The sequence below is a fragment of the Arachis hypogaea genome, chromosome 6 (assembly GCF_003086295.3).
Source record: "Arachis hypogaea cultivar Tifrunner chromosome 6, arahy.Tifrunner.gnm2.J5K5, whole genome shotgun sequence".
Lineage (NCBI taxonomy): Eukaryota > Viridiplantae > Streptophyta > Magnoliopsida > Fabales > Fabaceae > Arachis > Arachis hypogaea.
In genome coordinates, this window is record NC_092041.1 from 2,514,936 (window position 1) to 2,586,121 (window position 71,186).

Sequence of the window (71,186 nt, forward strand, 5' to 3'; positions counted from 1 at the left end):
TTCACCTTCCGGTCTGGTGATCACACGGCAACCGAAAACAATTAGAACGGAAAAGAAAAACAAAGAATTCTAAAGAAATCACGTCTCACAAGAATGCTGAGTTCTTGATGCGTCAATCTCAAACGCATTCCCACATTCAGGACAAATGTACGGGGACGTGAGAGGTTTATGCGCTGTTATTCCAAAAGCATCCTTCCTCGTGAATTTTTTGTTTCAATGAACACAAACGAATCAGAATGTATTTGAAATGGACTTTCAAATTGGCGGGGAGTGAAAGAATTAAATAATAAGTATAGTTCTCATAATGTAGCAAAATGTTGAATTAATTTCTCTTCATGATCAGACATCACTGAGAAAATAATGTATAGTTTTCACAGTAGAAGAATTAAATATGAAATTATACAATTTTATCATAATAAATATTTTTGAGAAATGCTTTTTAATATATTAAATTATATACCTTAATAAATATAAAAGACTACCTATGTATATTTATATCTTAATAAGTTGCTATGCAAAGCGATATAAGAATGAAATAAACCCTTGCTAATCAATTGATGAACTCTTAGGTTTTTATTGTTAAGCCAATTATTGTAAGCGCTAACTAAGAATTTAAAAATAATTAATAATTAAAGTTATAACTTGAGAGAAACATTTTATAGTAAAAAGTGGTATAATGAATATGAAAAAACTATAAATAATATACAAAGTAATAAAAAAGGGAATAAGTACAGGGAGCTAATAAAATATTTATATAATGTGTACAATAGAGATTTAGGAATGTCCGATTCAGTATTAGAGATATAACCATTAGTGTTACCTTTTGGGATGAGTGGTTCATGGCATGGCAGAGTTCTAAATTTGAAAGGTCAAGATTTCGATTTTGGTGAACCCCAAAATAGGAATACCAGATGGTTATTTTGAATAGTATGGATGATGTTCATGTTTATTTGGTCTAATAAATAATTTATTGTACACATTATAAAAATATTTCATTGATTCTCTAGCGGGACTAAAAAAAATAAAGCAAACTTTTGCTAGACAATTGGTGAACTATTAAATTTTAATCGCTAAATTAATTACTGTAAATGCTAATCAAAGATTCAGAAAAAATTAAAAGTTGAAATCATAACTTGTGAGAAATATATTATAATAAAAAATGGTATAATAAAAGTGACTTCGACAAAAAATATATAAAATAATAAAAAAATAATACACATTCTTATTCTAAAAAAAACCCTTAAATTTTTATCTCTAAATTAATTCCTGTAAACGCTAATGATATTTATTTTTTAGATTATTTAATTATTAATAATATACCATAAGAGTAAAAAATAACATGTTAATATTAACAATTTTTTTAGTTAATATTATTAATAGTTTTCTCCTTTTCTTTAAAGAAAAATGTATAATACCCTTAAATTTTATTTTTTTATAATTCTTTCTTCTAAAAGATATTTTTCTTTCTTTTTTTACCTGTATGATCATTATTGATTGATATTATTGGCTAAATCATTTTAACTCAAAAAACTTAAAGCATAAAAATAAAAAAAATGAATTAGAACTTTATTAATAACGAAGATGATCATGGCAACAGCAATAAGAAAAATAAATCAATGGACAAAATGAAATTTATCATAGTCTACTTTGACTTACGTGGCTTATTTTATAATTTTTTAAAATGTATAATTTGACGTCTTAAAATCATCAAATAACGTAAAAAAATTATATTTTTATTTATGTGTAATTTATATTTAATTCAAAACTCTTAAAATGATATAATACAATATCTAAAGGAAATAGTGAAAAAAATTACTCTTATAAATTACTTTTGTATTAGATATTTGTGAATAAAATGTAAAATATGAAATAGCAAGTTGATATAATATATTCAAAATTAATATTTAATTTTAAAAATGTTTACCTAACTTATTAAAAATAATTAAAAATTAATATTTAACTTTAAAAGTATAAAAATAAATAATTATTAAATATTCAAAATTTGTCATGAAAAGTAAATAAGACAAAAGTTAAAAACTAAATTATAAGTACTGTAAATTCACCCTAATATATTTTAAGAACAAAATAAATTATTATTTTCATTATTGAAAAGAGAGGTCTTAAAAGTTATGGACTTGTAGTACCTATGTAATTTATATATATATATATATATATATATATATATATATATATATATATATATATATTAATCATAAAAAAAATGTGTAACATTTATCGGAGAAAATGAATTGCAAAAGAGAAGAAAGTCACATTTTTTCACCCCAAAAATATGCGCATAAAAATCTATAAATATATGATCTACACCCTCAGCAAAAATCAATTTCTTTACTATGAAAATGAATAACACCAAAACAATCTCAAACATATTAGTCATCATAAAAGAAATGTCTAGCATACTTTGAGAAATCATTTTTATTACATGGCCTTAAAAATTCAAATCCATGGTTATGTAAAACAAAGGGAAGGATATTAAAAAAAAAAATAGATAACAAAGGAGTAGATATTAGATATTTTAAATTCTACTTGATTATTAAACAAAGCCACCAACAAAATAGCAATTATCTAGTCTATAACTCTAAGATTATCTGCATATGCATCAATTACATTAATATATAAGGAAGAGAATAGATCAACCAACTAAAGATAAAGAACAGCCACAAAAAAGCATAATTGAGCCTAAAAAATTCTAAAGCTAATACCATTTCTTGTCTTGCCAGACATAAGCTTTAAAAATTTTGAGACATAAAAATATGAAATTCAGAATTTTAAAATAAATAGATCATGACAATAAATCAATTTAATATAAAAGATAGATGCATATATCCTATAAATCTTCTTAAATATCAAGGCTCTTGAATTTTGATTCCAGTTCATTGGGGTCAGCATCTTCTTAAGAATCCTCATCAATGTCTTCTCCTTCAGGATCTCATCCAAAGTACATATCCAGCATATCAGATGAATTTTTAAATATATTCTTCAAGTTCTGTATCCCTTCATTAGATATGAAGTTAGCATTAATGTTTATGAAAAAAAAAAGTCAATCATTTGTATATGAATCAAGTGAGAGAATATACCACACCAACTTAAAAAATTTAAGGCACTAAATAGATGAATTTCTCATCTCATAAATTCTCAGTCTCTCACATATTATCTCATTTAATATAAGACTAACTATCCTTCACACTTGCTACTTAGCAATATTTACCCAACAGAAAAACAACTTGTTTTTGTTGTCTCCTATCAAATGATCAACAATTCTTTCAACATGTTATTACAAACAGAAAACCAAAACTGATTGTTGAAATACATTTTGAAACAAAATGGAAGAATACTACAAACTAAATCAAGAAAGTCATAATTATTTGTTGAAAAGATAGTTGAAGAGTACCTTTTTCTGATAAAGCTTTGATGCAAATATTTCGTGAGTAGGCTTAGAAAACATATTGCAATTTGCAAACAAACAATTATTGAAGGATATAATGCATGACACAGATATGTATATTTAGATATCCATAGCTAAAATTGAAATATCAGAGAAACTAACAAACGACTCTACATTGATGTATAAATTGAGCAAGATATTTACCTTTGCTAGTTCAAAATTAGCAAGGTTGACAGATCCTTGTGTATTCACTAATATATTTAAACATTTAATATCCCTTTAGATTAGGAGAACTCAAAAGTATGAATGTAAAACTCAAAGTGAGATCAACCTTACTTTTATATAAAAGGAAAAATGATGGACAATTTCTACTGTAGCCCTGCAAAATTATCAAGAAGTGACTAACATCAGTGATAGAAAATGTAAATGAAAAAAGTAGTATGAAGGAAAATGTATATAATATTTTATTCAAGAAAAATATTATCTACAAAATTATAAGAAAAAGTCAAGCTTTTTATATATATTTGATAAGGGCTGAAACATGTCTGTCTATATACTTCAATCACAATTTCAAAAGAAGAGAGCATATCTTAAACTTCTTAGCTCAAAAAGGAACCTTCACATGCCAAAGTCAAAAAAGAGAAGCACCGTGCAAAAGTGGAAGAGGACTTTGAGGAGTAATGATGCACTGTCTCAAAGATGGGAAAGGTTTGAATGTTTGATATTTATTGAATAATGTAGTTGGAAAGAGAGGCTATATCATTAATATTTTATCATTAATTATTATATATATAAATTTTATTTTTCACCTTATTACAATCACTTTTTAATTTAGATATAGAAGGAGAAATAGTATAAGACACATTTATGGAGTGTAGGAGTATTCTATACAATTGTGGTGTCAGAAACTAAGATTGGACCGTTCGATTTGTAAGAAGTATAAAAATCGGACCGTTTGATTTTTTGGTATCAAAATCGAACCCTCCGATTTACATTTAAAAAATTAAAAAAATTTGGAGTACACAAATCAAACTCCAAATTTTTAAAATATTTTAAACACTCATTCCACAATTTTAAAAAATATAAAAAATTACAATATTAAAGACATATAAGTCATCTCATTTTCATATTTAAATTTTTTAGCCTATTATAATTTAAGTTAATATTAATAGTAAAAAATTAATTTTAAATAGTCCCAATTTGTATTTTACAACATAATTAAAGTACATTTCATTCTTTTTTATTTTGTGATTAATCACCATTTTTTAAATTTTTTGGTTGAATCTTCTGTATTTTATGATTGATAAATTTTCTCTATAAAACACAAATTTGTGATGAATTATTACAATCATAATTAATTAAAAAATCAAGAAAAAATTATAAAAGAATAAAATAAAAGATAAAAAATAGAGTAAAAATTTATTTTAAAACTAAAAATTTGTATCTTATTATATAATCAATTTTGTTACTCACTTCAACTTCATTATCCCTCTTTATCCAAAAAATTATATAATGTCACACTTATTTCAAAAAAGATGAAACTCTTCAAATACACAGTATAATATATAATTTAAAAACAATAAGATAAAAAATATCTAAAATTTTATAATAGTATTTAAAATTTTCAATGACGATATTACAAAGAATTTAAATCTACCAAATGAATTCAATAGTTATCCTTTGCACATCTTATTTAAATTTGAATTTTAAAATTTAATTTGTATCTTCTTTTTTTCCTAATATAAATTATTTTTGGCAAAAAATAGGGGAGAAAATCTATTAGACTAAAAAAATATTCTATCAAAGAATTATTATAAGGAGATTTATAATTAGAGAAAAAAATAATAAAATATTAATAATAATAAAGAAAAAGAAATGAAACTCATATTAAAGAATGTTAGAAAAGAAATAATAAAGTTCGTATTAATAATATTATTGCTCAAGAATGACATTGATGCTTTAGGCTTCTATTCTCCGCCTTTGGTCATCGCTTTTTTTCTTTCTTTCTTTTTTGTTTTTTTATTTAAATTATCAAGTCATAAAAAAATAAAGAACAATTCAAGAAAACAAAAATAGCAAAATCAATAGTAACTATACAAATCAAAATAGATTTAATTACTCTGTTGGTCCCTATACTTTTTTTTTTAATTGGGTCCCTGCACCAATTTTTTTTTTCAATTAGGTCTTTCTTAGCAATAATTAGTTTGATTTTATAGGGACTCTACTAAAAAAAAATTGGTGCAGAGACCCAAATAAAAGAAAACAAAAGTGTAGGGACCCAATTAAAAAAAATTGGTGCAAGGACTCAATTAAAAAAAAAATAAAAAATGTGTGAAACTATAAGGACCAACATAGTAATTAAACCATTAAAATACATAGAAAAAAATAAACTATTATATGATAAAATTAACATGAGTATATTTTATCATTAAATAAACAAAGATAACGCAAAACAAAATTACACGTAAAGATATATATATATATATATATATATATATATATATATATATATATATATATATATATATATATATAATAAACTTCTAACTAAATTAAATTGTATTTATTATTATTAGAAAAGGTAAGAGAGAAAGCAGTAGAGAAAAAGTTTGTGTATATTCAAGTTGTGTAGAATGATACAATATAAAAAGAGAGATTTATAGGTGCTAAGAGAATCAAAATAATAAAGACGTAATATCCTATAATAAATATTCAGATATGTTAAATAATGGTAATTGGTCTAATTGATCTTAATTATACTCTAACATCCCTCCTTGAACTCAAGTGACAATTTGAGTTTGAAACTTATTTGAAACAACTAAATAAAAAAATGCAATAGAACGGGTGTAAATGGAACTGCCTGAAGAAAGTGTAGACAGAACTGTCGGAAGAAAGCACAAACGGAATTGCCGAAAGGAAGCACAAACGGAACTGCCATAAGGAAACACAGACAGAACTACCACAAGGAAGCGCAGAAAGAAGTGCAGACAACACTGTTGGAAGGGAACGCAGATGGAACTACCGGAAGAGAACATAGACAGAACTACTGCAAGAGTGGCTAACTGTCGAAAAACTGCTGAAAAGATGGTGAACTGCCGGAAAACTATTAAAAAGTGACAAAGTGCGAAAAGATGACAAACTATTGGAAGGTGACGAAAAACATATGGTTTCTCCATGAGAATAAGTAAGTAGTGGATGAGCTAATTGGTGAGGTTAGAAAAACTTCAAAGCATTGACAAAAGAAAAGGAAAGAAATGGTACGAAAAAAAAGTATGAAAAGTATAGTGATTTCACCAGAAGAAAATCAACTATTAAAAAGGATACCATGGCTCTGATACCATGTTAGAAATGGGAGAGAAAGCAATAGGAAAAATGTTTGTGAGTATTCAAGTTGTGTAGAAAGATACAATATAGAAGGGTATTTATAGATGATAAGAGAATCAAAATAATAAAAACGTAATATCTTATAATAAATATTATATGTTGAATAATGCAAATTGATCTTAATTATACTCTAACAATTATATTCAATTAATTGATATACATAATATTAAATTATGTGATACTTAAATATCTAATCAAATCAATTAATTAATATAATTAAGTCATCGTAATGAATTGTATTTAATGAGTTAAAAGAAATATAAATTAGGAAACACTCTCAAAAGCATGCCACGTCAACTTTATCATTAAGTGGAAAAATTCAAATTTTATATAATAGAATAGATAGATAGAATAGATAAATACTTGCAACCTTCTTATTTATGACATATTTGAATCTGTTAAACTTCTCAGGGGACTATTTTCTTGAGCGCGAGTCATGACTCCTTTTGGGTTGTGACATTATATATAAATATATGTTAATTATGTTAACTGTACATCAAAATTAACTATAAAGGTAAAATATACATCAATCATAATGTATATTAAAATTAGTTATTAGTGTAGAATACACATTTAAAAAAATAAATTACATATATATTTATACATAAATATATAATTTTTTATTTTGTGATAAATTTTTAGTGTATATATAATATTTTTATACATATATAATAAATAATATAATAACTAATTTTAATATGTATATAATATTTTTAAATATATTTATATATATTATTTTATATATTTTAATATATATATATTATTTTTATTTTAGTATATATTTTATATTGATCATTAATTTAAGGCTTTTTTACTTAAATAAAATAAAAGAAGGAAGAAATTACTTGATTCTCCTTAATGACATTCTGAAACGTGATTACCTTGTTTCTACTATTATATAATCGTTCTAGAGGGTTGGGGTTATATAATATGTTAGTCTTGCCACTCTATGATGATTTATGTATGCAAGGTCTTTTCGAAGGAAGCATAAATTGTGCCAGGACTCAAGGGGTTAGGTATGGACATAAATCGTCCCTGGCTAGTGTGAGTCACGTGTTGGCAGGCTTAAACCCACCAGGGAGACACGATTTACATGCAAAAGTGGAACACGTTCAGCCTGGTTCGATTTATGTTAATTTATGAGATCCCCAACAACCTACAACGATTAATGCACCAAGGAGCTAACCCTAAGGAGGCTGCAACGATTTAAGCTCGTTTGGACCCTTAGACCTTACGGCGATTCACGAAGTGGACCACTAGCCTCCATTTGCTTCGTTGCCGAAAGCTTTGGGAGACAGGGTGGGTGAGGAAGACAGCCAGCAGCGGAGGGGTGGCAGTGAGCTCAGGTGGGCGACATTCTCCAGCGGTGGTGCGGCGGCGGGGAAGACGGAGCAGCCACTGTCCGATGTAATGAGGCAGAGAGCGGCGAGGTGTGTAAGGATGGTCGCCAACTAGGGAGATATGTATCGCTTCAATAGCATTGCGCATGTCGCCGGATTTATCGGTCAAGAGGTTAGTTATCGGAGCACATATTTAGTTGACTTGGTTGATGTTATAGTTCTTTTGTTAGTTACATTGGTATGTTGATGAGTTAAATATAGTTTTAATATGGATATTAGAACATTAGGTCTCAACATGTTGTAGGATGCATGGTATAGTGATCTCATAGGGTCTTGGTTGGTGCACAAAATGTTAGACTCGAGTTTTTTAATGTCCGAGGAAAATTTGTTTACAATCAATTTTTTGTTTTTGATATTATACATGCGATAAATTTATACTTGTGATGTTAATCTAGTGATATTTTTATGACCGACATATTACTGCTGACTTTTGTGGGTGCTGAGTTTGTTGCACGATCACCCTATAGGATGTGACATACCAATTTGGCCTCCCTACTGACAGTTATGTAGTGAGTGGATGTCTGAGTGATTTCGAGCAGTTGATGGGGGGAGCCTACCTGGGTGTGGTTTGGAGAGTTATTCGGTGAACTTCCACCAGATGATTGTATCGATGATTTCATGGTTTGGTTTGCGTGGTTTCAGAACAAGTTCAGAGCGTTGCCCCCTAATGCATCAGAGCATACAATACAGATCTATGCACGCGATTACATTATGATGTTGTTGTCGACGACGCTTTTTGTGGACAAGTTCGGTGCTAGGGTTCATTTGCGGTGGCTTCCGTATGTGGCAGATTTCGACGGGTTTGGCAAGTATAGTTGGGGTTCGGCCACTCTATCCTGGTTGTACAGGTGTCTGTGCAGGGTTGCTAACCAGAATACCTTCATCGAGACTGATGCATCTGTCATGATCAACGATAGAATCGATGCACACATGACATGATAATCAAGTTACTTGTGATCTTTCGATATCTCTGTTGCCAGACATGTGTGCGGTTCGTTGTAATTTCTAACTTCCCAGTACCCTTTCCTCTGCCACATAGTCACACATATTAGCCAGTTACATCTGTTTCCGAACTGTACACACTTTCCATGATACTTCAATTGGTCATACTAAAAAACTTTATACTCTACACCCCGACGAATATTATAATTCTTGACCGTCAGTACAACTTCTTCTTTGGTGACGAACTGTTGCCCGATTTCAAACTCATCCATCCCAACCATACTAGGCCTGTCTCTGTGGATAGTAGGGTGCTGGTGATATGGAAATGTAGGTTGGGTCATTGCATCAATATCCAACATTGAGAAGTGGCAAGGGTACTACTGTGTCTGGCTGCTTGACTGGTTTACTGGATCTCCAGCACGTATTGTGTCTTCCTCGCCATCGCTTTCATCACCAATAATCGCTGGCTCCAAATCTGACCCATCATCGCCTATAGCCTCTACAAATGGATCTCTCTCTCTTACCTCCATGAATGCTAGTGCACCGTCTACTACATGAGCTGCTCCCATTGCAATTGCAAGCTCTCCAAAGGTACGCCCGTCACCTAAGTCAGCTGATTAAGTGGGCAAATCACCCGCAAATGATGGAGATGAAACAAAGGGAGTCACCGGTTGCCTGGTTGGAATGGCGTTGGAACTCCCTTCCATCATGCCAGTATACAAATTCAGAGCAGATCCACTAGAACTACCCTCTACATCAATCATTCTGGCAAATAACTCCATAGCATCCAAGTCGAAAAATCTTACTTGGCTGTGAAATATAACTCGCATGTCGTCATTGCCAAGCATCTCGTACTTTCCAAACTTGACATAACCTTGCCTTAGTGAGATAGAAATTCGAAAAAATAATTGCTTTACATGTTTCTTTCCATATTTTCCTGCCTTTTGTAATATACTACCTTGTAACTCTATCAATGTTGTTGATGGATTTATGAATACACCAATCTGTTTTTTATTAGAAAACGTGACACCATCACTTATGTTTTCATCGATCTTCCCTCGGTAATGAACTAACAAAGTTATTGTATCACTCATCTCTCAAATATGAATCAACTTCAATGTGCTTTTGTTGGCACCACACTCGTTTATTTATAGAGAATTTGTCATTATAAATCGTTCTAGCCTTGTTAGGTTACGATATTCAATGTTAATCGCGCCAGGACTTTGAAGATTAGTGGAAATGAGCGTAAATTACTCCAGGGTGCTGGGGTGTCTCTATTGCACGTAAATCGTGCCTCCCTAGTGAGGATAACCCTGCCAACACGTGACTCCTACTAGTCTGGGACGATTTAAGTCCAAACCTAACCCTACGAGCCCTAGCACGATTTATGCCTCATTTGAAGTGCCCGTGTATGCATAAATTGTCTTAGGATGGCAAGACTAACATATTATATAAAACTCAGCCCCTAGGACGATTTATACAATAGTCAAAATAGGGTATTCACGCTTCAAAATATAATTTAGAGAAATTCAATAATTTCTTCCTCCCTTTATTTTATTTAAGACAAAAACCTTAATTTAATAATTAGCTTTTAGTATTTATAAAGAAAATTGATATACATAAAGGGTTTTTTTTTGTGACTACCTAAATAGTCAAAGGGTCAGTTTGAACTTGTTTTTTAAAAAAGTATTTATTTATTTATTTTTTAAAAATATTTATTTTTAATAAAAAAATTATTTTACATTTAAATAAACTTTTTTTTTTAATTTTAGGTATTTAAAATAATTTTTATTTTTGTTTTTTTAAGCAAGGTATGATTAGTTTAAAAAAAAGCAAATAATTTATTTTTTTAATAAAAGTATTTTTAAAAAGATATTTTTAAATAAGTTTAAAATTAAATAAAAATACTTTATTAAAAAAAATTATTTTTTAACTAAAAAACAATCTAAACCATCACTAATTACCTTAACTTTGTGTAATATTTGAACGAAACAAAGTCATATTTGTACAATTATGTTACACATTCAAATTTTTTTGGTAACTAAATCTAATCAAGTTGGTCCAAATCCAACAAAAATAAATTTCATTAGTGGAGCGTAAATACATGCTCTAACTACGTGAAACGGTTCCTACGTTCCTCTCCTCCTCATTCTTCTTCTTCTTTTCCTTCTTCGCTTTTCTCCTGCTCCTTCTTCTTTGCGTTCCTCCTCCTTCTTCTTCTTCGGATTCCCTATTCTTCTTTGCGTCATTTTTTTATTTTTGTTGCTGCGTTTTTCTTTTTCTTCCATTCTTTCTAGTGATTTTGCATCATTACGCATTTCTTTTTTTTGTTTTTATTCTTGTTAACAGAGTAAATAAGAAGGTAAAATAAAAAAGAAAAAAAGTGAACAAGAAAAGAAGAAGAAGATGAAAAAAGAAGAGGAGGAGTTTTGAGTTATTATTAAATAATTTTGTGCATTCTGAATTTAAATAAGGTGAACTTTTTTGGTCTTGTTTGTTTTGAATTGAGTTTGTTTGTGTGTCTAAGTAATTTCGGTGCATTCTAAAATTGAATTTCGGTGCATTCTAGATTTAAATAAGGTGCATTTTTTTTATCTGAAGTTGTTTTGAATTGAGTTTATTTGTACGTGGTTATTATTAAGTAATTGCGTACATTCTGAATTTAATAAGATGTACTTTTAGTCTGAACTTGTTTTAAACTGAGTTTATTGGTGTGTCGTCATCATTAAGAAATTTCGATACATTCTGGATTATTTGAACTGTTATACATATAAAAAGAAGACAATGACGATGACAATAACAATAATGAACGAAAAAAATGAGAGAAAAAGAGGAGAATAAAAAGTAGTAGCAACTTATTTTTCAAAAAGTCATCCAAATTTTTTGGTACAAAATGGGCTCATCCTTAAACGCTCCTTGTTAAGTATGGAGTGCTGTACACATTGTGAATTCATTAAATCTGAACTCTTTATTTATTATATTTTATTTGAATGGTCTAGATTTAAGGTATATATTAGAATCTTAAAAAGATAATATTAAATATATATTATGTATATAGTATTAAAATTTAAATAAATTTTGTTTTGTGTGAAATAAAACTATAATATTAAATATAAACACAATGATAAAATTTTTTGTGTTATATATATAATATTAAAATTTAAATAAATTTTGTTTTATGTGAAATAAAATTATAATATTAAATATAAAGACAATGATAAAAAATTTTGTGTTATATATATATATATATTGTGTGAAACAAAATTAAAACATTAAATATGAATAAAATGATAAAAAATTTTGTATTATATAAATTTAATTAAAAAGAACATATATACAGCAAACAAACATATAATAATTTTATTTTGTGCGAAACAAAAATTTATATAAACAATATTTATATAATTTTTTATTAACAATTTTTTTATTGAAATATGTTATTTTATTATATTTATAATATATTATTTTGGATAATTATATTATTTTAGTTAATATATATTATTTAAAAAAATATTTAAAATTTATTATTTTGTATTAAGAATATTATTAAAAATATATTATTTGTTTTTCTTAAAATAATATTTTTTTTATTTGGTTCAAACACTATGGCAATAAAAATTTTGTACGTAACTGCGTCTACTCAATAAATATTATATTCATTTATTTCTATATTGTATGTAAAATAAATAATTAATGTTTAAAAAAAGTTAATAAAAGAAAGAAGTATTTTTTTTAACTCTTAGATGAAAATTATGTCATTTGAATTATAACTCGTTGATAAAAAAAAGAAATATTCTTATTTATATACTAAATAGAATAATTATTTATTAGGTTCATTCTTATACAAATAAAAAATTTTCTTAATTTTATATCTGTAATATTTTATACCAATTAACTTTAAAATTTAATTATTTTTTGAATAAATTAATAAAAAAATACAAATAATTGTTTAAATATAATTGTATAAATATAATTGTATTTTAATTTTTCATTTTATTACGTACAATTTGAGGATAATTTGAAATAAAAGATAATAAACTTGTTGTAACTGCCATCTATTTTGTGCTTTGACTATGTCGTCATATGAGAATCATGGCGCCTTCATGGAGACTGGGGTTCTTCTACAGAATCGATTTTGCTTTTGGAGTTAGCCAACCAGCAGCAGCGACAGACATGCGTCTTCCTTTTCTATGGCAGCAGTTTTTCGGACTTTGAAGGTCATTTATGGTAGAGGTGGAATGTGGTGGGTTCAAGAGCGTTAAAATCTGTGACTAGTCAGAACGATAATGAAAGCACCTGCCAACAAATAAAACAGTGAAAATGCTTGAAGACATCACATCGACGATAACAGAATAACAGAGGAATTCAATCAAATTTTCCTGAGTATTTTTGTGGTGTAAAGGTCGTCCATGTGTTAAATGAAAGAATTAGTATTTTTGTTAGTGTCTTTTTGTTTGTTCAGTCCATGACAAAAAAATAATAACAATAATAAATAAATTTAATTTACTTGATAACTTTTGATAATAGGTTAACTTTTAAAGAGTGTTGCACTCTCTACTTTACCTGGAGTGCACTAGCTTTGTCAATATCATAGAGAAATTAAAAAAACATCAAAAACTGTTTCTGATTAAACCAAAATGTTTTTTTTTTAATGTACCGAAACTAGGAACAAAAAAAAACTCAATGAAAAAAATTCCAAAATTTTACGTTATATTCAAATTCAAACTTTCAGCCATGAACACCAGTTTTCTCAAACAAAAACGAAATTATTTAACTACAAGAGTATCAAATACTAATAAACTAATTTAACTGACACCGTAAACTTCCATCATTCATTATCTTCAAAAATAAAATATCGGTTTAAATCTAATTTCATGGCTTGTTTAAAAAAAAATTGATCTAAATATTCAAATCAGATTAAAGAGCATTGATTGTAAATGAAGAGAATGCAGAGAACAAAAAAAATACATAGAATGCAAAAAGAAAAATGAAATTTACATAGAAAAGACATTTATATATAGTCAAGCATCAAGTCAAAAGGTTGTTAGAGATAATAGCGCATAAAACTGAATTAAGTTATAATAACTTGGTTGGATTTAGTTGATTAAATCATTTGGGTACAAAAGTTTATAATTTATTGTATTTGATATTTCTTGTAACCGTTATAACACATCAAATGTCATAGCAATTAGAATTTAGAAATCGCTGACGCCGTTTTTTTTTTCTGAAAAAAATACCTTAATTAGTAATTAATAATGAGAAAAAGAAAACAAAATACAAAAAGAAGAAAAGCGTGGTGGTGTAAAGTGGCGCCAAAAATATTTACAAATGGCGGTCTCCTCAAAAATTGGGATTGGATCGGATTGGAGTCTTCGTCTTTCCAAACTCGTCAACCTCCCTTCCTTTAATTCATTCTTTGTACATCTCTCTGTCTCTCTCTCTCGCTGCAAATTGAAGGTTGAACAAAGATGATAATAAAGCGCAATTTGAAAACCGGAATCCATGCCCTCAAACGCTGTAGTAAGCTAACAGAATCCAAGAAGCGCAAGCTCGATCAAGTTTACACTCAACCCACTCCAACGCCACCTGCTGAGCTCAATCATGATCCAGTGCGCTCACCCCCACGCCGCACTAGGATTCTTCCCTCCAGATTCAGCGATTCTGTTCTTGACACCTGGACACATCACTGTGATTCGGACTACCACCACTCTCTCAATTCAGTTAAGACGGTTAAAACAAGCGTTAACGGAATCCGTTCTACTCTCCTCAAAACTGAGATTAACTGCAGAAAGAGGAAGGACGTGTACAAGCTCGACGAATTTGTGTTGGGTGACATAGTTTGGGCAAAATGCGGCAAGAGCTACCCGCCTTGGCCTGCTCTCGTTATTGATCCTCTCTTGCAAGCTCCCAAATCCGTCCTCAGCCGCTGCATTCCCGGCGCGATTTGCGTTATGTTCTTTGGCTATTCCAAAAGCGGAAAGCAGCGGGTAATGTTTCTCCGTAGTGTCTTACTCTGTGATTCTGAATTTGAGTCCTTCGGATTTAAAGCAATTGTCATGTGTATAGGATTATGCATGGGCGAAGCAGGGAATGTTATTCCCCTTCTTGGAGTTCATGGATAGGTGTGTTGGTGTTTGTTAAACATTGTTGGATTTTGATGCAGTTCTTTTCTTGTAAAAAACATTTGCCATTTACTCATTGAAATTTGTCTGCATTTAGATTCCAGGGGCAGACTCAGTTGTACAAGAGCAAGATAAGTGAGTTTCAAATGGCTATGGAGGAGGCCATGTTGGCGGAAGATGGAATTCTGGACACACAATTGCTACCCGAGCAAATTGGCGAGCATATGAAAGGTGCAGGTTCCAATGCTGAGCAAGACCATTACAGCCAATGCCAGGTGATATTCATTTCTTCCATTTTGTGCTGCATATCTCCATGACTAATTATGAGACCATGTTTCAAAGTTTCATTTAGTAGTATTGTGATAATTGATGACTGAGTCTACCCTGCATTAGTCAAAATCAATCTTAGTAGTTCTGTTTCTGTAGGATGCGGTGTCCTGTGCTGGGTGCGGTTTGATGTTGCGGGTTAAACCCAAGAAGAAGATGAAGGATTCACGTCTACCTTATTGTAAACACTGTGATAAGGTTTTTCCATTCACTCATTTGACATGTTTTTACTTTCTTGACTATATTAATTTATGACAGCCAACTAATTTTCAATGTTTTTGGTTGTCTCCTCACAGTTACAAAAATCAAAACAATATTGCGGCATTTGCAAGAAGATTTGGCACCACTCGGATGGTGGGAATTGGGTGAGATTATCTGCCTTCTAATTTTGCTTTTGTTTGAATTAGAGTATTTTATTTTCAATAATTAATCCAAATTTTGACAATTAGGTATGCTGTGATGGTTGTAATGTTTGGGTGCATGCTGAATGTGACAAAATTTCCAGCAAACTTCTCAAGGTATCATATCATGGTTAACTTAGCGCCTTTTGTCTCTTTCACTTCTGTCTTGCTGGTTGGCTGGTTTCCCAACTCCTTAGTTCACAAATATTTGGAAGATAACTGATTGATTTCTGGATGCAGGATTTGGAAAATATGGATTACTATTGCCCAGACTGCAAGGGAAAGTTCAATTATAAATTAACAGCACCGCAAATCTACAAGTCAAAAATAAAGTATGCAATTATTATTTGTTGCTCCCTTCACTCATTTGTTTATGGTCATTCAGTGTTTTAGGAATACTGTTATTTGGGACAGATCAACAGAGAGTAGCAAAAAACCTGCAATACCTGAAGAGCTAGCGGTGGTATGCAATGACATGAAAGGAATTTACCTTCCAAAGCTTCATTTGTAAGCCCCCAGCAGTTTTTTATCTTAGCTAATCTAAGCGACTTCCAAAATTCATTGAATTTCTTGTTATTGTTTTTTATTGCAGGGTTATGTGCAAGTGCAGCTCTTGCGGTACAAGAAAGTATAATCTTCCTGAATGGGAACGACATTCAGGATGCAAAGCCAAAAAATGGAAACATACTGTGAAAGTGGAAAGCACAATGCTACCGCTAATAAAATGGGTTTGTACCAGTTTTGCTACTTTTTTTTTGGTCTTTTTTTTGTGGTTGACATTTAATGTTTTTCCAGATCACCAAACACAATTCACGAGCTGGAGCTCGCCTGGATCAGCAGCAGTTGATTTCCTTCTTGCAAGGTAAATGTTTATTTCATGCGGACTTCTATATAATGAAGCCTTCAAGTGTCATGGTTAGTTACGGTCATGTATTTTGCCTTTAATAAAGACAAGTTTACTTCACTTTGCCTTATTTTCACAGAGCAGTACGAGCCAGTTTATGCAAAATGGACCTCAGAAAGATGTGCCATTTGTAGATGGGTTGAAGACTGGGATGACAACAAAATTATTATCTGTAACAGGTGTTTTCATCATAGTTGATATTCTTTACCAGCACTGTCATGATTGTTTTCTTGAGAATTGAAGGGAAGAAAACTGAACTATTCTGTTCACGTGTTCATTGTGCAGGTGCCAAATTGCTGTCCATCAAGAATGCTACGGGGCAAAGAATGTTAAGGATTTTACTTCGTGGGTTTGTAGAGTCTGTGAAACTCCTCACATTGAGAGAGAGTGTTGCCTCTGTCCAGTTAAAGGCATGTCAATTACCATTTTATTTTCTTCTTTCCAAAATCAGACAATTTTCATTCCTATTTGAAATTCACCAAGAGATGCTTTGCATTTGTGTTTGTTTGGGTGCCATTATTTTAATAAATTGAAAAAATATTTTTTTTTAGCGTGTTTGGCAAATTTCTAGTAATAAAAGTAAAAATACTATAAAAATAAAAAAAATATTTTTTTTGAGAAGCTGTAATTTACATATTTTTTAAAAAAATCTTTTTTCCTTAAAAAAAAAGATATTTTTCATGTAATAAATAAATAAAAAAATACTTTTATATCATTATATCCAAACATAATTGATAGATAAAAATATCTTTTTGTATAAGATATCCAAACATAAAATTACTTTTATTTTTTCATAAGATTTTTAAAAAAAAAAAAACTTAAAAAGAGATATTTTCTTAGAAGCTCACCCAAAAAATGCCTTTATCTTATAAGCTTCATGTAATATTCATTATGATTGTGTATGAAGTCTTAAATTATGCCCATAATGAGATTTTTGTTTTGCAAATTTTATATGTGATGATCAACTTCGCCATCCAACGCTAATAAATAAGCTTTTATGATATTGTTGGAAACATTCTGCAGGTGGTGCTCTTAAGCCAACCGACGTGGACATGTTGTGGGTTCACGTAACATGTGCTTGGTTTCAGCAGGAAGTTCTTTTCAGAAACCACGAGGCGATGGAACCAGCCGTTGGAATCCTTAAAATTCCTCCTGAATCCTTTCTTAAGGTAAAATATTTGAGTATAGGGTAAAAGAGGTTATTGAATATTTGAATTATTTTACTCTCTTATTTTTCTGTGCTCTTAGTATCAGACTTTCAGTACTGAAGTGCTTGTTGTCTTCTTTGGATGCAGACTTGCGTGATATGTAAACAAATGCATGGTTCGTGTACAAGTTGTTGCAAGTGTGCAACATATTTTCATGTTATGTGCGCGTCAAGAATGGGATATAGCATGGAAGTAGGTTTCAGGGTTCTTTTATTTGGCAAGAATGGGATATGGAATTATACTATATGTTAATAACTTGATGTTGTTAAAATTGACAGTTGCATTCTGTTGAGAAGAATGGGAAACAAAAAACACAGAAGCTAATTTATTGTAAATTTCACAGGTTTGAGATTTATTCACTAAATTACACATAGTATTTGTTACTAACATGTAGTTTTCGTTTTTGAAATACTAATGCTTTTTACCTTGATTTTGTTGCAGGGTGCCAAAGCCAGAGGCCGTACTAGTTGTACATACAGATGAGGGAGTATTCTCTCAAAATAAGGAGGGATGCTATAAGGGATCAAATCTCGTTTCATCATCAAACAATGTTGAACTCCTTGTTGATTCCTCAAAATCTCATAGTTGTGAGGTTGAGCCACTCTCTGCCGCCAGGTGTCGTGTCTACGTAAGGTCTTCCAAGAAGGTAACGATTCAGAACATAATGTTTGACTTATCATACTAACATCTAAAGATAAATATTGTCTTGCATTCCATTCATCTTATCTAAATTAAAATAATACATCAAAGTAATGCAATATTTTTTACATTATATAATTTATTTGATATTGGCAGAGCGATACTGTCCCAGTAATGCACTTGCTTGGGGGTCCAAATCTCCATTCTTTAGATGCTATAGCTAAACTGGCCAGCAACGAGGTAATCTGCAAGCATATTAGATTGGTTGCTCTTGAAATTTAAAAATGTGCTAGCTTTCTTTCTTTAGAGCAAAATGAAAATCTGAAGTCTAAACTTGTTGGATGACAGGATGCTGAAGCATTTTCTTCTCTTAAAGAACGTCTTCACCATTTACAGGTTAGTTAACCTCTCCGTTTGCTAGGGTTCAAGCTTCTTTTCTTTATCCTAATTATTAATTCATACTTCAGAGCCTTGTGATTTTTGAATGCTTTGTGGTTTCAGAAAACTGAAAGCAGTAGAGTTTGCTTAGGAAAATCGGGTGTCCATGGATGGGGCCTCTTTGCTCGAAGAGAATTACAAGAAGGAGAAATGGTAATTATCAGGAGAAATGGGGCCTCTCCATTTAAGTGCATAACATATGATTACACGAACTTTCTTCTCTAACATTCTTTATACGTGTTTTTTCAGGTTGTTGAGTACCGTGGCGAGCATGTTAGGCGCAGTGTTGCTGATCTGAGGGAAGCTAAGTATCGTTTAGAAGGCAAAGATTGTTATGTGAGTTTTCTTCTCCTTCTAAGATATATCTTTACATCTTGTTCATTTGTAATTTTTGCCTTAGTTATTTAAATGATTGATTTTAACTGAAATGAAAATATGCAGCTGTTCAAGATTAGTGAGGACGTGGTAATCGACGCAACTGAAAAGGGCAATATTGCACGTTTGATAAACCATTCTGTAAGTTACTTGTACATTAATTACTTGTGATGCCAACAGAGAGAAGAAATGAAAACTTATGTTTAGTGGGGTATTATATGTGAATTATACAGTGCAACCCGAACTGCTATGCAAGGATAATGAGTCTGAATGATCAAGAGAGTCGGATTGTTCTCATTGCCAAGACCGATCTTTCTGCGGGTGAAGAATTAACGTACGGTTTGTTGAATGTGCGGAATGAATACCAGCTATTTTCTTACTCTTTCTTTTTATAACTCTGAATGTTGAAACAGGTATGATTACTTGTTCGATCCAGATGAGAGGAATGAACTCAAAGTTCCCTGCCGATGTGGAGCCCCCAATTGTAGGAAGTTTATGAACTAACTTCAGATTGTTTGTGCATGCATGTGGAGCAATTGCAGTTACCTTGGAGGAAATAATACCCTCTACGATTTTGCAATTCTTTTAATTATTTTTCACAAATTCAATGTAGTTTATATAGTTGTGTTGTACAATAATAATAAGGGGAAAGTTTATCAGCCATGAACTGGATTCATTTTTTGTAAATTGCCACATTGTTCTTGTATACTGTATTCAATCCATCTGACAATTGGAAAGCAATATTGATTTTATTAACTTGTACAAAGGAAAATCCGATGTTGTGGTCAACAGGGCAAGCATTGATTCTACTTTATGTCTTTATCTATTTAGACAGCCTTTGGTTAAATTTGACAATTACGGCGGGAGTCAGATCCAGATACTTGGCTATTGAGGACGATCAATATAGGCATTTTCACAATTACACTTTACAGAGAAATATTTAGCTGGTATGTACTCTATTTAATGAAATTCAGTTCTTCCATTAAGGATAATGAAATTCAGTTCTTCCATTAAGGATTAAAGAAAAAAACAAGTATTTTAACCGAAAATTTAATTTTTTTAATGCAATGGTGTAAATATTTCACACACCTAATTATGTAATAATACGTTAATAAAAATTAAAAAAATTAAATAATTGTCCAAAAAAGCAAAGGTAATTAGACAACTATTTAAAATATTTTAGAGTTAAATATTCTATACTGTAAGAACATTAAAATTAAACACTAATTTGTATAGACGTTGTATTATTGTAAATGCATGCAAGTTAAAATATTTCATAGTTAAAAAAAAAATTAAAAAAATTCAATTTTATATTTTTAAAGAGCTATACAGTATATACATAGTTAAAATTTAGCTAATTTGTATTCTACAATACGGTTACTGATTGAATTTTTTTTAATAAAACGATTAAACTTCCAATACATTTAACATAAAATAAAAATTTTAAATACTTCGGCTAATAGTATTATCAAGAACCCAAAAGAATAAATTCGCAGGCAAATCATTTATTAGGCCCTGCATTCAGTGTACTTGAACTTGAAGGCCAGCATCAGCCATTTAAATATTAGAAAATTTAGAGTCATCTTAATTCTTAAGGGTAAATTAGAACTGTCCGTGACTGTGATGCATTAGACTGGTTTCACATTGAATACACATACACAGCCAAAGTGATTCATAAAAGGAACAGGGGAGAAAAACGAGAATTATTCTGTTCCCAAGTCAAGATACACTCGCCTCTGCCTGCAAAGAAAAACTAGTATAGCTATAAGATACTGTACAAAAAGAGATCAGCTTTTCAGGTTGATGCATCATATAGCGCTGCTCATTTCTTCGCAAGCAGCTTCTTTGGAATTTTCTCCAGTGGAGTGGATTTCAAAAGAAAAAGCCTGGCAGCACGCTCCTGCAAAGTTCCTCCACATTTCAGCCCACGAGATTGCAATTCAGATTTTAACCTTTCGAAGCCAAGAACCTGTTGATACCATAACACAGGAATAAGTCAGATTTCAGAAGGAAATGGACATTGGACAGTTATATTCAGAGAGAGAGAGAGAGAGAGAGAGAGAATGCTTAGCCAAATGAATGGTGAACAACACTTGAGACTCCTAGCTCATGTTCCTTATATAGCAAGTCAACTAACCTACTGCTGCCCAAAATATCTGTAACTAACTACTACCTATTGATAAGTTAGTGCTCCTATAACTAACTCTGCTAACTCAGCTAACACTCTAATTAACAAAACTGCACTAATGGTAACTCTATTTTCATGCTGAAGCACTAATATCAGGTAACGTAAACTTTACCGCAATTCTGAAAGTACATGTTTTACCGTAAGACTTGCATTCAATAAATCAGGAGTATTACTTCCCCAACATCAAAATTCCGAGTAGCATTTCCAAATCAAATGATTAATAATAGATCCATAAAATCAAAATCAAGATGATCATATGTTCTAAAAATATACCTCAAGCTCTGCAGCTGAATTAAAAGCTTCAAAATTCAGAGGCTCCTCCAATGCGGGAATGCTAGTGCTTGGTGAGATTTCTTCATGGACTAACGCTTTATGCTGAAGAGATTCATCAATCTCCATGTCATTCGATTTGCTTGCATCAGCCCCATTTTCTGAGCTTAGATTATCTGAGGCTTGACCAACAGCTCCATTGCAATCCTGATGTCCATTATCTTCAACACTAATCACAGTTATTGACTCTGAACAAGGCATTGTAGCAGCCCCTATCATCTCTTCATATACAACAGGTTCAACATCATCAATGAGTTTGGCCTGAGTGGCCTCGCCACTCGGGGATCCAACAGCTTCGACTTTGCCTTCTAGTACAGTTTCTCTCTCCTCTTCAGATCCACTTTCACAAGAGCCTGCACCAGAAGAGTCTCCGCTCTGTTTCTTACAAGATACCGAATCCGAACTGCCTTCCGCCTTATTAGTATCCGATTCAGTCTGGCTATTCAACACAATGGATTTCTGATTCCCCCCTTCATCATCACTCTCATCAGAATCGTCACTATCACTTTCATTCAATTTTCTCTTCCCCATCCTAGAAATTTCAAAAAACCATAAATATAAATATAAATATAAATATCAGATTATCAATAAATAATTTCCTTTTCCAAATCACCAGAATACAAAACCAAAACCAAATTCAAACATCTAAGCATAGTTAACACGCAATCATTCTACACATAAACAAGTAGACAAAAAAGATCCAAAGAAGAAAGTAGGAATTTACTTACCATATCTTCAACTTCTTAGAATCAGCTTTCTCCAGTGCAGCTTCAGAACCCTTTCTCTTACCATTGAGAGACTTCAAAGCCTCCTTCACAGACTCTGCAACCTCGGCGACACAGCGCTCAGACTCTTCCCTATACTTGGCAACATACTTGTGAGCTTCTCCATCACCAGCACCCTTCTTACCTTTCTTCATCTGCTTCTTCAGGAACTCCTCCGCAACCTTCTCCAGCCGCCGCTCCTCCTCCGCCGCCTTCCACTCCTCCAGCCTCTTCTCCGCGTTCACGTGCCTCAGCCTTCTCCCACTCATGTCCCTGCAAGCGTCAAAATTGTTCGTCTTCTTTTGCCCGGCCTTCGTCGCCGCACCTCGAAGCAGCGATCCGAACCCTCCCTTGCCGCCCTTCAGCCGCAGAAGGAGTCGCACTGTCGGGAAGATGTTGCTGCCATCCGGCGAGCAGATGGCCGATCCTTCATCGTTGAGGTGGCGGAAACCAGTTACGAGGCGTTGGTGGTGCGGCGGGATGCCGGTAAGGTCGAAGAGGCGATCCTTTATGGTTTTGGCGAAGAGGATCGGAGAAGGGAATATTAGGGTTAAGGTTTTCCCGTCCAAGTGCTTCACGAACAGATTGTACATATTACCGCTGTAGTTTCTGTGATCCATCATCTCCATTGCAGAATTGACAGAAGAAGCAATTGGGAACTTGAAGAGGAAAGGCAAAAAGAAAAGTTTTGGGGCAGACGGAAATTAGGGTTCGGAAAAAGGACCTATCTCGATTTCCGGGAGAGGGAGAGAAAGAAGAGAATAATAACAATTTTAATCACTCTTAAGTCTTAACTAGTAACGGACTACTAAATAAAAATTAAAAAGGATGAAACTCGCGGAATTTTAAATGGATCCAAATCCAAATTTTGCCGACATTGTAAACAAAAATAGAGACAAAAAAAAATCGTTTTGTGATTAAATTTAGTTATAAAAATAATTTATTTATCTAATATTTTTAAATTTTTCATGTCTTTCCGTATTTATGTATATCTAATCCATTTCAATTTGGTTGAAGTTTGATTGGTAATCCCATTTAATATGAATAAAATTAAATTTAAAATTAGATTAATCCTTTCATCCAATTCACATTTTTAATATATCATGTAAACAAGTAGATATTTAAACATAAGAAGTTTAAACTTTTAAATAGAATTAGGGTTAATAAAGGATGTAAAAAAATTGAGTAGTAAGAATAAAAATATATTAAAATAAATTGTTAGACATCAATATCTATATTAATACTTCTATTCTATGTGTATTATATATAATGAGGATGAGGATATGAAAATTAAAAGAAATTGTCCATTACTTCTTTAGAATACTCTTCACTATATATAACTTATAAAAATATCTTTTATTTTTATTTTCAAGAGTTGAACTTAATTAAATTATAAACAATTTTTCATTTGTAGCCAAAAAATCTATGATAAAAAACAACTGTTACAAACAAAATTACTTAGAAGTAAAAATAAAAAATTAATAATTTTTGTTTGAAAATTAAACTTTAATTTGATAATTAACTAATTATTTATTAATTTTGTATTGAGTTAATTTATTTATTTATAATTTTGATATTAAACCAAATTTAATAAGATAAAATAAAATAGGGACAAATCAAGTTATATCCTCGATGTCTTTATGCCTTAATAGAGAGAATATCCCAGCTAGAATCGTCATATGATTGGCCGTAGCGATTCTTCATTGGGTGTGTTCATAGCTAACTAATTATAAATTACAAGAATCACTTCTTTATAAAATTGATAGTCACTCAGTTGGGACTTTGTGAACAATGAAGATGCCAAAATCAGCAAGCACTCATGATGGAGTAGCCATGCTGCTTCTTGTCTCCATTTTCATTCTCCTTTCAAGCTGTGAAGCTGATGGTTTTGAGGCATGTGAGACGTCATCAAGAAAATGAGTGATGACACATTGACACCGCAACGCTAAAAGATAGAACAGTTATACGTGAGTGACTCAAGCAAGAACTGGCCAAGATAGGCAAGTATGGTCCTAAAAGTGTAGCTCCGCTTCCCAAACTGTGTGAAGTGTCTGTCACAATTCCTCCTATTGACCTGAAAACAAACTGCTCCAAGTAATGTCTTTTTCTTTAATTCATATTCTTCTAACTGCAACTTAGAACTTCTAAAATGATACTTTCTCATAATCTAACTATATATATCTTCCCCTTTTTTTGGGGTCATGCAGCAGCTGGAAGTATGAGAAGGAAATTTAAAGTTATATGATATGATATGAATATGAGATTGCCAGGACTGTACATCTCAGCCATGAATAAATAAATAAATAAATAAAATGAGTTCTATATATATGAAACCTCTGCCTTGCCAACTGCAAAAAAATACATTTCTCTTCATTCTTTTCCTTGTATACATGTCTGCTACAATTTATTTTTCAGATCATGGACATTATCGGGCATAATTTTACATGAATTTGTTATTTCATCATGAACAAGAAATGAACTATACTTGCCTTACAAAATTAAAGCAGCATATACACATGTTCACACACAAATGCTGTGTAATGTGGACATGTTTACCAAGTTTTCTTTTGCAAGTAATTTGTATGTATAAGAAATAGTATCTGCATTCAAGTGGTTGGAACTGCGAGGCACAGCCCGGCGCTCTAGTGTTCCTGAGTAGAGAAATCTGGCTCAGCGGGCTTTGGAGGAAGCAGAGGTAGTCTCTGTGGCATTCTCTTGTTGCGTTCGCTGTTTTCTCTCAAGTTTCTCAATGCATTAGCAGCAAACCGTGATGCATATATGGTTGCACCAAGGCTTAGAGAGGATTCATCCTCATTTACAAAGGCACCTTGTAGCCTGTCTTCTGCTTCGCGTAATTGCCTCTCAACCTTCTTTTTCCAGTATCGACGCCATGCTACTTGTATGAAACAGGCAGCCCATGTCTTCCATTGCATCGAATAGTACCTGGTAATTACAACACATTGTTGAATATGCTATGTTATGATTGCTGATGAGTTCATACTCTGATGGGACTATATATAAACAAGCATATTACTACAACAAAGTTTATGGTTTTGAACTATTACTAGTTTCTTGTGGAGTAGACTATGCCACTGTAAGGTAACTGATTATGCATAACCAAAGAGGAAATTAAAGTTAGTCTACCTGAAAGTGTGCTGAAGTTGTTTGTTCTGAAGACGTCGAAATTGGGAAGCAACAAACTTCAAATCATCGGCCATGAGAGCAAAGGCTTCAACTTCTGATATGGTTTCTACTGTTCTGGTTGAGGTGGGAAGATTTGTGGAGGAGTGAGGATCCAGGGCCCATGTTAACAGCTCCTCGCCACAGAACTGACCGGCCTCAAGAACCGTGTAGTTGAAGAAACCAGTTCTTCCACCGTTTGTTGTCATAGAAGCGAGCTTTCCACGCATGACAAAAAGCATCTCATCAACCGGATCTCCTTCGCGAACAATGTAGCTCTTTTCTGTATACAGGACCGGCTTCAGTCTATCACACATTGCATCCAACAACTGCTCATCCATTTTCTCAAATATTGGCACCTAAAGCAAAACAAAATAACATAACATGTTCATCATCATTAGTTGATTAAAGATGCATAATTGAGACATAATTATGGATAATACCCACTTTTTTAACTAAAGCCAAGCAGAGATGACGCTTTATGTCCCTCCTTAGATCTTTAGGGAGGGTGCGAATTAATGCCTCCTCCTCAACACCCCTATTTTGTTGCCATTTGTATTGTTCATACCGTCTAACTCTGTCCCTCAGTCTCTCAGGAAGCATACGATGAGACATCCACCTTTCTGCGTCGCGCCTCTTGACTCTCATCTCCTCAACTCTAACAGTTGTTGATTGCAAATATTTCTGTAAGAATAGTGAACACAGAGCGATATCATATAATGACACATGTAATTTTGTGACTTGTGAGATCCATGTATTTTAATAGTCCTAACCAAGTAATACCTGCATGTTTCCAATAAGTAACGCAAATAAAACCAATCCAGCAATGGCTATGAAGATGGCAAAGAGTATCTCCACAATGTAGGTGCTTGTCTTGAGGTTTTGTCCAACAGAACTGTAAAAAAGAACGAGAGAGCTTATTGCTTTTGGCTTTGTCATGGTCATTTTAGCACAAAAAATAAGACTATTCACAAACCTCAAATTGCGTAAACCCCACCAAAAGCAGTAGAAGAACTTCTTAAGAAAATCTGTTTCGGAATTCACCACAGATGATTCTAAAGCATCATTGAATATTCCAAAATCAAAGGCATTTGGGTCTTGGTTTTGATCAGGGTCAATGAAAGAGCAAGTAGTATTTTTACTGAGAAGTAATATGACAAATTCTCTATTAGGTCCACAGCCCAGGTATGAATCTTTAAAGTGCCTATCATTTTCCATCACTTTGCGCCAGCATCTTGCCTCTGATTCTACTGAAAGCATATACCAGTTAGCTCCAACAACCTGATAATAGAAACAACTTTGATTTTGGTGATCATAGAAAACTTAGCATATCATAATTAGCAGATAATAGGTTATCCAAGCAGCTTACATGACTTGCTAGCATATAAAGACCAAGATTAAAAGCAGCTCCAGCCCATGCAGTCTCGGTCAATATACCAGAAGTTCTCGTTACTTCTCTGAATAATGGCCATATCCGGAGAAGTCTTGGCACATATTGGACCAATATTACATACTTCAACAAGTCCTTTGCTAAAAACGGTGAGCTTTTCATCTTTGGAGTTACAGCTAAAACCAGCACCTGAAGTGTTGAAACAATATCAAAGTGAACTGGAAAGTCTTTTCATTTTGGCTACACAAAAGGAAATGGACAGTGATGATACCTGCAGAATTGGAATAATAGAGAGGATGTCAATGATGAAGTATGAACTTAAGTATCTTTTCATTATAGCCACTGGATTATTGTTCACCTCACCCCTTCCAAAAACACGAGTAGACGGGGCAATAAACCCTGTTCGAAACTGAAAGATTATGCGAAGAATGTAGAAAAGATCAAAGAATGTTCGAAGAACACTAGTGGTGATTCGCAACGTGCCATCCAAATTCAGACATTTCTTTTTGTCATTGATCACTGGAATGTAAAAGAAGAGCGGATCCACGGAGATTGCCATCACACATGTGATCACAAAAATCTTGTTCCATTTTTCAAGGGTTCGTCCTTGTGGATCAAGAATGTTGCTTCTTCTAGAAGCCAGTTTCTCTTTTGGTCTATCACTTACAGGATGAACAGTTGAAGGCTTCCTCAAGTTCTTGAACTTTTCTGAACCACTCTCCAGTTTTCTTCCAATACTCTTCAAAACAGCACCCACACTTGGCATACCTTTTCTTTCCTTATATCCATTATTAACAGAACTCTCTTGTTCCGATGATGTTGACCTCCAGTCTTCAAACCTGAAGATAAATATAAATGTAGCCTGTAAATTCAACATCTGTCGATCACACAACAACTAAGCCTTACCTACTAACTAGGATGGACTGCATATATCAAATGACACCACAGTACTCTGTCATGTATGTATATATCTAAGTTCAGCCCTTTTATATTAGAATTTCTTTATTCAAATGATAATTACATACACCAAAATCAATCATGATCAAGTCTCATTAATTACTAGCAGCTATGCCATTTCATAGTTCCAATTAGAAAAACTAAGATCAATAAAGGGAGTAATGAACTTGGAAATATAGAAAAAAAAAACCATAAAAAATTAAAAATACATATAGCAACACCGGGCTTTGAGCAAACGTACCGAACAAATTTTGGTTCCCTTGCATTCATAACTTAGCTTCCCAGGAAACACTCTTTTCGGTGAAAGATAAGATTCAACTCTCGAGCCTGCAAAATCAGCAGAAATTTATTATCTTTATAGAGAGTATTGAGAATGTTGCTTGAAAATGCGAGCTCTAACAGTTACAAAAAGTCAAAAACATAGTCAACTCAATCTCCAAAGTCGTTCTCGCCACGCCAACCAACTCCAACAAAGGGTTCATAACTATCAACAAAATATCAGAGTATGAAAACATGTAAATTATCAATATCCCCCGTATTGATGAGGAATTTGATGAATGAACTGACATAGAATCAACGAGTCACTCTTACGAACCAAAACGAAGCAGAATCAGAATTAACTTGCAAGCACGAAGGCTGTGTTTGATTTCGGAGAAATCAAGAAAGAGGAACGTGATAAAAATTCACAAGGCATCAAATCGTTAAAAAAAAAAAAATTCTGTCAAAGAGTTGACGGAAAAAAGAACGAACACGAACCTCAATTCTCAAACATGCGAAAACCGTTAGAAAAGAAGAAATGGTTTCCCAAGCCAAAGTTTGAAGTTTCCGTTATCCGTTCGGGAAAACCATATAGTAAGAAGATAAAAAAGCGTTACATGCAGACTGAATGTTGAAGAGTAGTTTGAGTTTCAGTTTTGTTGGCGTTGGTGAGGGAGGGAAGAATGGTGTATAAGCTTGGAATTATGACTGAGTCGACCATGTAATTAAGAAGGGTCAAGTCAGCACTCAGCACGAAACAACCATGTTATTTCTTTTTTCCTAATTAAATTGTTAAATTAGTAAGGAATTAATTATATTATGACCTGTGGACTAGGGTATTTGAAGGTAGTAGCACACTTTAGAATTTGGAATTTAGAATGTTCATAATCATGTCTCTACACGGTACGGATTTTCGAACATATGGGAAGTGCTTTCCTGCAACTAACTCACGAATCACGATGCTAGCTTTTTCTTCGTCCGGATATATCTATTTATAAATACATTAAAAAAAAAGTCAGGAGCCAACATTTTTATTAAAAAAAAATGGTTATTGGTCTGTATTTTTATTAAAATTTGACTAACATTTAACTATTAAAAAAAAGTGAATAATTTTATATTATTGGATAAAATCTTTCACCATTAAAAATATCAATAATGACTAATTGATATCTACAAATTACAAAATTTGTTAGCCTCTAACATTTTTCTTTATTAAAATTTAGTCAAGTAAACACCCAACTCGGTCCTTGTCCATTTTCACGATGGACAAAGCGATCCCTGTTAAAAAAAAGGGACACTTCGATTCTCAACCTTTTTATTTTGAGACAATATGATTTCTCTGTTAAAAAAATTATTTAAATAATTATAAAATTGGTTTTGTGGGAGTTTTATTTGTATTTGTGAGGGTTTTAAACCTCCACAAACTATTAATAAATTTATTTTTAAAAAATTCCTTTACCAATGGTGGTTAAGTGAAGAAAAATTATCAATGAAAATGATGTCACAAAAAAATAGTAATTATAGTACAAATACTTTTTAAAAGAAAAAAATAACATCGAATAAGAAATGAAAAAAGAAAGTTTTAGTGTTGATAATATTGGTATTAGTAATGATGACGGTAGAGAAGATAATGATAATGATAAATCAATAAAAATAATAGAAGTAGGAGCCATAATAATGAGGAAGAAGAAGGTAGTGGTAGTAGTGGTAATAATTAGCTATATTATTGAAAATAATTTTGTGAAGGTTTAAAACCCCCACAAAATACAAATAAAACTCCCATAAAACTAATTTTTATTATTATTTAAATAAATTTTTTAACAGATGGATCGTATTGTCCAAAAATAAAAAGGTTGAGGGTCGAAGTGTCCCTTTTTTTTGGACAGGGATCGCTTTGTCTTTCGTAAAAATGGACAAAGACCGGATTGGATGTTTACTCAAATTTAGTCATTATTTAACTATAAAAAAAAGAAAAAATAAATAATTTTACACTATTGAATGAAATTTCATAGCATTAAAAATATTAATATATCAATAATAATTAATTGATGACTACAAATCACAAAATTTACCAACCTCTAACACTTTTTTATATTTATAGTTCAGATCGTTCATTAAAAAATTTTATATTTAGGTGCAATTTATGACAAGTACTAAAATTAAAAGAACAATTAATAATTAAAAATATAAGATATTTTCACTTCTATTTTAATTGATGACACCTTTTTTCTATAAATTCATATAAATATATTGCAAAACATTCATGTGTAAAATAATATTATAAAAAATAAAAATGATATTATTATTTTTTAATTAAAATATTTTGCTTTTTCATATTATTAGAATTTAAGTACTAATTAAATTTTGCAATTTTATTTTTTTAATTTTTTTGTTTATTTTTAGAATAATTACAGAAAAATTTTAATTAACTAATTTTTTATTATAAAATATTTTTAATTTTTATTTTTAAAAAGTTTAAAATTTAAACTCTAAAATTAAAAATAAAAAAAAAGAAGAGTATTAAGGATTTGGAGAGGGTTAATTAAATGGGATTCGGTTAGGATAAGGAAACATAGAGATCATGTTCCTTGTATTTCTTTTAGGGACGCCACTTCTAGACATCAAGTGGAAGAGAACAAAGGTTGGATGGTGCGGAATTTAAAGCCTATAAATTAATTGGTATGTGTATTGGGTCGTATTAACTAATATTTTAAGTGAGTGAGGGTTGGTTTTACGATAATTAATGGATCAAGTAATAATAGTTAAGTGATTTATTTAATTAGACAAATAAAAAATGGTGTTTTGAGAGTTTAATTGCATTAAACAGTAAATTCAAATAATTAGAAGACAAATAGTAAATTTGGTGTGAAAGCTACGAAAGAAAACAGTTAAGGTTTTAGAATTGTTTATTTTTCGAATTTCTATTCTTTATTAACTATTTTAATCATGCAAGATTCAATTCATGACAAATTATATTTGACTAAACTCTAATTCCTTTGTAATTTAGTCTCTTCTAACTTAATAACCGTCAATTCCTTAGTCACTTAATTTCGATTAGAGGTTTAAGTCTAATTCTAGTTTATTAACCACAAAACCCTAATTACTCAAATATAAGAGAATTATATATCACGCATCTTGTTAAGTCCAGATAATTAGCGTTTAAAAAAAATTATTTTCAAGTTATTGTTCAAGTAAATAAATTACTTTTCCAAGATTTAACAATAACTCAATTAGAACAAGGGTTATTCTTTCGATATATCATAATCCCTAAGATGAAGAACGAAAACAAATCTTTGAAATTGGAATCATTACATTAATCAAAATAAAATGGCAATAGTATTAATCTATATAATAAACAGAGCTCCTAACCTAAACAGGGGATGTTTAGTTACTCATACAGAAAGTAAACCCTAGCAAAGAAAAAGAAATCCTAGGCAAATATCTCTTCTCCTTTTATATCTAATCCTAATTAATGTAAAATATATTTTCTAAAATTCAATAATATCCTTTTTTATTGTAAAATAAAATAAAGATTTTAATAAAAATCCTTGAAGAATTACATTGGTGGCTTTTCTTGAGACGTGGGGACTACCCTAAATGAAGCTGGCTCCAAACTTGGGTTGGACTAAGTTTGGCGCAACCCTGTCTGCGAATGAGTGTGTCCATATATTGATTCTGGCGCCAAACTAGGAATTCTTAAGTTTGGCGCTACCATGCCAGCAGCAAATGAAGGCTTTGTGATGATCATGGCGTCAAACTTGGAGATTGTCGAGTTTGGCGCCACCTTCTTGGATTGCACAGGCTCCGTTTCTTCCTTCTAAACTTTGTCAAATCCGTCTTGATGGTTTCAGTGGCTAAGAGAAGGGGGGTTGAATCTTAGCCCCCTTTTCGCTTGATAACACTTGCTGACTTGTCAGACTAATTATGGAAATTTTTACTCTTTTTATCTCTTCACTACACACGAGACTTTTTGTTTTGTCTCGTCCCTAGCCACGAGACTTTTCTTTTTATCTCGTCACTTGACACGAGAAACTTTTGGTTTTTGCTCCTGTATAGTTGAAAACAGAAATGGAGTAGAAAGAAGAAGAAGATTGCACCCAGATATATCCTGGTTCGGCTGCTAAGTGCAGTGCAGCCTAAATCCAGTCTCCATCACAAACATGATGGAATTTCACTATAATCAATCAGATTACAACTTGTAAAGTGCTAACCCAACTTACAAGGGGATTCTCACAGAATCATGATACACAACATAGATGAACAAAGGACCTCTAAGACATCTATGGCTTTTTCTTTTAATTTTGCTCTCTCTGCCTTTTTCCACTCTATGGCTTTTTCATACAAACCTCACTTGTTTGCCTTTTTCCATGAGACTCAAGACATGACAAAATTAAACAGAAAAATTACAAAACAGAGAACATTGAAGGAGAAGAGAAAACTGTTAGCTCAGGTAGCTCTGAGAACTCTGTGCCTTGCACTCTCAAATTTTCTCCTTTTTTTTCAAACAGTGGTTGTTCCCCCTTTTTAAAGAAGAGGAAAGCCTCCACACTTGAAGCCAAAACCGAACCAACTTCTTCCTCCTTCAACAAATACAGAACCGGTTCGGCCACTTAGAGAGAGAAGAGATAACCATGTAAAACCCAACATGCAATTACCTCTAGTCCTTTCTTGATCATCACCCTTCATCAATCCGAGCTCTCCATCCTTGGCTTCCTCTCCAAGATGGATTTCTGGCCCTTGATGCTTCATGATGATGATGACTTCATCTGCTTCAATCTCTGCCTTCAACCATCACTTCGCCACTCTAGCTACTCCCTGTGGTGGTTGAACATAATCAAAGACAAGCCATGCTTCAAGAATCTCCCTTGCTGGCCGAATCTTCATCTTCCTATTCTGAGCATGAAAAGCTTAAGATAACCTCACCAAATCTAACCATATTTGGTGAATATCTCAGCCACAGCTAATTTTTATTTTTGTGTGTTTTTTTTTGCCATCATTAGCTTGATGGTCTTGATGCATGCAACTCCTTCTGTTTCTTTGTTGATGAACATGGCTTCCATGGTTTACTGGACAAAGACCAAAGAAGAAGAAGAAAGAGATGAGAGAGAATGAAAAGAATCTGAAGAAAATCAATACAAAGTGGTTAAACAAATTAATTGAGAATAGCTTGCTTTTACTTCCCTAGCTTAGAGTGGCGTGTTTGTCATAATAGCCATCAATCAATTCAGCTGAATTTTTCTCTCTCATGTTCCCCATGCATTAATTAACAATGTAATGGATTTTGAAATCCATCACATGGTTAAAGGCTTGGTTCCGTTGGAAGCACTTTGCTTTCATTTTTCCTTGGTTACGGACCAAGATTGGAACCATTTATCACAAATAGAATTTGGGCTTGTAACATTGAGATTAAAACTTGCCCGTTTGGTTAACATTTGCTTTCCTGATGAAATTGATTTTGGATCAAGCATGGAAAGCATTCATCAAAATTAAATATGGGCTTAGTTATAATATCATTGAGTTTGGCCCATTAAAACAACAATTCAGCGATTTGATAGAAAACATGTAGCAAGGCTGATTTTTAATTTGGGCTAGCAACATCTTTATTTTCCGGCCCAATATAAAATCTGCACAACAAAATTATTAATTAGGCAAATATAAATTAAGATCAAATTAATAATTTTGTAATTAAACATTTTAATAATGTTTGTTCATTATCAAAATTAAATAAGAGTTTTCCAAACTCATCACGTCTAAACGCTATCTGAAATAAATTGAATTGTACACAACTCAAAGTAGCATTCATAGTGGCTTAAAATACCTAAATCTTGATTAAACTTAACAAATTCAAATGTAAATTCACTAGGAAAAGATAAGAAATATACTCACACATCACAACACCAAACTTGAATTGTTGCTTGTCCTCAAGCAATAATGTAAACCTTAGATGTAAATTTGCATGAGAGTTGAGTGTTCAATTAAGCTCCTACCCATCTCAAAGTGGGATTAATAACACTGAAACCTTGAATAGTTTTGGCATCTCGCTATCATTTGAATTTTAGGAATGTCAATGTCATTCGAAATTAGAATCTGGATAATATTATGAATTTTCTTGCCTTTTTACTTCGGATTAATCTTTGAACACAACATTTTTCTTTTCTTTTCTTTGGTGCTTTGCACCTTGAGCCTAACCATGACTTTAAATGTTTTGTCTCAAGTTTTACTTGACACAAAAATACCAAAATCACTTAACTGAAAAACTCTTTGAGTTATAATTTCTCTTTCAATTGCTCCCAGACAGTGGTGCTCAAAGCCTTTAGCATACTCTGTATTTACACTTGGTCTCGACTCTTAGTGCTCTGTCTCAAGGATTACTTGACACATTCACACCACAAGTATATGGCTAGAAAAATAACTCTTTGAAATTTTAATCATATTTGACCTTCCTAGCCATTGATACTCAGAGCCTTGGACCTTGCCTTTTATTTTCTTTTACTTTTTGCTGTTTCTTTTACTTCAAGGATTAATTTCTTGTTTAATTTAAAGAATTCATAATAGTTCTCTAAATTCCTGTTCTTTATGCATCAACATCCTTTAATCCAAATTCAAATATGCACTATTCATATTATGTATTTAAAGTCACAAATAACACTACCACATTTAAATAAGACTACTCTTAAATATAGACTCAATTTTTCATGCAATACATCACTTTTTTTTAGATTCAAGATTAGTGAGTGATACATGAGATATATTTTCAAATTAAGAACAAAAAATAGAATCAAATAAAAACCTAAGAATTGAAAATACTAAAGATCATGCAGGCAATCAAAGCAATAGAAAACAAAAATATAGTATAACAGAAACGGAAAGGAAATAGGAAGTGCAAAAGGAACTAAACCATCTCAGTCATCCCGGTGGGATCTCTCTCCTCAGGCTGCAGTCCATATGGTCCTCTCAGGTATCCAAAGTCATGCCTCAGCTGAAAAAGCTCATAGCGCTGAGTATTTTGCTCTGCCACCAACTGATGGAAAAGAGTGTTGTGACTGTCTTATACTGCTCTCATCTAATCGAGAGAGGAAGTAAGCTGCTTCCAGCGGCTATCCTGTGTCATCCTCATCTGTTCAAGAGAGAATGTGAGCTACTGCCAGTACTCCTAAGACAAAAAAATACTGTTTCTGAAGTAGTGGAGGCTGGTCCTACTAAGCCTCCTCTCTAGCTTGCTCTCCTCTGTGAACCCTCTGATACCCCTTAACATATTCCATAGTCTTTTTGGTGATAGGTCTCTCTACTGGAATAGAAAAATCATTTTTCACCTTCACCCTAGCGGCTTCACAGAGGTGGTAGATAAGATGTGGGAAGCCCACTCTAGCATGTGTTGAGGAGTTGGAAACAATGCTATAGATCTGTTGTGCAATGATGTCCTCTACCTCCATCTCCTCTCCATTCATAATGCAATAAATCATAATAGCTCCGTTCATAGTGCATTCAAACTGGTTGCTAGTAGGCATGATAGACCTCTGAATGAAGTCTAGCCATTCTCTAGCCAAAGAAAGAAGGTCACTGCTCTTAAGTTGGTACAGATTTTCCTTCTGAATCTATTTTTCACTGGGCCTCTGAAATGCATATCTCAACAAGTACTTGGTCTAATTGCTAATCTCGGTTTACCCTCTCACTATAACACTCTGCCATATGATTAGTAGGGGATGACAAATGGAGAGTTTGTCGGATACTTTTTGGACTGAAGTCAAGAAATTTTTTTCTCACATAACTTTGGTGGTTCTTCTCATTAACTCCAACGATATTCTTATAGATGACCCAAAGGATTGTCATAAAATTTTCGAATCATCAATTGTTCGATCTCTGTGTGCGGGTTGCACAAAAATTACCACCTTCGCCTCTAAATCTAGAATTGAAATTTCAGATACTCGTTTAGTTGAAATGCAATTTTTACTTTCGGAATCATAGTCTTCTTGAAAGTGACCTCATAAAAATGTTTTTCATATAATTTGGAATGATCTCCTTCAATAATAAGAATAAGTGGCCGGTTTTTTTTTTTTTGAAGTTTCTGTATTTTTTGATGTCATGAAATTAAAAAGAGAATAAGTGAAGCGATAATATTAAATTTAAATGTTTGCTCGTCTCCAAACAAAATAAAATAGAACAAAAAAAAAGGAAAAAGAGATGAAGGCAATGTGAAAGAGAAGGGGAAATGGGGGTATCATTTTTTTAAAGGAGGAATTCGATAAATGTGGCATTTTTTTAAGGCAACTACTCCCATGAAGATGCCAAAAACATCTTCTCATGATGATTTTTATTTAAAAAGTGTAACTTATTTGTTTAGCAACACTTTGAATAAAAATAACACTTTTACTTTAAATAAAAATCAAGCCCTACAATCTATCATCCAATGGTCAAAATGAAATATCTTCACATGATGACAATCATACAATCTTCATTGGAGTAGCCACCTTTTTTTAAAGGCCTATGGCATTCTTTATTTAGAAAGAACTTAGAAGTTAGAACTATGGCTGACGGAAGTAAAAGTCAAGTCAACACAAAACAACTATCATTTATTCTAGTTAAATGGTAGTTATTTTATAACTAGAATGAGATTGTGCAATACGCAGATGATGAATTAATAATAGTATATAATATTTTTTTAAGAGTATTATATTATTTAAAGATTAATTAAAATATATACAAATTAATATGAAATTTGATGTATTTTTTGTTTAAAATATTTTATAATATAAAAACTTTTTTATATTGAAATTGTATAGAGTTATATCTTTATTTATTATTTTTATTTTTGTATTTATTTTAATCGATAGATTTAGTCTTTTTATATGATGTTTTTCTTTTTTTTTATTTTTGATTATTATTGGAGTTGTTTTTTTTTTCTATCATATATTCTTGTGGAGACATATTTTTATTGAATTGTTGACTCGTATAAATTTTTTGATTTATTATCTTTTTTTGTTCTATCTTTGTATATATGTTCTTCATCAAAGATGTGTCTTAGATTCGTTTATTTTGTTTCTCCTTAATCTCTTGACTTGTATGTAGGTCTGATGATATTAGTGATAGTGAAGTTGGTTCCTATAATCAATGAAGAATTTAAATGAGCAATATAAATGATGTTTTGAATAAATAAAATTTTTGTTGTATTACGTATTTTATTTGTTGTAATAGGAGTTGAGTTTGGTATTTTTTATTGGAACAAATATTTTAATAATAGTGTATTGTTAATAACATAGTTAAAATAATTTACTTTGACTTCAAATATAAGTGTAAAGTTGTATAAATTTTTCAATTAGGATGGCATTTGAGTGTCATTGTTATCTTGGAGTGTAATTATATTTAAGGTAATTGTGCCTAATAATTTTTTTACTTTTCTATCAAATAGCAGAAAAGTTATTGTAGCACTTTAATATAAAACTTTTAATTTAATTTTGAATATATAATAATTATTGAGTTAGTAATTTATAATTTAATAAAACTTTTTATGATAGGTATAATTTGATACAATATGATAAATTTTTTTATAATTTAAATTTGTAATATTTTCTTATGTTGTAGCACAAAAACTTTATTTTTTATATTTTTTGTGATTTTTTTTACATTTATTTATTTTTCTTCTCCTAATGCATATAATAGTAAGAATAAAATTTTTTAGAATATTTATTGTGTGTATATAATATATTGAATAAACTATTTTTAATAAGAATAATTTAAATAGCATAAAGTAAAAATACATGTTAATAATATTTTATGTTGTAGCACAAAAATTTTATGTTTTGTATTTTTGTAGATTTTTATTTGATACTACTTATTCTTCTTCTCTTAATGCATATAATTTTTTAATAACATCTATAATAGTAAGATGAAAAGTTTTTAGAATATGTATTCTATATATATATATATATATTGAATAAGTTATTTTTAATAAAATTAATTTAAATAGCATAAAATAAAAATACCTGTTAATATTTTTTTAACTCACTTAATAAGATAATGTCTCTAGTGATACAAATTTAAAATAATAATAAAAAATGATCAAAATTGATTCTTTAATTTAAATAGCATATTTAAATAAGTATAATTATAAAGATATTAAAATATAATTATATGTAAAGTATTACAAAATAATAAAAAAATATAAATAGTAAAAGTAATAAGAGTGTTTTTTCTCATAAATTTGTTTTAAAAATACAATAAATATTTTAATTTTATATTTAATCATTTAATAGAATTATTTTTAAATAAATAGGCTCTTCTTCATATGTTGATGTAAATATTTTTTGTAGGCAAATAACGAATTGTGAAATAAAATAATATCGGTAAAAGTCTTATAATATATAAGTATGTTAAATAGTATGAAATTTGAATAATTTATACTTTGTAACTTAAAATTTGTTATGATAATATTATTATAACACTTTTAATGTAGATGTTTATTGTATTTAATTAATATTTTATATTTTTATTGAATAATAATATATAATAAATTAATTAATTATAAGAGTTATAATTTTAATTTTTTTAATTTTTTATTTTTTAAAATATGATTGGTTGATTCCGAAAATTTGCCAACTAAGCAAATGTGCTGACTAGGTATCATTAGAAAAACAAAGATAAGTTAAATCTAATGTATAATAAAGACTTTCACATCAATTTTTATATAATAAAAATATATTTTTAATTACCATATCCCAACGTCTCAACATGCGTCTTTTTTTATTATATTTGATTTGAAGATAGCAGCAGACTTTGAAACGTTCAATACACAAATATATTATATGCAGACATACAAAAATTCTTCGAAATTTCCACCATCTACAAATAGAAAAGGGAGTTCGTGATTCAAAAACCTCTAATATTTTATTGTAACTGCATCTACAACAAAGTGAAGTTATCTACAATGAGAAACTATTTAAGTTCAGCACATTCTCATCAGTTGTTGAGTCAAATCAACCGTAACATTGACAACGATCCAACCAATATGTATGTATAAATACAACAACTAAATCCTAAACATAGTCCCAAACTATTCCATATAGCAATTTCCCAAAGAATCCAAATGATTGATCCTAATTTAATGCAACCTGACCATTTTAATGTGAAACACAACTGGCCTCGCCTTCTCTTAAGCTCTCTCCTCATCTGACTGAGAGCCTTGGGGCTCAGAAGTAACAAAGAATTCATCCACTGAAATAAAAAAACAAAGCTACCTCTGTTATAATCAATTGATCAAACATGAGCCACAACTTTAGAAGATAAAGAGTGAAGTAATATAACATAAACCAGATGCAAAACAAAGTTAGAGAAACATTCATCGATACACTTTTTTACTGCATTGACTACTGTTTTTTTTTTTTTTTTTGTATTTCTGATATGTTAAATTTTTAGGTAACTATTTAAATTATATTCACAAGTTATTCTATTCTTCATGGAATTTTCAGCCCTCTAATTTACCTTATTCTTGAAACTGAGTTCTTTATAAATTATTTCATATTCCAGTTTTATAGTTTGGTTTTATTTATACGTTTGCCTCTTGAATAGCGATGTCAATGGGCCAGGGCGGGGGCGGGGATGCCTCCCTGCTCCTCATCTCCGCCCCAGATTTACTCCCCGTCCCCGTTCCTGTTACCCGCCGTGGGGGAATATTGCTCCCCATCCCCATTTTCCACAGGGTTCCATTTCCCGCGGGGACCTCATTCCCCATCTATCTAATAGATCTAACTAATTATTAATTTCCATATGAATAGAGGTGTAAGTATCCATTCTATAAAAAAATAACAAGATTTTATACAAAAAGTCTAAACAACAAGATGACGACTTCTTTCGAAACGATGCAATAGGGGATGCAACGGCAAGCCAGAGGATAGAGAAGTGGACAAGGTGGCAGCAACAGAGAGGAGAATGGACATGACGACAAAATTACGGAAAGGAACATCGCAAATAGAGAGCACGAAGCAGTGAGGATCATGGCACGGTGAAGTGTGACGATGCAGTGAGAAGGGAGAGTGGCGAGAGGGTGGCTGCAGAGAGGTTGGATGGAGTATGGATAACGTTAGAGATTTCTGAATTGAAGAAGAGTTATGCAAATGAGGATTAGGAGTTTTGGGTTTCTATATATATGTGTGTGTATGAAATAACTAAAAAACATATATGAGAAATAAACTATTAAAGACAATTTAGTAAATTTATAAACTTCGGAGATTAGCGGGGATAGGACGGGGATCCCTGCTCGGGTCCCCGCGTCTGTCTCGGGGGAATTTTGTCTCCCGTCCCCATCCCCACGGAAAAAATTCCCCACAATCGGATCCCCATTCGGGGCGGTCCCTGCATCTCGGAAAGTTTTGCCATCCCTACTCTTGAACCAGGTTTCACAGAAGTCTATATTCTGTATCTAGGTTGCAAGTAAAAACATGTAGTCTGAAGTCTTCATGACTATCAACATTATGTGGCAGTTCAGAAATTAGCAGATCCCCTTCATTGTAATGTTTTTCAAAACCTCGAAAGATAAAGGAAAAGAGAAGCATTTATGCATTATGCCATTACCATTACCTATGTCCTTTTGATCCGAAGATTCAAGCAAAATATCTGAATCAGACTGCATAAATGGTGAACCAGGATAGTTTCCTAGAGCTTCTAGATCTGCAAACAAAGACAATACATAAAAAGCATGAAGATATCCACAAAAGGTAAACCTGGAAAAACCTTAGAATAGAACTTAAAAAGGTTCCATACTTGTTATAACTCTTAAACTAACATTTTGCTTGAGACCTCCAACAAGCTTAACTTTGACGTGATAGCAATAGTAATATCTATCTAACGATTGATCAGACAGTAAAATAAGCCATTACCTCCCAAGTTCGACAAATCTGCTGTTAAATCAGATAGGCTAAAATTCCACTGAATTTGATCTAGAGATCTGGAAACTCCATTGACATTATCTGGTGCAAGTTGCAGTCCTACAGAACTTGCCACATCTGATGTAAATGCCGTATCAAGAGCAGCTGCATCTGTGCACATTCCTGATATGTCTGATGCAGAGAAGGGGAAATGGCTACTGGATGCTACTGATGCGGGGCTCAGTGGCATTTCTGACATGGACGACCTAGCACCATTCGGTGCAATAGCAATAGGCATATCCATATCAGGTGTACTGTGGTTCATCACCATACTTAGGAAGGACAAAAACAGCTCTCATTTGCAAAAATTCTATCAAGGAAATTACTAAAATAGAGGAATAGGAACATGCTGCTCAATTTTCCACCAATTTAACTACCATTTAAGCACAAGAAGACCATGATACTCCAAGCATAATGCACAAAGAGGAGAAACACTTAAAAGAGCCACAACTAAGTCATTGAGCCGTTATGCTTTTATTTGGCCTAATTTCCTTAAAGCTCAAGCTATTAGCTAAAGGCATATGATTTGTTTTATATCTTTATAAGTAATAAATTTAGATGGAGGAAATTTTTCACAGGATGTTGTGCGGTAAACTACAATAGAAAACTTATAATGCCAGCAAGATAATTATATAGAACAAAAACTTTAGAAACAAGGTATGAGTCAAGCCACCAAACACAGTATAAATTGACTAACAGTGATTTATTGATCTTCAATAAACTAGAGTACAAATAAAAAATACAAACCCTTATGGATTGATCAAATAAGAAAAGAAGCACGTGGAGTTGAATAGTTCTCACCCATTAGCAGAATTTGTCCTAATTGAATGATAGTTGCTTGGTGCAGGAACTCCATTAACAACATGACCTGATATGGCACCACCCATGGAGTCAAGATGTGGTTGGCCAGCTGCAGGAAGGGGAGGCTGCTGTAGTACTGGGTATCCCATAGGGAGGTTGTTGACTGCACTGCACGCAAATGGCATTGAAGATCGAATAACGAAGAGAAAGAGACGAGAAAAGAACTGAGAAAATCGATTGTACTTGGAAAATTATCAAAATATTCTTAATTTCAAAGCTGAAACACCCTTAACACATCAATACATCCATAAGACGCAAGATTTACCGGACATTGGATGGACTCCATTTTGTATAGGAGCCAATGGAGCCTTTGCAGGTAAAGAAGACTTCATCAGATGATATTGATGCTCAAGCAAATGATTGAACATAAGTATTTGCTTTTTCAATTTTAGCCTGATATAATAGGCCCTAAAGAAATCAGCATTCTCTTCTTCCAGCTTCTGCCATACTGAATACGTGGTGGAAAAATCAAACAGAAATATTGAACATTACATCAATAACTTAGTTAACAGATAACCATTCTGTTCAAATAAAATTTGAATAACTCATACAATCAACTATTTATATTACTAAAAGGATGAAAAATATAAATTGCATGATAGAGAATTTCAAGATGGATACCTAGAGTTGTAAATCCAGGATCTATCTTTGCTCTGGTCAAAAGTGTTTTCACAACTTCATCTTTATTCATATATAATTGTAGGCACCTTTCTATCAAATTCTGCACCTGTAAACAAATTTTGTTCAAGATTTTATTCTATTTTTTCAAATTAGCTTCCTGACAAGCTAGTAGGATTTGCTTACAAGCTCAATGTCTTGGCGTGAAACTTTCTTGCTGTCATTAGCTGTAGCAGATGCTGATCCTGAATCCGTAACGGCAGCATCAGTTGTGTGATTGTTCGGTTGTCGTTCACTTTGGAAGTCGTGAGAAGCTTGTGTTGAGGATTGCAATTCTTGCATTCTCTGCAATTCAGTTCACGAAATCCACAGAATTGGAGTTAATAGAGATCTCAAATTCAATTCACCTCTCTCACAAAACACGGAGATTGTCTTAACAAATACTATTTCCAATTCTATGGAGAGTTGCGCTTCCTGAAATTACAGTTAAAGCAGTTTCAGTGGATGAATTACTACTAACAACACTAATTAATTAGTGTTAATGATGTTCAAAGCAAAGGTTAATTGAACTAACAAAGAGAGTGGGCGGGAGGAAGAAGATATTTTATTTGACTGAGAAAGTGATGTGAAGGTTACGTTTCGGTGGGAGTCGGAGAGACGTTATAATAAAATGAAAGTGAAATTAAGGCCTCAGGCGTCGGTTATAGCTGTCGCCTTTACAAACACCATCACCACTCACCAACCTTTGTTTATTCCGCCTCAGATATGTCAGTTAATAAATTACTCTCTATTATGGCTAATTAAATTACTACTTGTTTATACCCTGAATACCATACACCAATTTAAGCTTATGTAGAAAGAATACCAACTTGCCTCGATCAAATACTACGATTGCTAACTTAAGTTGGATTGGTATACCGGTTAATTCATTAGTCTGCTCAAGTAAGTATCGAGAGTTTGAATCCCGTTTTTTATATCCAGCAATAATTTATTACCAGCGACTAACCCTTAAATAGAGTTTGAATCCCGTTTTTTATATCCAGCAATAATTTATTACCAGCGACTAACCCTTAAATAGAGATTCGATCCGTGTAAATTAGTCTTTGTCCTGCTATGGTATGGGTATTGTGTGGTCCAAGTCCAATCCTGCATGCATTGAGATTCTTCAACCGCGTTGCGTTCTAGATGTCCTAGTCAGATTCAGAGAGGAGAAATAAATGACTGCTTGTATTGTACTACTAAATTTCTATTTCTTCAAATTTTGTTGGATTTAAATAAGTGTATTTAAAAAAAATAGTTTTGACAATAACACCCATCTGATATCTTTTGGTGAATATTCCAACGTTGAAGAGCTCGTGAGTCCTATCCTGAGCCGGTTCACAAGCCACGCATGCGCTCATTCACACTGCAGTTAAACTTAGCATCAATAATCAAATAATGTAGTCTGCAAATTTATATTTATTATTTCTATTATTTTCTTTTATTATATTTTCTAGCTATTTACTGCATATGTTTATTAATTAACCACATATCTGAAATTACGTAGGGCATAGGTTTGAATCATTGATTGTGCTTTAATTGCGTGTTGTGCTTCTTCATTTGTGTTGCCAATATCATATTATTCATATGGTTAATTTCATCTATGGTCTACGGATATAAAATTTCAACATGTTTGCCTTGATTGAATCTTGTTCGCTGTCTTTTTAAGTTTCCTCATTTCTCAATATCTTCACCGAGTACTGGTTCTGATGAGGTAACTTCGAGAAAAACGTTTGGTTTATAATTCTCTCCAATTTAAACTAATTAATTAACGGCTGCAATATAAAAGAAGGTTTAACTAACTTGTACTTAAAGGTTTAACTAACTTGTACTTAAAGATTTGACAGAGGAGACATGGACAGAAACAATGTGTCCAGAGTGTGTGTCCATCCTAAAAAGAAGGACACGAAGACAACACAACTTATTTTTTATTTTTTCTTTCATTATTCTTGTTAATTTTTTATAATTATATTTTTTATTATTATATCTTTTATCTCAAATTTTTTTAATGAAAAAAAATGAGAATAAATTAAATTTTCATAATTTGTTCTAGTTTATGACCAATGAGAATACAAGAACACAAAATTATGTCTCTATCCATCAGTGTCTTGTCAAGCAGTTTGATATTGCCAATAGAAGCTTTTGGTTCGCATGAGTGAGACTGATAAGGCCATTAGGGGACCTTGATGCACATATTACGATTTAGAATTTAGGATTTAGTCGACTGAGTTTCTCTATATCATATCATATCATTTCATAGTTTTCATGCCATCCACTATTCTCTTGCTCTTATACACCAAAGATGAGAAAAATCAACGGAAATATCTTATTGTACTTTCTACAGAGTGTTAGTCAGAGATGTTGTAGCAGAATCTCGTTAGATGTCTAGAAATGTACATTAACATGCCATGATGTCTACACTAATTATTTTCGATGACTTATTCAATGACTAGTAGATATCTTAAATTAGACCCCTGTCACTATCTCCTTTGTCATCAAATTACACCTCTCCAAGTTCTGTTCATGGTTCCATGAGTGTGGAGATGGTGTAGTCAGCAATGGCCAAAGCTCATTAATCCTCTGCTTCCTCATTTGGCGGACGATATTCTTCGAATGCTGTCTCAACACTCCATTGACAACTTTGAGGTAGTTGCTGGAGTCATGGTCCCTTAGAATTGTGCCTTCTGAACCATATGCTGTTGGATCACTAAGTGTCTCAATGGGGTGTGGTTGATTGAGAAAAGTTCTAAGAACACTTGGAGTGTATCCACATCTAGCACTGTCCAAGGCATAGAAGGCACTTCCTGAAGGTAGCAAAGGATGAGGAGGAGATGTTCTCTCATCAGGTTGGAGAATGAATATTTTACCCAATGGTGAGTACAACAACTTCTGAGAATTCCAGAGAAAACAAATGGTTAGTATGATTCAACAGTTTAGTCCTTCATAATTTTCACTCACCATGAGTCTATGATTGATGCTTACATTTTTTATGAGACAAGGATGCGAGCGAAACGTGCTGTTTAGGCGCTTAAGGACAAGGGCTACATGGTTAGGATAGTTGCATGAGAAGGCCCTGGGAACTATATCTCTATGCATCATTACACAATGGATATGGCTCTCATCCAATCCTAGATGATCAAGCAATTTATGGCCTCCACAGAATACAAAAGGCGACCCGAAAGTCACGACCGGTCGAAGAGTTGAGGGACTGACAACCTTCCTGCTCAAAAGCATCAAATGAACCAGAAGAGAGAGACTTCCCCCAAGGGAATGGCCAGTGAATTGAAGCTTAGCGCGATCTCCATGTCTCTTCAAGTGAGCCTTTATTTCTGGCAAAAATTGCTCATATATTCCTTTTGCTGCTTCATAAATTCCTCTATGAACAAGTACATCAGTGTCCTGTGTAAAAGAGTAGTACTTTACTATGAGTGCTTTGGTACTTTTCTTGCAAAATAACATCTGAAACTAAGGACTCTTATTCTTACCTCAAATTTGGTTGGCTCAAAGAAAAGGTTTGCTTGCCAAGATGCCAAGGAGTCTGAACCCTACAACATAAATAAAAGAAAAGAAATGTTTAAAGTTAGTCTTCAAATTTGAAGATTGTGTAGCACAATGACATAACTTGTGTATGAAGAATAACTAAGGTGACTGTTACCTGAATTACAAAGTATCTAGTGTAAGTGTTGGAATCATCACAGATAAACCATTCACAAGGTGAGGAATGAAGTGACTGAAGATCCTTGGCTGCTTCCTGCTTCTCCTTCTCACAAGCAGCTACCACAGCCGTCATTGTTGATGCTGCAACATAAGCTGCAACCTCTGATGTATAAGCCCGGGAAGCGCCTTCCGCCTCAAATCCTTCTGAATTTTCCCTTCCATTAGAATCCAGAATGTCACTCTGCGGCTGCTGTCGCTTGGCAGTAAGGGACAAGAGGTCCTTAGCGCGCAATTGGACATAAGAGGCGGCCGAGGTAGCAATATCATAAGCAAGCCGGATTTGATGCCTCTCTTTGTTATCTTTTCCTTTTTCTGATCCATCTTGAGAGGCTACAGAGCCATTGATAGGTATGCGAGTCGAGTCCTTATCCAATCTCTCTTTCAACTTTTCCACTTCAGCTTTCTTCTCTAAAGAAGATGTTATGAATTGAAGGCTGTAGTATCTTCTCAAGTCCTTAGCCTGCAATTCATTTAGTAAGTGTCATTTATTTGTCTTCAACTTTATTTACATGCAAATCAAGAGCAAGAAACAGATCTAAAATCTTATTACTAAATCACCATACAGCTTGTGCTTACCTTGATTTCTGGAATCACATAAGCCATGTTGCATAGGAAAGCAAGCTTAGAGTATAATTTGGTATCAGACCATGACACTTGAGACAGAAATTTTGTGAACGAGTCGTGATCATAAGTCCCTTCTTGCCCATCTTCTACATAATCCACCACACAACCTTCATCACAGTCACATTCATCATTACTATTATTGTCACATATCATATCCGGATCCATCTCCTCTTTTGGTATTCTATTTCTCCAATTTTTCTTAATCTCCATAAGCCTCTCTATCCAATTAGTCCTGTTTATTTTCTCATCTTCATTACATTCCACAGCACTTTCCTCAAAATGTGAGCTGTGATCCTTCTCCCCCATATTCATTTCCTTGCTTGTTTCCGGATCAAACAAGAAAGACCGCAGCGAATTCGGTAAAATGGAGCCTGAAAATTGAAATGGCGAGATCCCCATTGACTTGTTGCTCTTTTGCTTTGGCTGCAGAGATGTAGCTTGTATGGGATTGACAGCACAACACAGGTGGGTATCAGAATAAGACCTCTGCATAATGGAACGTGTGGAAAGTTCTATGCCGGAACTTGATCGGCGAAGACCGTTATGCTTTGTTGTTCTTATGTCCATTGTGGCAGATGAAGCCGGAGAAGTAGCCATGCCAACTGCACTAAAGGCCATGGCTTTTTGGTTATTTCTTTATGTCAGTGAGTAAGGTCCTTCTTCTTCACTCACTCTACTTGGTTCTCTGCAAATTACAACTCATCAGTACCTCAAAATCTTTTTATACAATTCATTTTTTGTCCTTGGAACAAGTCTGATGCATGTATATAGATTTTATAAGTGCAAAAAGAAAAAAAAGAACAAGTTTCTTGTTTCCAACGACAGTAAAATTCAATCAATGAACGCAACTAAAAGACTAAGGAATAGACAAATATTGCATACTAGTGCCAATGCTAGGAGACATTTATTATTTACATAGTTAATTTCGAGATTGTTGCAAATTTATGAAGCTCGTTAAATTCGAAATTAAGAATTGAAAAATTCACTACCTATGTGTGTGTCGCATGTGGCTATAAAGGTATCAGTTGTGAGAACCGAGCAGTTTATGGAATTAGAAGAACACAAAGAAAAGCATTGTAATTAGTAGGAGGGATAAAGAAAAAGGGAGCAAGAAATGCTACAATTGGTTTCTTTCTTTGGAAAGAGAAAGGACATGGCTTATTAATTTATTTAGTAAATGTTACGTCTGAGATTCTGGGTTTATTTTCTTGGAATTGTCGCATATATATTAAAAAGATCTAACTTTCAAGTTTCAACCGACATGTTAGGAGGGGGAAATGCGAAAAAGACTCGTTCCAACCTAGAAAGTTACCATAAAACAGCACCAAACTACATAAATATCAATGAAAATAAAAGCACTACAGATGAATTGGTGCCTCGAAATTTCCGAAGTAATATTTACAATACAACGTATTCCTCTAGAGTTAGGCTGAGTTCTCAACAAAATTAAATAAATAAATAAACAAACTAATTTGTTAACCTTCACAGTTTGACATCAAGTTGATATTTGTTGGGCATTACTACTACAACAATGTTTTTGGACGAGAAATGTTAGAACATCGAGTATTCTTCTTTTTGAACAACTAAAACACAGTTTGTTAACTTATGTTAGAACAATTATACACATTTTTTTAAATATTGGGTTAACAATGATGTTTTTTTAAATTGTGATCTACTGTGACATTTTTCTAAACTGTGGGATAATTTAATTTATGGAGTACAAATCGGACCGTACAATTTTTAAGAGGTACTAAAATCGGACAGTTCCATTTGTGTACTCCAATTTTTTTTTATTTTTTAAACACAAATCGGTGAGTCCGTTTTGTGTACCCAAAAGTCCGATTTGTGTGCTTCTCGTAATTTTAAAAAACACCAAAAATTACCATATTAAGGTATAATACTCCTCCTACTTCCATATCCAAATTTTCTAGTGGCAATTATAGTGTGAGCTTTATTCCTTTTTTGGTTAACTTTATTTAATTGCTTTTTGGAAATCACAAACTGTTTTAGAAGTTACTATTAATTAAATTAACTTTTAAGCTTAAACTAGAAAGTATCTACAAAAGTTACCACTTAAATTCAATGTAGTCATCAGTTACAGGGTTCGGCAAAGAATCAAGCAAAATTTACGCCGCAAGAAGTGCCCAAAAATAAATGGCAACGAGTTATTACTTATTAGTAAAACACTTTTTAATTCTAAAATTTTTTGCATGCTTATTTGCAATATTTGGAAAACCAATTCCTAGTTTCCTAATTCCTACAGATTCGGTACAGAGCAAATTTGGTACAGAGCAAATTTGATATATATTAGCCAATTTTTTCTTTAGTAATAGGAAAATGATATGACCTTATTAGATAATAATTTAAAAATAATAATAATGAGCAGCAATTTTTTCCAAAAGAAAGCTAGCAGCATTAACAATGAATAAAGACAGTTTTTTTTAACTCATAAAGAGAATGTGCACACATGCATGAACCGATGAAAGAGACCCAAACAATAAACTCCGAATAAAAATTAAAGCTGTGAAAGAGAACTTGATTGAAACCTTGAAATGGCAAGCAAATTATTGATATACAATATAAAATGAGAATGAGAGCTTTCAAATAAAGTGAAAGTGTGGGGGTAGATATAATAAGTACCTGATCTGGAACCTTAAGCAACCTGATTTCAGCAATGTTAGACACTTTTTTTTATAGTTAATCAATTCATGCAACTGAACCGCAAACATAAACACAACCAACAAAGCAACATTATACAAAAATAACAAAAAATTATAAAAGCTAAAGAATAAGAAAATGTATGTATGCATGTACATGCATATGTGTATATGATATACCAAAGAGGGAAGGAAGCAGTGTATGATGTAGAAGCTCCCACAATGGTGGCTACAGATGAAAATCTTGCCTTAGTATTATCATTATTAATATATTAAACACTCAAAATTACGGCTCTTTTATATAGCAAAGAAAAATGAAAACAATTTTGTGTTTGGTGATCCTTCTCTCTGTATCTATAATCTTATAACTATAATATAGAATCTCTATTGCATAATATATACAGAAGAGTAGGAGGAAGGAGAGCAGAAATGAGCATGGAGAATCACTTCACGTGCGACATGTTATATGGACTAAACTACCCTTCTCATTTTTTCCAAAAGTTGGTGCTTGGTTATTTATTTGTTTCTACTTAATGTGAGCATGGATGTTAAAACTAAGAGTAAATGTCGTTTTTTTGTTCCTAACCATTTGTTTGATGGATTTCGCACTTTTTAACAAATATAAAAATTTAAATTAATTCTTATCTATTTTGATATATGTACGTTTTAAAACTGGTTGTAGGGACTGAAACGTACATATATTAAAATATACAGGAATCAATTTGAATTTTTATATTTATTAGGGGGTGCGAAGTCTATTGAACAAATAGTTAGGGACCGAAAAGAACATTTACTCTAAAAATAATAACCGTATTAAATATATACTAAAATCAAATATTAAAATTAGCCATTAATATAAAATATATTAAAAAATTTAAATTATATATATTTATATAAATACATAGTTATTAATTTTAGTATCCAATTTTAATATGCACATGATATTTTTATAAAACAATACATATTATTGGAAATAACAGATATTGTAGGTTTTGGATTTTATTTTTTCATAATTTTATTAAAAAATAATTAACTTTATTAACAAATTATTTTTATACTTGAATAATTAATATAAAATATAATAAATAAAGAATTAAAATTTATTTAATTAATCAAGAATATTTTAAAATAAGTCTAATTTAACAAGTAATACTAAAATTGAAATTTTAATATCGAAGAGGAATGAACTCAAATTATTTATAAAAGAATTTGAATTCAATTTTAAAAAGCCATGGATTATTGTACTTTAATCTTCACAAAGGTGATATAGCATTTTCAAACATAATTAGTTTTTTCTTTAAATAATTAGTAAATTGATCATATGACTCTAAATTATTCTAACTAGTATAATTGCAACCAAATTTAGGGCTTAACAAAACTAATTTTAAAATAGAAAAAAATTAAAAGAGTTTATGCCTAAATGTTTCTTATTAAACAAAGTGTTGTATTTTTTGTTAATTAAAATATTTTAGTTTTTTATTTATTATTTTTTATATCAATAGCTCATATTTAAGAGGTAGGATTTAAAATTTAAGATGTAGAATTTAGAATATGTTATTTTTTTAAATAATAAATTAATTTTTTTTAAAAATTATATTTCTTATTTTTTTTGGAAGTGCATTAATATAGACTAATTAAAGTGGTGTGTTATTAAAAAAAGAATAATAAATGATTAATGTTTTTACTTTATATTTAAATAAATAATAACTAACTCTTAATAAACATTGAAGTCTAATATTTTTTCTTTTAAAAAAATTGAAAAAATGAAGTAAAGCTTGTTATTAGTTTTTCACACAAAACATAAATGGAATTTTTTATTTTTAATATTGGAGTAGTAATGGTAGTTTTTTTAAATGTTGATTGTTGGGATGTTATATTCAAATGTGAAATTGTTTAACTAGAAAAATAGAAATCGGACAGTCCGATTTATTAGAGATACAAAAATTGGACCGTCTGATTTTTAGAAATACACAAATCGGAATGTACAGAAATTGGACCGTCCAATTTATGAGAGGTACACAAATCAGAATGTCCAATTTGTGTTAAAAAAATTAAAAAAATTGAGATATAGAAATCGGACCCTCCAAATTATGTACTTTCCATAATTTAAAAAAACACCAAAAATTTATAATATTAAGATATATCACCACTTCTATTTTCATAACAAAAAAATTAGTCACATAAATGCCTTTGTTGTTAGAAAACAGAAATTTTGTAAGTGACATTTTCGTCATATCATATGATTAATGGGATGATAGTTCTGATATTTGTATTGATTTGCCACGCTGCAGCACATGCAGGCACATATTCATATACCTGTTTTATAATCATACCATCTGTAAAGATCAAAATAAAATAACGATAAATATAGCAGTAATGATTATTATAATTGGTGCTGTTTATTGCAGCAAAGGCCAAATGTGCGGTTGCATGAAGTTGGGTCTACGTTGAGCAGCACCTGTGTACTCTAAGGTGTTCTATTAAAAAAAATTAAATTATTAATGTTTTTACTTTATATTTAAATAAATAATAACCAACTCTTAATAAATATTGAACTATTGAAGTCTAATGTTTTTTCTTTAAAAGAATGGAAAATGAAGTCAAGCTTGTTATCAGTTTTTCACTCAAAAGTATAAATGATTTATAATATGTTTAATTTATTATATATTTTTATATAATTTATGTATTATTATTATTATTATTTGTGAATATTTTATATTTAAAATAAAATTTATTTATTTATTTATCTAATCTATATTTTGGTTTTTATTATTATGTTATTATTGATTTTTTAAATATTATTAAAATTTATTATTGTTACCTAAATTTTTTTATTTAGATTATTTTTTATTAATTTAAAATTAATAATAATTAATTAGAAAATATTTTTTTAATTTTCTATTTTCACTCATTTAAAACTTTTAAAATGAGAAAAATTAATTTTGTTTGTAGATAATCATAATTCACATTTATTGTCATCCAAAAAAATACTTTAAAATGTGTCAATCACAATTCAAATTAAAAAAAAAAAAAACTTAATAGAAATTCTGCCATTAAATAGCAGATCAATTTCAGATGTTTTATTTTTTTCATTTACAACTTCCCTTCAAGAGATGTGGCTTTCCACTTACCTTGCCAAAGTTATTACAAGCCATTCTACCCTTCAAGAATTTTTTACGATGTAGTATTCTTTCAACACATTTTTAACTATTTTAGTAGTACTTCCAACTATTAAACTCACGTGTTTATTTGTCAAATTTTTAATATGCGATGGTTTACTTGGACCATCATATATGTTATTAGGGGACTAATTCTACGAATTCAGTATTGAGATCATTTTAGTAAATATTAGCTGATTTTTCACCTCTTCCGACATATGTTTTACAGACAATGGTCTAAAGATTTCAAATTTAAATCTAGAATGTCTATTAATTATGTTAAGAGGAAAAAGAGAGGGAAAGTGAAAGTTAAAAAAAAAAAAAAATTAGTTTTTTTATTTTAAAAATTTTAAATAACTAAAAATAAAAATTAAAAATAATATATTTTATAGTTAATCTTATGTACTTTTTATGTACTCTTATTATAATTAATTATTATTAATATTAAATTAATAAAAAATAATCTAAGTAATAGGTACATTTTTAAATTTGTCACATATTACTAACCATACGGTATGTGACTATGAATTTTGAATTTTGTATTTTTTACCTTCTCTTAATTGCTACTACAATAACTCATTACTTCTAAATTTTATTTTTTTTATCTCTAAGTATTCACTCTTTTTTATTCTACTCATTTTACTTCTTGTTTTATTTTTTTAATATTTTATTTTTTAATCATATTCTATAATCTTTCTCGCACTTTTTATAATTGGATTATATTTAAATTTATTAAATTAAATTGGATTAGTATATGTCTTTGTTGTGATTAAAATAGATTTGGCACATGTTATCTAATAATAATTTATGTGATTATATATGTTGTATTTTTTACTCTCTTTTAATCCAACTTTAGCAACTCATTACTCATTTAGTATTTATCTTAATTTCTTCTTTCTTTCTTTTATCATGTTCTTTAATGGTTTAACCGTCTAACTTTTATTGGCTAAGTCTATGGTGTATGTGCAAAAACCATGCTATGAACAGCTAGGTCCATAGATCCAACTTCGTGCATTGTCTACTTTTGATTTGGCCCAATGTTTAAAACAAATAATTAATATCATTAGAACTTTAATAATAACATGTAATCTTATATTTAAAAGATTAAAGAACTGAAATTCTGCATAATTTGAAAAGAATAGACATAACAAATACCAATGTCACTAAGAAGATTTAAACTAGTAGGATGTCAACACCATTCAAACTCGCGGATATTCACCTCATCTCTACCGCAGATAATTTATCTGTTTCGCGGTTCTTGGACAGGACAGGATGGGGCAGGGCGGAGCTGAGATTAGGTACAACCCGTTTTTATTCCCCCGATATATATATAATATATAATTTTAATATATAATATGTGTAATATATATAAAATAATTAGTAAAATAATTGATAATATTGTATCATATTTAAAATTTTACTTTAATTTATGTTATGTATGTGATGATGGTTATATAAATTTTGAAATTTAATTTTATTTATTAGATTTAATAATTATAGGGACGAGACAGGTACCTGCGGGCACGTGATAGGATTCAACCATTTACTACCCGCGGGTAAAAGAGGGACGGATTTTATGTGAATTATTGTAGCAGGACGGGATCGGGTAGAGAAAAAATTCGCCCCTACTCGCCCTGTTGCCACCCCTATAAACCATGTTAATTTCATGATAGATGTGGATGTTTTAGTTCAAATAATTTGAATTAACATTTTGGTTCAAATAATTTGAATTAACATTTTCTCTTTATCACGACTTGCTATCATTCGTTTGAATTGGCTCTTGGCCTAAAAATTAATCTTATCTTCTTATTATAATAAAAATATTATACACCAAGGCCTCCCTGTTCTTGAGAAGATAAGCTCCCGAATCAGAACAGTTAGCCCAAGCTGTCGAAAGTGTAAGTGTGTAACTAAGGCAAGGAATCAACCTTCTATTATTTCTGGAGTGCGTAGAGTCAAAGGAGGTTTGGCAAGCTGCAAATCTGTTAACCTTCAAATCAACCAAACGGTGGTTGAAATTGGAAGAAAATTTGAGAAAAGAAGGTTATTTGCAGTAAACATTACTTGCCAGGTTTAGAAAACTCGAAATGATTTCATCTTTCAAGGTCGAAGAATCTTGCCCAAGAAGGAGAGAGAGAGAGAGAGAGAGAGAGAGAGAGAGAGAGAGAGAGAGAGAGAGAGAGAGAGAGGGGTCAGGTTAAGAATCCTAGAATTTAGAACAGAGATGAGTATTGACGATTGGAGAACGAGTCCTTCTCAATTTTTGTGGATAATATCCCAGTAGACATATCGAGGAGAGAGCTGTTTCAACTGTTTAGTCAGACTGGACGCATAAACGACATATACTTATCGATAAAATAAAAGAACGGTGGTATATACATATTTGCGTTCATATGATACACCACGAAAGGAGGGGCCTTAAAGGCTATAGCTAAGATGAATCATATGATATTGAGAGGCAAGTTGTCTTTGTGGGAGAAGTTAAATACAGAAGAGTATCCGAGGTGAAAGACATGAACATGATTCCTCAATGAGGTGACCCTCGAAATGCTATGGTTTTTCAATTGCCAGAAGATAGAGGAGAGACTAAGAAAATCACAGTTACTTCCAATAAGGATTTGGCGAAGGATAAAACAGTTCAAGATCCACATGGCAATGGGTGGACGAAGAATGTGGAAGTAACGGTGGTGAAAGAAAACTTGGACTGGCTGCAGAAAAGCCTGGTTGGGGGAATGACGAAGGCTATTGACTTCAGAGCGCTGAAGGAATCGGTTGCGAAGAATTTTCCTCAAGTTATCCAGGTGCGCGAAATGGGTGCATATAAAGCACTGTTGACCTTTGACAATCTCTTGAATGCAGAAGAGGCTTACACCTTCAATATGAATAGCCTTCTGCAGTTGTTCCATAGTGTATGGAGGTAGGACGAGTCGGAGAGAAGTGAAACTCGGAGGGTGTGCCTAGAGTGCTTTGGAGTTCCATTATATGCATGGTCTGTGAATACTTTCAGGTTAATAGGAAGTCAATGGGGTGACGTGGTTGGCTGTGATAACGTGACAGAATCGTGCATCTCCTTTAGTTTTGGCCGTGTACAAATTAATACCTCTGTGATGGATGTGATCAAAGAATTGGTCCATATCACAATAGGCAATATTGGCTTTCATATATTGGTAAAAGAGGTAGGATGTGAAGCATATGGAGGGAATGTTAAGATGTTAATGATGAGAGATGGCAAGGGTAGCTGTGAACACCAAAGAAACATATCTACAAAGTTCTGTGCTGATGTAGCTATAACGTCGCCAATGCCAACAAATTTGACAGACAGTGCAGACCAGGCAGTGGAAGTGGTTATCGATGTGCTGCAAGAGGATGTTGAAAATGGGGCTAGATTGGTAAATTTAAAAACAAGTTTTAATGAGTGGAGTCATGAAAATTTAAGACACAATCAATTAAAATTGGTAACTTATCAATCAAATAAAGGTGATATTGAAGGCATGGCAGATTTTGTAGGATATGAGGTAAGTAATGAAGTGGATTCTAAGTTGACTATTCCCTGAGATTATGGTTGTAAACCTAATGGGCCAGGCATGGGAGAAATAAGGCCTGATGTAACTGAACCTACAAGGGGGCCCCTCAACAAATATAGGTGCTGTTGTAATAAAGTATTGGGTCTTGAAGGGCAAAGGCCCGAAGCAACTAAGCACACTAGAGGAGGGGACGTCCATCATGGGCTGGCCTTGGAGCGCTCGGGTCGGGTCTGTGCCGGGTCAATATTGAAGCCCACGATTGGGGAAATGTATGCCAGTAGGGTTTCGCTTCACCAGCCAAGGAAGCCTCTACGCCTGGGGATTTGCGAGAGTTGGGGGCTACGGTCTCTAAGGCTGGAGCAGCATGATGCATCGACCAGATCACAAGATGGGGGACGGTTGTTGGGCGACCGGGGTTGGAGTAAACTGGAGAGAAAGAGGACAAACTGGTCAGGGAAGCGCGGCGGCAGAGACGGTGCATGTGTGCCAGCTAGAAGACATCCATATCTCCCTTTGTGTTGATCCGGTATTGGCTCAGGCTGGTGGGCATAATGAGACTCGAAGAAGGACACGCCTGGTGGAGGCGGGAGGAGGCAGCTTAGCAATTCATGATAGAGAGGCTGACGAGCTACCAGGAGTTGTAGGCGTAGAAGACAATGCTGAGAAAGGAAACAGTGATATTGATGAACACAATGGTGAAGATGATGAAGAGTTTGGGAAATCTGGGCTGGATATGAAAGCTTGTGTTGATAGAAATTTAGAGTGCCTATGACGAAGATGGATATGATGAAGACTAAGACAACTTGGAGGATGTAGCACATGGCAATGATGATGAAGCCAGTGACAATGAGGGTTTAACATTAGAGGAGCAGCTTTTAGAAAACAAAAGAACTTGGAAACTAGCAACGGAGTTAAGAGCAGTGTTGTATAATGAAGAAGATGACATTATGGTGATTCTTCAATAGCAGAACAAAGAAATTGCTCCAAAAAAAGGTTGGCAAAACAAAAGGCAAAAGCAAGGCAGACCAGACCCAAAACTCATAAAAATGTGTGCAATAATTTATTGAAATGATTTTTAGTTCTTGGAATATCAGGGGGTTGAGGGGTGATGGAAAGCTAAAGATGATAAAGGACCTGAAAAGAAAATTTAGATTAAACATGTTAGGCTTGGTGGAGACTAAAAGATAGTTAGTGACTAAATTTGATATACAAAAATTTGGTGGGTTGTTGTTAATATGGGATGATGAATTTTTTAAAATAAGAAATAGCCACAAAGGGGAAAGATGGTTGTGTGTTGAAGGGGAGCTATTGAAGTATAATTTTAATTGTGCTTTTATTTTGGTGTATGGTGCGCATGTTGTATAGGAGGAGTTGAGTTACATAGTTGGGTTATGCCAGGTCCCCTGTTGTTTCATGGGGGACTTTAATGAGATTGTATAGGTGAAAGAAAGACGGGACACTGATAGCTTACCCTTGTCAGCTAAAGACTTCAAGAATTGGATACATGACATGGGTGTGGTAGACTTGTCAATTACTGACATCAAGTTTACATGGTTCAGAGGTCGATCATGCAGCTGTATTGATAGGGTCCTGGTTAGCCTGGAATGGCTGGAAAAGTTTTCAGAGACTCGGATACGAGGTGGTCCTAAGGATTTTTCTGACCATTGTCCAATTATAGTGGAAGATAGGAGGCAGAGAGATAGGCCGAGGCCGTTTAGAAGTCTTGATTCGTGTTTTACACATGAAGATTTTCTGAGAATGGTTAAAGAGGAATGGAGAGGCCTAGGTGAGGCGCAATTCACAGATAAATTGAAGGCTATGACAGTTCCTCTGGGAAGATGGCATAAAGATAACTTTGGTGGCATGGACAAGAAAATCATGAAGTTTGAGGAAGAGATAAAGAAGATTGACGACATGGTGGGTGATGGTGTTTATGATGGAACAGTGGAGGCAAGAAGAAAGGCGCTTGTGACTTGCTGTGAGAAATGGTATGTAAGAAAGGAACTACATTGGAAGCAGATGTCGCACTCTAGACATGCAAAGGAAATTGATAAGAATACGATGCATTTCCACAACTTAGCCTCTGCGAGAAGGAGAAACAACAGGATTGATGCGCTACTCATTAATGAAAGATTGATAAGGAATCAAGCTAGGATTAAAATTGAAATTAGAGATTTTTACAAGAATGTGTATAATCAGGAAGAGCCTCCTTTGGTGGGGTTCAAGGACGGTATGGTAGAAATGATTGGTGAAGAGGATGCTTTGGCTTTGGAGGTGCAACTGACTCCTGAGGAGATTAAAGAAGCAGTGTGGAATTGCGAATCATCCAAGCCTTCAGAAAGTGATGGGTACAACATGAACTTTATAAAGTGGTGTTGGGTTGAAATTAGCTCTGAATTTACGGCGGCGTTGATGGATTTCTTCATGACTTCCATGCTACCGGCGGATGCGAATTTCACTTGGGTGGCATTGGCACCTAAGTTTACTGGTGCAAAGGAAATCAAAGACCTGAGACCAATCAGTATGGTATGTTATGTGTATAAAGTCATTTCGAAAATGCTGGTTAAGAGGATGCGAGCAATCATGCCACGACTAGTAGGTGAGACCCGAGTGCTTTTGTCAAGGGACGAAAGATCCATGACGGGGCTCTTATCGCATGCGAAACTGTTCAATGGATTAAAATGAGGAAGAAGGAAGTATTGATAATAAAACTAGATTTCTAGAAAGCATATGATAGACTCAAGTGGAGCTTTGTAGACCTTGTGTTGCAAAAGATAGGCTTTGGACGAAGATGGAGGAGTTGGGTTATAGAGTGTGTAAGTACGTGTTTTATGTCAGTGCTGATAAACAGATCGCCATCTAAGCCATTTAAGATGGAGAGGGGTTTGCAACAAGGTGATCCACTGTCTTCATTTTTGTTTGTACTTGTCGTTGACGTTGTACATAGGATGTTTGGGGTGGCAGTGAGAAATGGGCGAATGTCGTCGTTACTGGTGGATAGAGATCATGTTGAGCTGTCACATCTTCAGTTTGCGAATGATATTGTCCTGTTATGCCCCCTGAGGAAGAGATCATTAAGAATTACAGGAAGATCCTTTATTGTTTTGAGCTTATGTCGGGGTTGAATATTAATTTTGATAAGTCTAGCTTGATTTCTATTAATTGTGATGATTAGTGGGTACAATGTATGTGTAGAGTGCTGGGCTGTAAGATAGCCTTTCTTTCGGTGAAATACTTGGGGATCCCGCTAGGAGCGAACTCGAGGTTGGTGAAGACTTGGAAGCCTATTATAGAAAAATTGGAGGAGAAGCTGAGCATTTGGAAAGCCAAAGTTCTCAATAAAGTCAGTAAGCTGGTGCTTATTAAATCTGTATTGAACAACCTCCTTGTCTATTATTTGAATTTGTATAAAACGCCAAAGACTGTTGTAGAGAAACTGATTTTCCTAGATAGAAGGTTTCTTTGGAGCAAGGAGGATGGTAGGAATGGAATGGAAATGGTCAGGTGGGAGGTGGTGCAGGCTTCCAAAAAGCTTGGTGGATTAGGCATCAGGGATGCTATGGTGCGTAACACAACCCTTCTTTTTAAGTGGTGGTGGCATTTTTTGAAGGAGGATTGTCCCTTATGGAAGAAGGTGGTGTGTTCTTGTAACAATCTAAACCCCCAATGTGATGTTGTCATCCTAGGTGTTACCTACTCAGGGGGGGACATGGAAGGATATCTACCAAATACAGTTCAAGGATCAACAAGAAAGACAAAAGATGATTAATGGGTTATCCATGGAGATTGGTGATGGGAGAGGAACTCGATTTTGGGAGGATATATGGTTGCATGGAGGGGCTCTGAAAGATCTATTTCCAAGGCTCTTCTCAGTTTCAAACCAAAGAGGATCCGTTATAGGGGATTGTGGGTTTTGGAACTGGTTAGAGTGGAGATGAAACTTCCAATGAAGGCGAGAGCTATTCCAATAGGAGTTGGACTTAGTGACCAGATGCATGAAACTTTAAGACTGGTTAAACTTGCATATGATAGAGAGGATAGAGTTGTGTGGAAATTTGATAAACAATGTGTATTTTTCACTAACTTCTTTGTGCAGGCTTTGCAGGTGAAAATGCTTCGGGAAGATATAGCGAGTTATAGCTTTACTAAGACAGTTTGAAAAGGCCTAGTCCCACCAAGAGTTGAATCATGTCTGGTTTGTCTTGATTGGAAGGGTCAATACGAAGAAGAGGCTGAGTCGGTAAGGAGTGGTTAACCAGGAAGATGTTGTATGTGTGTTATGTAATCAAGGTATTGAATATGGTCACCACTTATTCCTTGGTTATGATTTTTCTTGGTAGGTTTGGTGTGCATGACTGTCTTTTATTGGAAGGCAATGGTCATACCCAAGGACGTTAAAGGAACATTTTCAAAGCTGGACTGAACTATCAATTAGTAAGCAGGAGTGCAAAAGGTGGATGGTATATTTTTGTGTGATTATCTAGAATATTTGGCTAGAAAAGAATAGAAGAATTTTTCAGAATAAAGAAAAAGGGGTTGACGATGTTATCCATCCGTCCTTCATGAACTATAAGGAGTGGTTAGGTATGGATCCCTTCTGTTGTTGATGACAATCCCATAGATGACAGAGAATATCTATTAGTGTTCTTTGAGTAACTTACTTCTTTTGACTAGTGGTTTTTATGATTATTGTTTCATTTGTTCCACTTATTGTGTTGAGCTCTTCCTTTCAAAAAAAATATGGAGGAACGCCCAAGACTTTGAAAGCTTCTCTCCATATTTCTTTTTAAAGTAAAGTGCAATTAAGTTCTTAAAGAATAAAAGTTATCAAATAAGTTCTCAAGATTGCAAACGTTAGACCCCATTTGTTTTTCTGTCAATTTCTAATATAAAAATTAGAGTAATTATCCGTACCAGTAATTTTAAAAGCGAATATTTTAGTCGTAAAAAAAATTAATACACTGATTAATTTTTAAAGTTTTACTCCAACAGACAAATCAGTCATTAGTTCATTTTTCGATAGAGTAATTATCCAGATCAGTCTCCAGAATTTTAAAAATAGACATTTTGGTTCCAAAAAAAATTAATACACAATCAATTCCTAACATTTCTCTTTGTCAGACATAACAGTTCTTCGTCTAAAATTATTATTATTATTATTATTATTATTATTATTATTATTATTATTAATTGCACAATAATACTGTACCATAAATTCTTTGTATTTTTTGGACAAAAATAATTTAACTACCAAAAATGCCTCCGAATTATTCAAATACTGACAAAAATGTACCCAAATTTTACTATCGACAAAAATACCTTCAAATAATTTAAAAAAACGTGACAAAAATGCCCAACAGTAAATATGTATTTTCAAAAAATACCTTAAAGATTGAAGTTTAATGCAATTTTTTGTAAGCATGATTAAAAAAATGAGATATGATTATTCTTAAAATTTGGTGACTTTTTTGCTAAGTATATATTTTTTGTGATTTTTTAAAAGTATTATTGGTTGTTAACAAAAAAATTACAAAAAATATATATTTAATGAAAAATCACCATATTATAAGGATAATAATATCTCATTTTTATAATTATACTTGTAAAAAATCGTATCAAAATTCAATCTCTAAAATATTTTTTGAAAATATATATTTACTATTAGACATTTTTGTTGCATTTTAAAATTATTTGAAGATATTTTTATCGATAGCAAAATTCGGATATATTTTTGTCGGTATTTAAATAATTTGGAGGTGTTTTTGGTGCTTAACCCTATATATATATATTCACTCAACAACAACAACAACAACAATAATAATAATAATAATAGTCCATAAATTATTAGAGATTATTCTACAAAAAATTCATGGTTGAAACTATTTGATATTTTTATATTTAATATAATCAAAAGATATCCTATTTTAAAAAATATATTTTTATTAAAAGAAAATATTTTAATTTGAATTTCAAAACATCATTATTCACCTTACTTGTTTCTAACGAAAAGAGTGTATTAATATGCTAATGTCATGGTCCACATGCACAAAGTTAAGTTAATAATAATAAAGGTTGACATATAGTAAAATTAAAATAGACGAGGGACTGTTATGTCTGACAGAGAAAAACGTTAGGGATTGATCTGTGTATTAATTTTTTTGGGACTAAAATGTCCACTTTTAAAATTTTTGGAGACTGATCTGGGTAATTACTCTGCCGAAAAATGAAATGGGGACTGATTTATCTGCCGGAGTAAAATCTTGAAGATTGATCTATGTATTAATTTTTCTTGGAGACTAAAATGTTTGTTTTAAAATCCTTGGAAATTGATTTGGATAATTACTCTAAAAATTAACAGAATTATTTATATATACGGTTTAGATAGATTTGGATTGAAAAAACTTTTTGAAGAGGTGTTTGTGCTTTTCAAAAATACAAGTACCTCCTTTTGTGTTAACTACCAATTTGATATTTGAAAGATTCAGCTACTAACAAAAATTTGTTCAAAAGATGTTATATACAAAACCATAGTTGTCAGAACCGAATCGATGATCGAACCGGTCAAATTATTAGTTCATTGGTTTATTGGTTTAACCAAAAATTACTAGTTAAACTGATAAAATCGATTTTACGTAAATAAAAGTATGAAATAGTCAAAAATTTAAAATTAAAATTTAAAATACATATATTCACAATAACAGTATAATTAATAACAAATTTAAAATACATATCTTCAAATTCTAAAAGTAACAAATATAAAAATAAAAATAAAATTTGTGAGTATTACTATAATAGTATCTTAATTTGATACAATAACAATAACAATTAATTCACGAAGCCTATCATCTAACCATAATATCAATAGATTTTAATATTAAACATCAAAACAGATAACTTTAATTACAATATTATTGTTGAAATAAATTAAATATATTAATAAATTTTTAGTAAAATTGATATTTATATTAATAATTATACATAACAAAAATATAATTAATTCAAAAAATAGAAAATATAAAATAAAATAAAATTAGATCTTTATAAAATTATTTAATTGAATGTTTACTATATAATTAATTGTTGTCATGTGTAATAGTAGGAAACATAATAGCTGAGTGGCAAGTGGAGAGTGCACTAGCCCTTAGGTTCTGGGTTTGAACCCAGTTTACATCGGTCTTCATTTTTAAACGGTCCAAAAAATAAATAGAATCGGATTGAGATTCGGTTCACTAATTTTTCGTTTGAACTGATTGGTCCGATTTGATTTTTATAATTATGAAAAAAATAACTCTTGAATGATTTGAAAATAAAACAAAAAGAACCAATAAACATTATATTTTTTATAAGTAAAAAAAAAATATATTTAGGAAACGTTTTATTCGTTAGATCTAAATTTTTGTGACAATATTTGAATAAATATTTAGATAGTGCATAAAAAAATTTGGGACAAAATTTGATCACTAAATTTTTCTTTTTATTTTTCAAAAAAATGTGGTCATTCACAATAAAGTCTTTTTTTATAAATATTCACATGACAAAAAATTATCAAATTTTAAAGATGAACATATCTTATTTTTCTAATAATGATTCCAAAATTTTGCATCAAAATTTGATATCTAAAGTCGTTTTTAGAATATATATTTAATATCTAATTCTTTTTGTCGTATTTTTAAATCTTTCGAGGACTTATTTTAAAAATTTAGGTGTGTTTAGTAAAATAGCTTTCAAAATTTTAAAATACTATCATAGATATTAATGTAAAAATTTAATTTCGATATTAATTAATGGATGAGGTTATATTAGACTTTTTAATTTTGATAAGTACAAGCCAACTTTAAAAAATTTTTCTTAAGTGCTTTTCAAAGCACCCTAACTTTTAAATATTGCAAGCACAACTACATGAGCTTTTTAATTTATCAAATACAAAATCTTTTTGAAAAGCTTTACCAAACTAAACATTGTTGCTTATGCTTGTTGAAACCATCTTTAATTTAAGAGGTAAATACCATATCGGTACCTGAAAGATCTGGCGTTGACAAAGTGGTACCTGATTTTTGTTATTGACAAAATGGTCCTTGAAAGATTTTAAATTTTGACAAGCGTGCCCCCGAGCTCGTCGGAACACATCTCTGGCAAGCATGATGCTGATATGGCCACTGTGTTTTAATGACCTGGCAAAACCTCAAACCTTAATCCCTTCCCTCCCCAACGCATTCTCCCATCCCCTTCCCCAACGGACTCTCTTGCCATCACACTCTTACTCTCTTGCTTTTTCCAGCAACAGTGACAAAGATGGTGGGTCGATTCTCCGACGAAGATGGAAGGTTAGTTATCCAGAAAGGCAATCGACGCCGTTGGAGTGCTCATGACTATTCTTCTTCTCCGAGCTTCTCAACTGCGTCATCCCTTTAACACCTCAATCGCCCACGTTGCGCCTCTGCTATCTACGCTGCCTCAATCTCTCGCGCTGCTCTCACTGCCAGCCGCTCAACTGCTACCCTCAGTCCCTCGGTGTGGTCTTCTCTACTCATCCACCACCAGTGTGACCTTTGTCGCTGTCTTCATGAACCATGTTGGAGTGAGAGAGGAAGGAAAATATCAAGAGTAGTTTCAAAAATCCAAAGCCCTAAATATTATTGCTTCAACAAAATCCCAAAGTAAGAGTGAGAAGGAAATTTGGTGCTATTGTATGTGAGAGTCTATAAATGGAAGTTCAAACACAGAGAGAGAGAGGAATAGATTTGACGATCTCTGGGAAGAGAATGGAGTTGCGCGGATAGGAATGGAAGCTGCGTTGGGGATGGGGGAGCATGTGTTAGGAAGGGGGAGTGCGGAAGGTGGAGAGTGCATTTGGGAGGTGGAATGAAGAGAGTGCGTTAGAGAGGGGGAAGGGAGGGATTAGGGTTGGGGAGAGTTTTTGCCAGGTCATCAAAACATGGTGGTCATGTCGGCATTGTGTTTGTCGGAGATGTTCTCTGACGAGTTCGGAGGCACGCTTGTCAAATTTTAAAATCTTTTAGGGACCATTTTGTCAATAACAAAAGTCATGTACTATTTTGTCAGCATTAGAATCTTCGATTTAGTATTTACCTCTTAATTTAATTTATCAAATATAGATACTACAACTTTTAAAAAATTATCTTTTAAAAATTAATTTTTATAAACTATTTTAAAAAAATAAAAACTTTACCAAACTAAACCTAACTCTAATTGACGTGTCTATCTATGCCACATTGGAATTATTTTGAATGTTGGAGACAATTTAATCCTCTAACTTGATTGAGTTATAAAAATACACAAATCCTAATTGTCCAAATTTTCTATTTGAGCATCTTCAAAGTCAGTGCCATTTAAACTTTATTGTAGCATAATAGGAATGTGAAGGTACTCAGATTCATAATTAAATAAAATTTTCTCATTAGACTCGTTGTAAGCAGGAATTTCTTCATGAAATACTCCAACAAAAGGGTCACCCTCAAACTCTATTTGTGCCTCATTATCTTTCTCACCAAGAGGTGAGTTGCCATGTTGTGTTGGGTGCAGCTTATTTTTGACTCCATTACTCCTTTCACCTTTGTTGCTATTACCAATAACATCACTCCTTGTAATTTATACATTTTATTTTTGAAACAACACCTTTTTTTTTTATCCTTCTTTCTTGTTTTTCTTGCAAGGATTTCCTCCTCATTAATATCACCGTCTTTAAATTCAGGTAGTGGGGCTGGTGGATAAAAGAGATACGTGATGAGTTATGAAAAAACACAATATAAAAAAGCTCCAACAATTCTCATTCTAATTTTAAGCTTGCAAAAATAGGACAAGTCCGTCTATATAACGGAACAACTAAGCATAGTGGTTCCATTTCACAATGTTACTTGACATAAGGATGTAATATGTCCAATATTTACAATTTTTTAGGACTTATTTAGTTGTTTTTATTTTTTAAGATTAATTTGTCTAAAGTGGACATTCTCAGGTTTTAATGGTCACTTTATTCTTCTTCTTATTCTCACATTGATTAAAGTATTAAATATTTGTGATGAAATTTACCTTTTTATCCTGTTTGTAGTCCAATTTGGATCATCTATTTTCATTCATGAAAAACATCTACTATATTTAAAAAAAAAAACAGTAAATTCGATTTAGGATTGAAATATTAAAATTCTAGAAAGCAAATCAATGGATCCAATTTACATGATCTTGAATTCTTTGACAAGGTCCTTACTCATTTGAGTATTCTCCTACTTCATCTTCTTCATCCCTCTTCTTTCTTATTTTCTCGAATATAAGAAAAAAAGTTGACATTAAGTGAAAAAAATAGATAATAGAATTAAGCTAATAATATACTATAATGATAAAATTTTATTATAAATGCTTGAGGGGTCAGATTTGTACATAAAAATTTGTCTAATCTTGTTTTTTTTATAATATCAAATCAAAAGGTATAATTTGCAAAAAAAATAGATCATCAAATATTGAGAAAGGTATCGTATATTTTGTATAGACATCTTATTCAGTGTTTGGTGGTTTTATTCAATTTTAAACGAAATATATTCTCGATGAAACAAGCATGCAAGAGATGTTTTTAATTTATTATCAAACTTGATCATAGTGTCATTCATTGATGTACACACGACATCAATCATAAATCCTACAAAATATATAAAAATATTAACACAAGTAATCACAGTAAAATAATGAATAATAAATTCAAAAAAATTATAATTATAATTTTTAGAATCCAAATTTTTTACTAATATTCCGCAAACGGCTCCTGGAGACCTCGAATTCTCTTACTTGCCATTCAAGTAACTCTCTCATCCCTCTCAACCTTTGGTCCGAGTTTATATCAGCCTCTCATCCCCTCTCTGCTGTGTTTTTAATCCCGAATAACTAACTGCGGTTAATTGTGGATAAACTCGGCACGCAAACGCTGAAAAAGCTTCCTCGTTTTCAAGTTTCTTCTTTGACTACGAAATTTTCAGCCTCTTTTACTATAATTAATTCAGCCAAGACTTAGATTTTTATTTAAGAAAATATTGATCATAAAATTTACAAAAATACTTTATGCATTTTGTGAATTTTTTACCGTGTTTTAGAGAGAAAAAGAATAAAATTCTGCACTTCTTCTCTATGTTTCAACTCTCGTTTCTACTGTTCTTACATTGTTCTTCAAGTATTTTTCAAGGAATCAAGCCATACAAACACAAACCTTTGCCTATTTTTGCTAATTCTTATGTTTATATCGAAATTTTGACAAGGTAAGCTCTTGTTCCTTTTCCTTCCTTTTCTATTTTTTTTTCAATAGTATTCATGATAAGTTCTTGCTATCTTCTGTGTATAAAAAATTCCTCTTAAATTTCATATGGAGCAAAAATGATACTTTTCGGCCAAAAATAAAATTGCACCACCACCAGTCATGCCTCTGCCTTTGTATGCACTTTTTCTAGTGTGTAAAAGGTCTAAAAACTGAATTAAATAAGATGTAAGGGTTAGGATTAGTTAGAATATGTTTGTGCTCCTTTTCGGTGTCCATATGAGCTACTTTATGGTGAGTTTGTGCTTATTTTGTAAGTCTGAAAATTCTGTGAGTTATCTCTGTTTTTACTTGCTAAATATGTATAATATGAAGTATAATTGCCTATATGAATTTTGTGTGGTAACAACCGAAAATATGGAAGTACTTGAGATTTAAATTTTAAGCCTTAAACGTCACTAAAAGTGGAGAAAAAATTATAAAAATTGCATCTTTAAAAATTTCAGCCACTAAAAGCACGAAAATTAGGGTGAAAAAGAGTTAAAAAAGTTAGAAAAATATTTTTAATCCTATGGAACAAGTAGGTAAGAATAAAGCGGGTATTATGGTCATTTTTCGATAAAAAGATGGTTAAAAATATGATTTAATTAAATGAATAGTAAAATTCTAGAATTAGTATTATCGGGGTAAAATAATAATTATATAAATTATTTAGATCAAAATTAAATTTAAAATAAGTTTTAGACTTAAATAAAAATTTTAGTGAAAATTAGAAGTAAAACAGTAAAAAATAATAACTAAAATAGGTAAATAAAATTAATAAAGGGTAAAATGGTATTTTACTTTTCTAAGGGTAAATTGATATTTAATAAAAATATTAAGGATAATTTGGTCATAGAAAAATATTAGGATCAATTTAGTAAAATTTTAACGCTAAATAAGGTTAAACGAAAAAATTAGAACATTTAGGGATAAAATAGTAATTTTGGACATAAAATAAATGTAAAAATGGTTAGTTAACTTAATGAAGGATAGGAAGGTCTTTTAATAAAAATATGAGAATAAAATGGTAAAGTAATAACATTAGTGGTAAACGCGTCACTAAAAGCTTAAAGAAAGTGGTAAAAAGAGAGGTTATGTGCAAAAGGGCAAAATTGAAAATATAAAAGTATTAAGGGCAAAATAGTAAATGTGACAAAAGGCTAAAAGATTTAGAAGATAGAGACCAGGTACAAACTTTTATAAAAAAAAGGGTAGAGAAGTCCCTTAGAGATAAAGTTTATTTGAAAAGTGTCGTAGAAAAAGAAAACTATATATCCTAAGGTGCTAAGAGATTATCTAGAGAGGAAGAGTGTCTGCTCCAATGAAACCAGAACCATGCTAAGAGATTATCTAGGGAGGAGGAGTTTCTGCTCAGACGGAACCAGAACCATAAGATGTGGGGATGCCCACTTTATGTTGAAACATGTTTCTCCAACTGTCATACTATGGCGTCAAGCTCTTCGACGATTGCCAGTTGCTAGAATGGACGTGGCTTTGTCCATTAGGCGTGTATGCAACACGTACACAATTGGAAAAACCATATTCGGGCTTAGTCCCGAGTAACGTTAGGTTGCGAGTCATCAACCGACGCATGAGTTCATGACCTGCATAAGACTAGTTATGCATCATACTTGGTTGCTACATTTCTCCGTGATTGTGATTTATTTATGTTTCCTGTATTATGTGCTTGCTTACTATTCTGTTATATACTTATGCTTGTATTTGCTTGCATGACTTACAGACACAATTGCGTGAACTCTTAGACTTAGGTTGCGGACCCCTTAGGTTTTTCGTATAGTGCCCTGTTGAGAACCTTAAGTTCTCACCCCTTACTTCCCCTCGTTCCGCAGATGTGAACCAACGTGATTTTCTTTGAGTTCCTCGCATTTAGACAGGTGAGCAGCAACATCATGGGTGTGTCTGATGACTTTCTCCTTGCTTCAGCACAATATTTTTTTCTCAGCTACTATGATATCAATGAGCAGTAGCAGTAATAGTAGCAATAGTAGTAGTACTAGTCTTTGTCCTCGCTCTATATAGACTTTTAGAGGGTTATGTGTTTTTATAAATATCTATATAAATAAGTTAGAACAGGTCCCAAACTAGGGTTCCTCGTGTGAGTTGGGGCCTGTTAGTATAAATATGATGTCTGTAAATATTTACATGATGAATAAGCAATGATGTAACCCGGTGTGAACTATGATGTATTAAATGAGCCTTCGGACATATATGTATGATATTGTTATGTTTTTTGTGTTTTCTATGCTTCATGTGGATATTATTTATTTAACTATTATCTATCCCATTATATCTATATTTCTGACATGTGATATCGACTAGCACTACAGGTTCATATGTATATATTTGGGTTAAGTACGATTTTGGTTCCTAACGTAGAGGTCAAAAATTTATTTCGTCTCCGACCTTTTTTTCGCTACAAAATGGTCCCAAAGGTTTAACTTAGTTTTAAAATTGTTCTTTAGACGAAAATACCCCTCCTTCCCCTCTTCTTCCTCAACATTAACCAGAAGCAAAAGCAGAAGCGCAAATGCAGGAACAGAAGCAGGCAAAAGCAGAAACCAAAAGCAGAATAACAACAATCAAACAACAACAATCAGCAGAACAACAATAACAATAACAATAGATAATGAAATCAGAGTGACAACAAAAACAGAACCAGAAGCAGAAGCAAAAACAGAAGCAGGCAGAAGCAGAAGCAACCAAAGCATCAACAACAACAATGGAATAAAAGGAATACACAGAAGCAACCAGAAGCATCAACAACAACAATAACAATGGAATCCTTTAAATCCGAAAAATTAAAGAAAAAAGGAATAAAAAATTGAAATAGAGGGGAAGGGTTGCGACAATGGTAGAAGAGGAGTGATTGCGGCGGTGAACGGCGATGCGATGTTGGCAGACTACAAATCGCCACGAGGAGGGCGCTGTGGTGGTTGGCGGCGCTGTGAAGGGCTTTGTTCCTCTTTTCACTTTCTCTCTCCCTCTGCTCTCTCCTCTCTTGCCGTTAGTGTATGTGCTGAGGAAGAAAGGAGCAGCGCAGCTGTGGCGGTGTGGAGCAGCGACCTTTCCCCTTCCCCCTCTTCCCTGGAAATACCCCCCGATTCTCTTTCTCCCCTGTCTCTTTTTTTTCTTTTCATTTTA

General features: G+C 32.3%; 5 protein-coding genes and 2 long non-coding RNA genes across 22 annotated transcripts; 3 read left to right on the plus strand and 4 right to left on the minus strand.

The window, feature by feature from the left end:
* Positions 1–14,481: 14,481 nt before the first annotated feature.
* Positions 14,482–20,334, plus strand: LOC112695312 (histone-lysine N-methyltransferase ATX3). Its single transcript, XM_025747603.3, has 23 exons — positions 14,482–15,116; positions 15,196–15,251; positions 15,349–15,526; positions 15,678–15,776; positions 15,875–15,943; positions 16,028–16,096; positions 16,220–16,311; positions 16,394–16,486; positions 16,572–16,707; positions 16,775–16,841; positions 16,963–17,062; positions 17,169–17,293; positions 17,907–18,052; positions 18,179–18,283; positions 18,370–18,434; positions 18,533–18,737; positions 18,887–18,970; positions 19,079–19,126; positions 19,232–19,321; positions 19,418–19,504; positions 19,610–19,684; positions 19,777–19,877; positions 19,957–20,334. The coding sequence occupies exons 1-23, from the start codon at positions 14,598–14,600 to the stop codon at positions 20,045–20,047; spliced, it is 2,700 nt and encodes an 899-aa protein (XP_025603388.1). The 5' UTR covers positions 14,482–14,597; the 3' UTR covers positions 20,048–20,334.
* Positions 20,335–21,032: 698 nt separating this feature from the next.
* LOC112695313 (uncharacterized) lies at positions 21,033–23,722 on the minus strand. Its single transcript, XM_025747604.3, has 3 exons — positions 22,790–23,722; positions 22,005–22,593; positions 21,033–21,512 (listed from the first exon to the last, which is right to left on the minus strand). The coding sequence occupies exons 1-3, from the start codon at positions 23,452–23,454 to the stop codon at positions 21,366–21,368; spliced, it is 1,401 nt and encodes a 466-aa protein (XP_025603389.1). The 5' UTR covers positions 23,455–23,722; the 3' UTR covers positions 21,033–21,365.
* A 728-nt stretch (positions 23,723–24,450) lies between these two features.
* Positions 24,451–25,151, plus strand: LOC140173397 (uncharacterized). The gene is made up of 2 exons (XR_011862063.1): positions 24,451–24,919; positions 25,033–25,151. It is a non-coding gene; the product is annotated as an uncharacterized lncRNA (long non-coding RNA).
* Positions 25,152–25,166: 15 nt separating this feature from the next.
* Positions 25,167–29,577, minus strand: LOC112695314 (cyclic nucleotide-gated ion channel 1). Its single transcript, XM_025747606.3, has 9 exons — positions 29,109–29,577; positions 28,594–28,679; positions 27,667–28,234; positions 27,375–27,584; positions 26,982–27,286; positions 26,789–26,900; positions 26,453–26,689; positions 25,970–26,364; positions 25,167–25,768 (listed from the first exon to the last, which is right to left on the minus strand). The coding sequence occupies exons 2-9, from the start codon at positions 28,620–28,622 to the stop codon at positions 25,468–25,470; spliced, it is 2,157 nt and encodes a 718-aa protein (XP_025603391.1). The 5' UTR covers positions 28,623–28,679; positions 29,109–29,577; the 3' UTR covers positions 25,167–25,467.
* Positions 29,578–39,469: 9,892 nt separating this feature from the next.
* LOC112695315 (uncharacterized) lies at positions 39,470–43,860 on the minus strand. Of its 13 annotated transcripts, none has more exons than XM_072196525.1 (8): positions 43,643–43,860; positions 43,193–43,480; positions 43,010–43,115; positions 42,654–42,836; positions 42,329–42,491; positions 41,480–41,733; positions 41,181–41,270; positions 39,470–39,818 (listed from the first exon to the last, which is right to left on the minus strand). In XM_072196525.1, the coding sequence occupies exons 2-8, from the start codon at positions 43,346–43,348 to the stop codon at positions 39,757–39,759; spliced, it is 1,014 nt and encodes a 337-aa protein (XP_072052626.1). In that variant the 5' UTR covers positions 43,349–43,480; positions 43,643–43,860; the 3' UTR covers positions 39,470–39,756. The 13 variants fall into 13 exon arrangements, with proteins under 13 accessions (XP_072052626.1, XP_072052622.1, XP_072052620.1 ...); XM_072196521.1 differs by having other exon boundaries at positions 41,480–41,781; XM_072196519.1 differs by having other exon boundaries at positions 41,480–41,799.
* Positions 43,861–45,348: 1,488 nt separating this feature from the next.
* LOC112695316 (phospholipase A1 PLIP1, chloroplastic) lies at positions 45,349–50,415 on the minus strand. 4 transcript variants are annotated; one of them, XM_025747615.3, is made up of 7 exons: positions 50,224–50,412; positions 50,027–50,100; positions 47,339–48,071; positions 46,701–47,222; positions 46,531–46,590; positions 46,028–46,444; positions 45,349–45,934 (listed from the first exon to the last, which is right to left on the minus strand). In XM_025747615.3, the coding sequence occupies exons 3-7, from the start codon at positions 48,002–48,004 to the stop codon at positions 45,512–45,514; spliced, it is 2,088 nt and encodes a 695-aa protein (XP_025603400.1). In that variant the 5' UTR covers positions 48,005–48,071; positions 50,027–50,100; positions 50,224–50,412; the 3' UTR covers positions 45,349–45,511. The 4 variants fall into 4 exon arrangements, with proteins under 4 accessions (XP_025603400.1, XP_025603401.1, XP_025603399.1 ...); XM_025747616.3 differs by lacking the exon at positions 50,027–50,100 and having other exon boundaries at positions 50,224–50,415; XM_025747614.3 differs by lacking the exon at positions 50,224–50,412 and having other exon boundaries at positions 50,027–50,165.
* LOC140173398 (uncharacterized) lies at positions 45,766–46,643 on the plus strand. The gene is made up of 2 exons (XR_011862064.1): positions 45,766–45,959; positions 46,045–46,643. It is a non-coding gene; the product is annotated as an uncharacterized lncRNA (long non-coding RNA).
* Positions 50,416–71,186: the final 20,771 nt, after the last annotated feature.

Excerpts from the sequence above, each read along its gene's own strand:
- LOC112695316 (XM_025747616.3), bottom strand. The coding sequence starts at position 48,004 with ATGGCCTTTAGTGCAGTTGGCATGGCTACTTCTCCGGCTTCATCTGCC. Across the intron at positions 47,223-47,338 it reads ATGTGATTCCAGAAATCAAG|GCTAAGGACTTGAGAAGATA; the intron begins GTAAGCACAAGC and ends AATGAATTGCAG. Across the intron at positions 46,591-46,700 it reads CTAGATACTTTGTAATTCAG|GGTTCAGACTCCTTGGCATC; the intron begins GTAACAGTCACC and ends TTTATGTTGTAG.
- LOC112695313 (XM_025747604.3), bottom strand. The coding sequence starts at position 23,454 with ATGGAGATGATGGATCACAGAAACTACAGCGGTAATATGTACAATCTG. Across the intron at positions 22,594-22,789 it reads TCTAAGAAGTTGAAGATATG|GATGGGGAAGAGAAAATTGA; the intron begins GTAAGTAAATTC and ends TGAAATTTCTAG. Across the intron at positions 21,513-22,004 it reads ATTCAGCTGCAGAGCTTGAG|GTTCTTGGCTTCGAAAGGTT; the intron begins GTATATTTTTAG and ends TGGTATCAACAG.
- LOC112695312 (XM_025747603.3), top strand. The coding sequence starts at position 14,598 with ATGATAATAAAGCGCAATTTGAAAACCGGAATCCATGCCCTCAAACGC. Across the intron at positions 15,252-15,348 it reads TTCTTGGAGTTCATGGATAG|ATTCCAGGGGCAGACTCAGT; the intron begins GTGTGTTGGTGT and ends GTCTGCATTTAG. Across the intron at positions 18,284-18,369 it reads GAATGGGATATAGCATGGAA|TTGCATTCTGTTGAGAAGAA; the intron begins GTAGGTTTCAGG and ends TAAAATTGACAG.
- LOC112695314 (XM_025747606.3), bottom strand. The coding sequence starts at position 28,622 with ATGAATGCAAGGGAACCAAAATTTGTTCG. Across the intron at positions 28,235-28,593 it reads AGGGAACCAAAATTTGTTCG|GTTTGAAGACTGGAGGTCAA; the intron begins GTACGTTTGCTC and ends ATTTATCTTCAG. Across the intron at positions 26,901-26,981 it reads TGGGGTTTACGCAATTTGAG|TTCTGTTGGACAAAACCTCA; the intron begins GTTTGTGAATAG and ends TCTTTTTTACAG.
- LOC112695315 (XM_025747609.3), bottom strand. The coding sequence starts at position 43,348 with ATGCAAGAATTGCAATCCTCAACACAAGCTTCTCACGACTTCCAAAGT. Across the intron at positions 41,271-41,479 it reads AGATTTGTCGAACTTGGGAG|ATCTAGAAGCTCTAGGAAAC; the intron begins GTAATGGCTTAT and ends CTTTGTTTGCAG. Across the intron at positions 39,819-41,174 it reads TCAAAAGGACATAGGTAATG|TGGATGAATTCTTTGTTACT; the intron begins GTAATGGCATAA and ends TTTTTATTTCAG.